Genomic DNA, 72,089 nt, shown 5'->3' with positions numbered 1-72,089 from the left:
ATAGGACTGGTATCCTTATCTGATAAGACAAAGAAGAAACACAGAGATGTCTCTCTTTCTACTGTGCACTATGTGAAGACACAGGGAGAGGGTAGCTGTACACAAATCAAGGAGAGAACTCTCACCAGAAACTACCCCTGATGGCAGCTTGATCTGGAACTTCCAGCTTCCAGAACTGTGAGAAAATACATTTGTGTTGTTTAAGCCACCCTGTCTGTGGAATTCTCTGATGCCAGCCCAAGCAGAGTAACACAGTGACGCTGTTGACAAATGCTTGCAAACAAGAGAATGGCTATTTACTTTTGGCCCCTGCTACCGCCAGTGGGGACAATCAGTTTCTCTCCCTAGGTCGATTGCTCTGGTTGCATTAACATCTGATTTCCACTTAATTGATCTGATCAACTCTGCCCTGATCTGAACTGGTCACCAAGACAAGTGAAAGCCCCGAATCGACCCTGCCACTGTCTGCTGTTTTTCAGTTGTCTAGACATAGTCATAAATAGCTGGATGACTGCCCACTATAAATTTTTAATGAGAGATTTTGAAATTAGAAAAGGAGGGAAGCAATTGCAATTTATGGCCTGGAGTGACTCAGTAAGCAGGGATCCACCTGAAAAGCCAACACAGGACATCCATCAGGTCCCCTACATCATCTGCATGCTTGGTTATGCGAGCCCAGAGCATCAATCCTATTTTTACTTCCCCTGTCACCCTGGACTCTTCCCAGAAAAATCCCATGATACTTCCTCCTGATTTTTAGCTTAGGGAATGAGAATTTTTAAATCAAATGAAAATGATTTGGGAATTTTCTGGCTAAGTAGTTTCTAAAGCAGTTTGGATCAATGAACAATCTTTGAAAATATGAAGTAGAGATCAACCTTCTCCCCAGAGAATATCTATGTATTGCAAAGAATTTTGGGAAGTGCACAGGCATCTGGAAGCCTGTTCATGCACATGCACATGGCAGGTTAGTACCCCTACAACGTAACCTGTGTCGCAGCTCTCTTTTCTGCTGTGGATCTGGGTTTTCTGAGCTGTTTCTCTATAAATTTGGGCATTCAGAAAACAATATACCTGCACTATATTCTGTTAAAATGTGCTTACTGAATTAGCCTATACAACTGTGCAGTCAAAGAAAGATAAAACATATTTCAATCTACATGCAGAACGTGTGTGTGCATGATTGTTTGTTTGTGTGTCATTTTCTTTTTCTTACAAAACTGTAGTAGAAGACATTGTTCTTGATATTACCTGATGTGTCTTTTACATAATGATCCTGGTGATTAAACATTTTTTTCCCCTGGTTTCTCCCCACTGAGCTTCCTCTTAGAGGCAATAAAAATTATACAACTCAACATGTTTACCTTTTTCTTGGCTCCCGGAAATCTTATAACTAAATCTTACTGCCAACAGCAAATTTATTTTGAGTTCCTAGAAACTGTCCTTTAACTTTAAAAGTTTATTTAATTATTATTAACTAATTTAACCCACAAAACATCTTTCTTTTTGGAATAGGCAGGTCATAAATGATAAAACAGAAAAAGTTAAGCCAGCAGACAATTACTCTAGGCAGCAAGATAAATGACAGTTTTTAGAAGAAGAAAAGTTACTATTACTTTTACTATTGAGTCAGAAAAGTGAATGATGCTCTTCTCTTGGTACATGGATGGTCTGAGATGTTTCACTGTCAATGGGATATCCTTTTATTCTTCCAGCTAACATGTCCTTGGAATGCAAATCGATGCCAAAGAGTCTGCTAGATGGGCATTGATTTATACATCAAGAAAGATAAAGTTCTGCCTTTAAGAGCTGGGCCATTCATAACTTGGGAGATAGCCAAATAAATAGACAAATAAAGCAGTGCAAAACTGCTATGTTGGGGTACACACAGGAGCAACATTTTTATGTGATTTTTTTTCAGTAGCTGAGCAGATATGCAACCCCTCTATTCAAACCTCAACAGCACAATCAGTCCTTCATTTTGTTACAAAGTCAGTCTTCCTAAAACCTTGCTTTCCCACTTAGCTTCTTTGATCAAGAGGTAGAGGTTCAACTTTGCATTTGATAAGAAGAAATATAAATGACCAATAAAAATATTAAAAAGGTTAATGCCATTAAAAATAAAAGAATTTCAAATAACAGTTAGATACTTTTTCTTTGGCTACCTATTTTACGAAATGAATATGATTAAACATTGATTAAAGTGTGTGGGGGGGAAAGCACTACCATCTACTGTCAACAGAAGGCAAATTGTCCATAGATTTCCAAAGCCTCAACCATGTAAATAACTTTTGAGTTGACATCTTTCTATAAATTTACTGGAAAGAAATAATTCGTTATATATGAGATATATGTCAACAGTGTTATTTATAAAGGTAAAAAAATCTAACCAACTCTAACACATAAAATACAATAGCTATTGAAAAAGGTGCTGTAGAAGCATATTCTTTATCATGCAAAAACTTTCATGAAATTACTGGGTGAAAACAAAGCAGGTTATAAAAAAAGAACATCTAGTACATATCGTGTATGGATATAAGGTAGGTAGATATATTGGTTGATATACAGCTAGATAGAAATACATAAAGGTATACTGATACAAAAGTCTACAGGTTATATATTGAAACATTGTCTCTAAAACAGTGTTCCTCACATGTTTTTTGTGGCCCATTAGTTTAACAATCCAGCCTATATTTTGTTAAAGTGTAGATTACAGGGTCCCAATCCTATCCTCTGAATCAGAATATTGGGAGTGAGGACAAGGATTATATTTTAACAACCCCCTCAGGGGATTATTATACTGTAGAAAAGTGTAATCTGTGATTTAAAAAAAAAAATATTAAGGCCAATTTCCAGTAAAAATTGTTTCCTGATACAGGAGTCAACCCAAAGGACTTCCCAATGACCAAAGTGGAACAATTAGAGAAACAATATAAATAAGGAGATCATTGGACTCTAACCCACTGAATAGAGGATGAATATTCATAAGTTCATATCATTAAAGTTAAAGAACAAAATGAATTCCTCCTTACAAAACAATTCCAAATGATGAATGTAGAGAGAAAGAGAAAAATAGAAAATCACCATTAGGCAAATACTATAGTAATTATTGCAGATAAGACCAACTAATGGAGTTAAAATTGATGGATAAAAGTTTGGGGGGGGAAGGATGTTTGTATTGTCTCAAAGTAGGTCCCATAAAATATTTATGAATTATGAAGGGAAAGATTATAACTTTGGAAAGAAACCAGCAGATCCTACCTTACCCGAGGAATCAAGGTTAACATCATCAAGAATAAGAAAATTCAACATCATGAACCCCATGATATGATGCACTAAGAAGGACACAACATCATTTTTGCCAAAAAAAACCTATAACCTCATTATAACACGAGAACACATCAGACAGACCCAAATTTAGGAACAAAGTAAGTGACCAGTACTCTTCTAATGTGTTGAAATCATGAAAGAAAAGACTGAGGAATATTAGACAATGGAGGAGTCTAAGGAAAAGTAAAGAAATTTGGGGCCCTGGAAACAGTCCTAGAAAAGAAAAAGTACATTAGTGGAAAAACTATGGAAATCCAAATAAGATGAAGTTTAGTTAGTAGTACTGACAAACATTAAGTTCCTGGTGTTGATGATTGTATGATGGTTATGTAGGATGTTCACATTAGTGGAAGTTGGATGAGGGAAGCTGGATGAACGCCATACTATTCTTTGCAGCTTTTCTATAATTCTAAAATGCATTCAAACAAAAAGTAACAAAAATGGCTAAGCAGGCCTTTGATTCAGCACCTTTCAATTCTCACTAACATATTTATAAATCACAAAGGCCAACATAAAACCACCAAAAACTCTAGGAGTGCCATATTCTCAAAGGGATTCCCTCTAAATCAGGCTGATGATGCTAAATGGAGAAACTCAGCTGGTACCTAACAAACGTTTACACACTCAAAGACAGTGAATAAACTAGTAGGACTAAAAAAAAGGAGGAAGACCCATTATCATTTTCCCCACTGTCAGCACCTGGCTCAGAAACTCAAGGTCTGTTTGAATGAGAAAGCCGGACAGCCATATCTCCATGAGGGTGTAGCTTTCTGAGGCAGCAGGAACCATTTACTTGGGTGGACGCCTCTTTGGTCCTCCACTGTCTGCCTGAAACACAAGGAGGCTTTGGCATGAAGAAGGCTCCAGAGCCATGGCTGAACCTGTGATGGTGGTGTCCCCAGCTCACCAGACTTTTAGGGCAAAGCCCTCAGGCTGGAAATGAAGCATCTTCTAATGCAGGCAGCCAAACCTGTATAGACAACTTCAGCAGCCAACATCACTGAAGGAGCCTGAAGCAGGAGAGGAAAAACTTGGCAAAGATACCAGCTCATCTGTGACCATACGTGAGACATCTTGGAGGATTTTCAGAAGTTACTAATGATACTGAAAGGCAAATGTTGGTGACAACCACAGGAATATAGTTTATGTCTGTGCTCCTGGCATATAGGAAAGACTCAGTAAGTATTAACTATTATTTTTATTGTTATCCCATTTGCACCCACTGGCTAGAGAAATCTGATCAAGCACTGCTTAAAGTCGGTCTAAGTTAATAAGAACCATTTTCCAGGTTCTGTGTGAGCTGAAGGCAGTTGAGGGGCAAACATGAATAGGGGTCCACATCAAGGTGTTGGTTCCAGATTTGCATTAACTTGGACCAGCATCTGCTCTTCTCTGAGCTTCTTACCTCTTCCATAAATAACCCCCAGGATTCTTTTCAGTCATAGAGTTCTTTAACCCTGCATTCTTTAAATTCTTTCATTTCTCTAATTCCTGAACAAGATTGCACATGTTGTTGACCCTCTGCTAAATATCAGTAGAAGATAGACTGAACTCATTAGAAATACAGATTCTCAAAGCTCACTCCAGAGCTGCTGAATCAGAACCTCCAGGTGATTCTGATGCTGGATAAAGTGGTTTGAGAACCACAGAGCTCTTGACTCTCCTCTTCTTTTTCAGGGAAGAAAACTGATGTCCTAAAAAAGAGATGTGATGTGCTCCAGGTCTAGAAAACATGCCCCTATTGGGGAAAGACCTGAATCCAGATATACTTATTACCCTAAATAGTAACAATAATAGTAATAGCTAATATTGAATAAGCCCTTCTTTTATGTCAGACACCGTGCTGAAGATTGAACACAAATACCACATTTACTCCTCACAAAAACTTTATTAGGTAAATATTATTTGATTTTTTTCTCTTCAGATCTGTAAACCAAGGTTTATATACAGAGGTTAAGGAACTCTCCAGAAACCAGCTACAGAGCTGACAGTGTGGAACCCAGACTGAGCTCAGTTAGGGAGAGTCTAGAGCCTCCATGTTGACCTTTTTTATAACAGTGGCTATAAATAATGTCTTTTGTTTTTTAATACAATGGTGATTCTTACACTGGCTACATACACTCCAAGAGAAAAACAAAATGAGAGAACAAGAATGAACTCTCTTTGAGTATTAATTTTTCTTAAAGTTAATTTAAGGACATTTATTTCCTTTAATAAAATATGAATATTTCCTTGAATATTATTTTTTTCTTAAGAATGTTAAAGAAAATTTTTTTCTATAAAACAAGCATTATGCTTAACAAGTAAAACTTACATAGCATTTTAAGATAAAACACAAAACTTTAAATCACATCTAACATGTGGGTAACTGTTTCAGCTCATCTAATAGCCAAATAGCGTTAAGTAGCCAATCTTCTCTACATATGGAAATTCTACTTGGAAAACGTTTGAGAATGAAGCACCATATCACTAAGACCATGTTATTTCTATAATCAAGCAAGGACACTTAATGAAGCATAGAATACATTTAGTAGGTTTCTGCCCTTGCATATTTTAATTGTTAGCAGAAAACACTGCAATGCTTGGCATACAGAGCAGGAGTTGAATAAATATCTGTTGCCTCTTTCATCAAAAGCTCTCACCTGTTAGTTCACCTATTATCTTACACTCTGTCCCTGGATACTCGAAGTATTATCTGCAGACCAGCAGCAACATGAGGTCAATTATGATACATACAGAAAATCTCAGACCTCACTCTCTTTCCACTGAATCAAATTCTGCTTTTTATCAAAGCTTAGATGATTGATGTGCACAGTAAAATTTGAGAAGGATTACTCATCTCTCCTACCTACTCCCAAAGTTAACAGTGTGGCTACAACCTTGGTTCTTAAAGTGTGTCCTCTGGACCACCAGGAGTAGCATCACCTAACACCACCTAAACCTAATATATCAGAAACTCTGGAAGTAGGGCCAGAAATCATGCTTTAACAAACTCTCTAGATGATTTTTAACTTTTGCTTTATGTTGAATATAAACAACATTTTCCCAGAGCCCTCTCTCTGGAAGGAGAGAGGACTCTGGGAAAATGGTAGAGTAAGTAGTAATCACCAGGAATCTATCTTCTCACCTAGACAACAATTGCACTGGCAGAATCTATCTGATATAACTGTTTTGGAACTCTGGAATCTATTGAAGCCTGACAATGTCCAGGGGAAGACTTGGAGGGTATGTCGAGGCTTATTTTGGTCAATTTCACCTCTTAGCACTGTAGCAGCTACCTATCTCCCACCTCAGCCACATGGCAGGCAGTTGTTCATGGTTCCTGGAGCAGCTTACACACAGCTTACAGGAGCCAGGATGGGCAAAAAAGGACCTTATCTTCCAAATATCAAGAATCTGTGCTCTGATTGCTGATTGCTGCTTTTGATCACAAAGATGCGGATGAAGAGACAGGTGGCCGATTTTGTTGCATTTCCCCTCATTGTTGCAAACCCCTCTCTCACGGGCTGAAGTGACTTCTACGAGATTTAAAAGGCCAGTGCCTTTTATCCTCCCTTCATTTTTCTCTTTTCCCCTTTTGGGAATCAAACATTAAAAATTAGGACATTTAAAAACAATTGCACAAACGAGGAAACTTAGAAAGTGACTGTCCTTGTCCAGGAAAAGACTCAGAAAATACCTGAGAAGACCTTAAGTTTACCCCTCAGGATGATCCTCAGCACAGAGACAGCCTACAACAATAAAAAAAAAAAAAACCAGAAAACCTTGGGGAAGGGAGATACTCTGACTTCCAGAGTTACCATATTATTAGACTCTATTGTTCACTTTTGAACAAAAGTCACAAAGCATACAAAGAAAGAGGAGAGTATGGCCCATTCAAAGGAGAAAAATAAGACATCAGGAATTATTCCTGTAAAAGATCTGATGTCACATAAACTAGACAAAGACTTTAAAACAACTGTCTTATAAATGCTCAAAGAACTAAAGGAAGATGTGAAGAAAGTAAAGAAAATGATGTATAAATAAAATAGACATAGCAATAAAAAATAAAAAACCTAAAAAAATTGGAGCTGAAAATGTAAATAACTGAAATTAAAAATTCACTAGAGGGATTCAGCTGCAGATTTGAGCAGGCAGAAAGAATCAGCAAACTTGAAGATAAGACAATGAAAATTACTGAATCTGAGGAACAGAAGAAGAAGGAGAAGAAGAAATATTAAAAAAGCCTAAGTGACCTGTGAGACATTATCAAGTGGATCGATGCACCCATTTTGGGAGTCCCAGAAAAGGAAGATAAAAAGAAAGGGGCGGAGAGAATACCTGTCAAAATAATGGCTGAAAACTTCCCAAATGTGATGAAACACATGAATATAAATAACCAAGAAGCTCAACAAACTTGGGAATAAGATGAACTCAAAGATACCCACACTGAGACATATTATAATCAAAATCTCAAAAGGCAAAGACAAAGAGAGAATCTTGAAAGCAGCAAGAGAGAAGCAAGTTGTCACATGCAAGTGTTCCTCAATAAGATTATTAGTAGATTTCTGATCAGAAACTTTGGAGTCCAGAAGAGAATGTGTTTATATAGTCAAAGTGCTAAAAGGAAAAAAAAAAAAAACTGAAGAATCCTACATATGACAAAACTGTGCTTCAAAAACAAGGGTGAGGGCTTCCCTGGTGGCACAGTTGTTGAGAGTCTGCCTGCCGATGCAGGGGACACGAGTTCATGCCCTGGTCTGGGAGGATCCCACATGCCGCAGAGCGGCTGGGCCCGTGAGCCATGGCTGCTGAGCCTGAGCATCCGGAGCCTGTGCTCCACAACGGGAGAGGCCACAACAGTGAGAGGCCCGCATATTGCAAAAACAAGGGTGAAATTGAGACGTTCCCAGATAAACAAAAGCTAAGGAAGTTTGTGACAACTAGACCTACCTATAAGAAATGTTCCAGGGAGGCAAGAAGGGTAAAATAAAAAGGAACTCGAAGCCATATGGAGATTGAAGATCTCAATAAAGGTAAATTATGGCAATTATAAAATCTAGTATTATTGTAACAGTGGTTTATAATTGCACTTTATTTTCTACACGATTCAAGAGACTAGTACACTTAAAGAAAAAAAAATACAATTACTAGTCTAAAAGCTAATATTATTGTAACTTTGGTTTGTAACTTCAAATTTTGTTTTCTATATAATTTAAAAGGCCAATGCATTTAAAAGAATTAACTTACATTTGGGGACACATAATGTATATAAGTGTAATTTCGTGATATCACCAACGGAAAGGGATGGGGATAGAGCTATAAAGCAGCAGAATTTTTGTATATTATTGAAGTTAAGCTGGTATAGATTCAAATTACAGTGTTATAACTTTAGGATGTTAAATGTAACCTCCATGGTAACCAAAAAGAAATAGCTGTAGAATAAACACAAAAGTAAATGAGAAAGAAATTTAAACATTTCACAACCAAAAAAAGCAATGAAACATGAAAGGAGATAGTAATGCAGGAAATGAGAGACCAAAAAAGCTATAAGGCATATAGAAAACAAATAACAAAGTGACAGAAATCAGTCCCTCCTTATCAGTAATTATTGTAAATGTAAGTGGATTAAATTATCCAGTCAAAAGATAGAGATTGGCAGAATGGATAAAACACATCATCCAACTATATGCTGCCTACAAGAGGCTCACTTTAGATCCAAAAACACAAATAGACTGACAGTGAAAGGATAGAAAAATATATTCTATGCAGATATTTCCTTTTTAAGTTATGTGTATTTTCCTACAATTAAAACCATTGAAAAAATAATTCTAGAGACATTTCTAAAATCCTAATGCTTAGGACTTGCTTCATCCCAATTAAAATATAATCCCTAGACCAGTGGTCCTCAGCTCTGGATGCACATTAATGTAACCTGGGAAGCTTTTGAAACATACCAATGTCTGAGCCCCACCTCCCCAAAATTACCATTCAATTATCAGGGGCAAAGCCTGGATTTGGTGTTATTTTTTTTTTAAATCTCCCCAGTACTACTTTGTTATTATCCGTAGGTGTACCACTTCCAAAATCTTAATTAACCGATTCTACTCTTTATTTTCTCCTATATTTTCAGCTCGCTCCTCTTAATACTCATGACACCAGATTCACTAGAATCTGAGATCCATTGATAACTATCATCACAGTGGTACCTCCACAATATCTCACACACACACACACACACACACACACACACACACACACGCACACCACACTCCTCCTCACATTCTTCCCTGTCTAGCTGAGATTTCATAGACCATTATTATAAATGCTCCCTTACATTCATAATCTATTCCCTTGCCCTTCTCTTCTTTCTTCTTCTGTGCCTAGAAAAGCTCCAACCCTGATTCAACCCAATTCCTTTCAGATTCTACAACTGTACTCAAATAACTGGATTCCACTGGAGGAAAACACTAGCCATGTTGACTAGTGATTGACCTCACTTTGCATTTATGATAGCAGATCTCCAGTGGACCCTTAGCACTGGCAGGCAACCCTACAGTTGATTTACTCTCCCATCTCCCATAGGGCCAAGTAACATGTTTTCCTCACCCCTCAAATCTCAAACACCCCTTCACTCTTAGTTGATGACTTGGATTCTCATTTCACTGAAAAATAGAAGCATTCAAAAGGGAATGTTTTTCCCTCCTCACCACCAACATTTCACATGGCCTGCCTCTGTACCCTTATGCTCTGCCTTTCTTCCTGTTATGCTGCATGAATGGTCTGGGTTCCAGTCTAAGATGAATATTTCCACTTGTTATCTGGATCTCTTCCTATCCTCTCACTCCAAACCTTGCTCTTACAATTTTCTCCTTTCTCTACAGTATTGTCAATTTTCCTCTTCTTTTGATCATTACAATTGATACACAAATATGCTGTAATATTTTTGCTAAAAATCTCTCTTTTGAACCCACATCTCTCTACACTCCTGAATCATTTCTCATCTGTGCTATAAGACAAAACTTGAAAGTGTTGTCTATATTAGCTTTCTCCATTGTCCCATCACCCATTCTCTCTCAAAATCACTCGTATGAAGCTCCATCCCAACACCCTCACTATTCTCCTCCTCCTACTGAGACTCTGTCAAGGTAACCAATGACCCTTATGTCGGCAAATTCAATGGTCAATTTTCAGTCTGTATCTTTCTTGACTTCTGAACAGCATTTAGCAAACTGACCATTCTCTCCCTTGAAACACTTTCTTCTCTTGGCTTCTGGGAAAACAAAATTCTCTTTTTTTATTTTTACTTTTCTTCTCATATCTGGATTCTTTTCTGGATTCTTCTATCTTCTAACTTTTAAATTTTGGAGGGCCCCAAGGTTTTGTTTTCCTCATGTATCTTCTCTAGATACACTTATTCCATCAGTATTTCATCTAATGCTATGATGTTAAATACCATTTACAAGATTGATGACTCCCACATTTGTTTCTATAACCTCAGTATCTTTCCTATATTCCAGACTGCATCTCTAGCCACCTTTCTGTGTTGCCCCATGGCTATTTAAGAGGCAGCTCAAACCTAGAGTATTCAAAGCCAAACGCTTAACATTTCCCCATAAATATGTTCATTCCTAATACTTTCCAACTTACTCTATGCCCAAACCACTAGCTCAGATACTCAGATACAATTCATGGAGACATCACTGACATTTCTCTTTCTCTTGTCCAGATCTAATCCATGAGTAAACACTGCTCATTCTAGTTTCAAAATATATTTGAAAGCTCTTACCAGACAGTCTTATCTTCAAGCCCTGGTCTCGTTCAAAACAACCCCACTACCCCATTAATGCTTCATCCTGAGAAGTACAGATGTGGGCTTGGCATCAGTCCTGACTTTGCCACTTCTGGGTGTTTTACCTAAGTCAAGTCACATCATATCTGGAGCTCAATTTCCAGAAGTTGAATGTGTATATGTATGTTTGTATGTATGAATATATATATGCATATGTGTATATATCTATGTGTGTATGAAAGATAGATTGGTCCCAAATATAACATCTCACCACCTTTACCATTTTCCATCCCATTCAGTTCACCACCATCTTTTGCCTGGGTACTTGAAAAATGCTTCCAAATTTGTCTCCCTGCTTCCTCTCTTGTCCATCCCCACCCCCATATTCTGTTCACTAGCAGTCTGAGTGATCCTTTTCAAATGTAAGTCACATTATGCCAAGCCCCTGTTCAAACTCCTCTAGTCACTTCCCATCACAGTTTGAATAACATCCAAAGACCTCAAGATGGTCTACACAGCACTTCATGATCTTGGCCTCACCTACCTTTCCCACTCACTCTTCTCCAGCTACCCTGGCTTCATTGATGTTCTGCTAACTCATCAGGCATGGCCATGCCTCAGGGCTTTGCAATGGCTCTTTCTTCTGTCTGAATACTATTCTCCCATAGATCTGCATTGCTCAGTGCCTCCCTTTATTTGAGGTTTCCTCTCAAATGTTACCTCTTCATAGAAGCCTTCTCCATCTACCAGTGGTAGGCTGGAGCCAGCTTGTATGAGCTTGAAAGGGGCAACTGTGAGCTTTTCTTCCCATCTTTGAATTCAGTAATGGCATGGTGGTAGCCCAAATTGACCAGAGCAGGAGTGTTTACACCATGGAATCAGAAAGGCTATAAATTAGATCCCCCATCTTTTTTTTCCCAGGACATAAAATCCTATCTAAAATAGCACATCTCTTACCTTATTACTTGGTTTTATTTTTCTTCATGACACCTGTCACTATCTAATACTATATTTAAATGTATGTAAATATTCATTGTTTATTTCTCCCATTAGAATGTAAGTTTCATGGAGGCAGGGACTTTGTCAATTTTGTCCATCATTTTATCTCCAGAGTCTAGAACAATGCATGACACAGTAAATACTCAATAAGTATTTATTGATTAAACAAATGAATGAACAGAGGTAAACAAAATCCCTGTACTTAAAAGGTTGATATTTGCAAGTTGCTTTCAGCTATATTATCAACTCATTTCTTCATTTCTTTCCTTTTCCTTTCAACCTTTCTAGTTTCCTCAGGTTTCCCACTCCCAGGATGGCATTCATTTTCTTGTCTTCCAAAGTTTCAAACTTCTTTAAATGTCAAATATTGCTGAGAATTCTCAAGGCCAGCCCCCTTATCTCTTTAACCAAAAGCTTGGGATCTTTGTAACCTCTACTATGATCATGCCATTTGGTTTGCTGACCTATCTCTTTGACACCTGAACTCCAGAATTGAATCCAATCACATAATTCTTTCAAGTTATAATGTGATACAACTCAGAATCATTCCTTCCTTCCTTTGTGGCATAATTATTTCAATTTCTATTCTGATATAATTCTTAACCACAAGTTTATGTCTCATGAAACCAAGAAAATGGACCTGTGAAGAGATAGAAGCAAGGAGGGCTAGAGCTGATGAAAAATACACTATGGAATTGAAAAGATGAGCCTGCTCAATTTTTTCTTTTGGATGGGGTTCTATGATTAAACCAATTTTGTTCCCCTTAGTTTTCAACGTATGCCTCCCATTGTCAACTTTCTGTACCATTTCTCCACCTTGGAAAAGTCCTTCTGCAGTAGGAACTCCATGTTTTAAAAGCCATTGACCTAAAACTCATGCTGTTGAGTGGTTTCTTTTAATGGACTTGATGCACACAGGGAACGACGTTCATGTTACTGGGGTTGATCCCTTTGTTTCACTACAGGAGCTTGTAAACAATCAATACACAGTCAGACTAAGATGTATTAAGGTGAATAACAAAGCATGTTTGGATTTCCTTGTATCGTGTCAGCAGAGTCTGTGATGGCTGAGCTTTTCTGCAATGAACACCTATCTATGAATGACCACACAGGTCACAAAAATTTGATTGTCAGAGGCTAAACCACAGAGAATGGCTCAAAAGAGTGAATTATTTCCTCCTGTCTTCCTGCTTTGTTCCAAAATGGTGACATGTAAGAAATTAATCTATTGCATTTGGTGTAATTTTATTTATTTATTTATTTATTTATTTATTTATTTTTGCTGTATGCGGGCCTCTCACTGTTGTGGCCTTCCCCATTGCGGAGCACAGGCTCCGGACTCACAGGCCCAGTGGCCATGGCTCACGGGCCCAGCCTCTCCACGGCATGTGGGATCTTCCCAGACCGGGGCACGAACCCGTATCCCCTGCATCGGCAGGCGGACTCTCAACCACTGTGCCACCAGGGAAGCCCTGGTGTAATTTTATAAGTTTAAAGGGAAAGACTTGCATTAATTTTTTAATAATAATTTGACAGGAAATACAGGGGATTAGTTTCCTCAAAACTGAATTGTGAGATGACTCATAAATTGTACTGTCATTTCTTTTTCCAGCCTATAATCCCTCATATGTCAGGAATGGTCTCACGATTGAACAGGTGTTTTAATAATAGACTGGGGGACTTCCCTGGTGGCACAGTGCTTAAGAATCCGCCTGCCAATGCAGGGGACACTGGTTCGAGCCGTGGTCCAGGAAGATCCCACGTGCGACGGAGCAACTAAGCCCATGCACCACAACTATTGAGCCTGTGCTCTAGAGCCTGTGAGCCACGACTACTGAGCCCACGCGCCTAAAGCCCGTGCTCCACAACAAGAGAAGCCACAGCAATGAGAAGCCCACACACCACAATGAAAATTAGCCCCTGCTCACCACAACTAGAGAAAGCCCACGTGCAGCAACAAAGACCCCATGCAGTCAAAATTAAATAAATAAATAAAATAGTAATAATAGACTGGAATTTGCTTTAAAATATATCCCTGAAATGCCTTTTTGAGGGACTTAAAGCTAACATCCAGATTATAAGAACATCAAACTGAAAACCTACGCATCTAAAGAAGACCTGTCTTTGGGCATCGGTAGACCAGGTGACAGCCAGGCGCTTGACCCCAGGAGTGTGGAGAAAGCTCTCCTGTCCCCAGTCCCTCCCCCACTTGGCTTGTAAACCTCCAATTGTCTCAAATTTATTAATAGGAGATCTTCCTTTGACTTCATACTTTTAAAATATCCCTAGCCAGATAATTTTCATCCATTATGTATTTTTGTGCATATGTTTGTGTCTATGTGTCTATGTGCCTGTGTGTGTGTGTTTTGTGTATGTGTATTTTCCTAAGTTTCCATTTATAGTATGAATGGCCCTTATTCCTAAGACAGCACACAACAAATGAAATAAAAATACTGTGATCAGTGGCTATACATAAATTCAGGAGGCTTCCTTTAAAATGTTTTCTCGTATTCATTGGCACTTCATGCGAGAGTCCCTTCCTGACCATCCCACCTAAAACAGCCACCCTCACCCCCTTTCCTTCACCCTGCTGCATTTTTCAGTTTCCATTATCACCACTTGATATTTGTTTTTCTGTTTGATTGTATGTTGGGAGTCTCTGCCCACAGAATATGAGCTCCTTGGGGAAATCTGGAGTCAGGACAAGTCAGGAGGAACCCTCCTGGGACACCCAGTTATTCCAGCTTTCCTGCCCAGTTCCTAGGTACCTGACAAGTCCCAGGGCTGTGCATCTGGACTTGCAGACATAATCAAAGAAAGGGAAGTGGTCCTGGCTACCCATGGACCCTCTGATGTTGGACTCCTGCGATAGCTCCAGGGTAGCTAGTTCAAGGGTCAGGGAGTCCAACAGGTTTTGGAGGAGCAAGGGGAAGACAGAACCCCAGGACATCCCAGGACATGTTTTCCCTTTGTGATCTGGAGGAGAAACTTGAGAGACTGAGGCATAGAATAACCTACCTATTTTATGGTGGGTTCTGCAGTCAGGCCTTCTGGAATGTAATACTGATGCTTATGGACTATATGATTTTGAACAGGGTTCTTAAGTTCTCTGCTTTTCAATTTTCTAATCTGTAAAATTATGTGCAATCTGTAACAACAACAACAACAAACATGCTTATTTGTCTGTTCTTATTAATGTTATATATAATCATATACATATGCCTAGTATAGGGTTTGGCATTTATAAGCCCTCAATAAATGTGCTGTTACTGTCATTATGATTATTAATATCACTGCTCAGATTTGTATTCTTCATCCTGCTGCTACTTTCATTCTACCCCACGGGCTTCTTGGATCTGGAGAAATTATTAGCTTTTGAAATCAATTTGTGAAATGTATTGAGGCTCTACTGTGTACAAGGTACAGAGCTAAATGCCATGGAAAAATTGGACATGAAGAAAATGTTGCCTGACATCCATTTATGATCCAGTAGGGGATGTAAGAAATACAAACCAAACCAAAGCAAGGCAACATTTGATAAATATTATGGGAGAGATGTAAACCAAGGGTTATGAGCCCTGTGAAAACAGACAATTTCAGCTGGGGATTTGTTAACTCATGCAGGCTCTGATCTGGATAGTGAAAGGGCAGCAAAGAGGGGAATGGAAAAGTCATTTCAGACATAGAGTCACAGATCCATTGCACAGGAGGATACAGGAAACATTGAGGACAACTCCTGTGCTGTGAGCCTGGGAATCTAGGCGAAGATTAACAGAAAAATGAATGAATGAATAAATAAACAACAAAGCAGGAAAAACTTGTTTGGGAAGAAAAATGATGCTTACTCATGCAGATGGGCACTGGACCAAACATTATGAGCACCCTCTAAACTGAACTTTCGCCTTAGTTGAGTTCTCCCCTATAAGACCATGTAAGTTGTGGGATCTTATTTGTTTCCTTTTCACCTCAGCTTCAGTGTTTACTCAGCATGTGTATGCTGGTTTTTTTCTATTCTTATAATATTGCCCTTGGGAATGGTCATCCATGAGCATGTTTCCTCACTGTGTGAACTAACCCTGCTCTGTAAATGAAAAAGCACATTCTCCCCATTTCTCCCCTAGCCAAACTCAAAGCCATCAGTAACCTCACCAAACTCAAGGTAGCACATGAGGCTTTTCAGAACCAGCTGAATAATGCTTGCCATAGATCATTCCTACTACTGGGTAATAGATAATTGTTATGGCTGTGATCTACTGGGGAGAAATTCGTAATCAGTGGCTCTGGTATTTCTTCTTTTTTTTTTTTTAAACTTGCTTTTTAATTAATTAATTTATTTATTTTTGGCTGTGTTGGGTCTTCGTTTCTGTGCGAGGGCTTTCTCTAGTTGCGGCAAGTGGAAGCCACTCTTCATCACAGTGCGTGGGCCTCTCACTATCGTGGCCTCTCTTGTTGCGGAGCACAGGCTCCAGTAGTTGTGGCTCACGGGCCTAGTTGCTCCGCAGCATGTGGGATCTTCCCAGACCAGGGCTCGAACCCGGTGTCGCCCGCATTGGCAGGCAGATGCTCAACCACTGCACCACCAGGGAAGCCCTGGCTCTGGTATTTCTACCTCTAACTGTGTTGTGTGCTATTGTTAGTGTCTTGGACACGAATAGAAAATATATTGTAGAAATACCAGCTAGCTCCTGTGTAAGACATTCAAGTTAATTTTTCTTCAGAAACTGTGTTCCTTTGTTCACCTGGACTAATTATTTTTCTGTTCAAAACAAAACAAAGAGCATGTTGCAGAAAAGAGAAGTTATCCATCTTCTGCACAAGCCTTTTGGGCTATGGTTAAAGAAAAATGGGGGTCCTCGGAGAACCCAGACCTGGTGTACTAGGCATAATCCCATAATTTATAGGTGGGAAAGTGGGATGGAATGGTGAAATGACTAGCACAAGTTATCATTATTATAAATGAGTTACAGGGAGCGTCACAACTAGAATCAAGATTTCTTGCACTGGGGAAATCCTATTTTTAAAAGAAAGAGAGAAATATGCAGAGAAGAGAAAGCCATGGAGGGTAGGGAGGAAAAAGGGAGCCAATTGTTTGGAGATATCTGTACTTACATACATTTATAGTCAAATTCCTGTGGCTGAGATAAGATGGTAACCCCGGACCACTGGCGACCTCAGGACCCATTAGCAGGTGCTGGGGCAGGAAATCCCACCAGAATCCTCTGATAGACAAATGGTTTGTCTTTTTGTGGAGCAAGAAATGTAGGTTAGGAAAACTGGCTGAGTAACGGAACAGTTTCTCTACCAAATTTTACAGCAATCCATGTCCTTCCTGAACTTTCTTTTTTAAATGTACAGAATTGCTGATGGCCTCTGTTCTCTCTGCAGTTTCACTGTGTTTTTTAAAATTGAGGTAGCAGGTTGGAAGTTCTTGGAGTATCTATTAAGACCTTCACTAGCCCTGATTTAATGGATCTGAGAGAAGTCAAGTCAGGGCTCTCTGTCCTTCTCCCTTAGGAGATTAATGCAGAGGTACACACCCATCTGGGCAATCAGAATTCACCCTTTATTCTTATTCTCCCCTTCCCTGACCTGTTTGAATTTGGTCTCCAGCATCAGCTTCTAGAGCCTCACATTTTTCTCTGCAGAGAGTGTTGTTATGAAATCAAGAAAGTTATGGGAAAAAGGAGGCCAAGAAGTCCAAATGTAAGCTTCCTGGGCATCCCAATTTTTTTTTCCCCAGGACCTCATCATTCACCTTCAAATGATCATGGACAAATAAAAACCATGTGCAAAGGTATATTGACCATCTTTGGGGCACACACAAGCAACATAACAGAACACAGATGTTAAGTATCATTATCTGTAAAGACCCAAAAGATCTAATTATTTAGTTATTTGGGGGTTTGGCTATAACCGGCAGTGGCTCTTTCTTTCAGATTAATGTCTTATAATTCCCAGTCTACTTCAGCGTAATGCACAGGAGATTTTCCAGGATAAATAATTTCTAAAGACATTAACCTACCCTAACATCTCTTCCTGTGATAAAAATGAAACGGCCTATATCTTGACAATGATGGCTTTTTGTTTAAAGCAGATCTGAGCAATTCGCTTGGACGTGGATTTTAGTTCTGTTTAACGGAAAAAACAGACTAGCTCCTTAATTCAACATCAAGGAAACAATAAAACTGGTTTGTTTTCTTTTAATGGAAGCAATGTGCTATTTATACCTGTGATTATTCTGGCTGGTCTGCTTGATTACTTTCAGGGATAACAGAAGAAGCAAAAGGGCAGGTTTGCAGCATCGACGAGCCCTCTTAATTAAAGATTAAATCAACCCATTAGTCTATTCAGGGTGTAAGGGTTTTTATACACTTACCTTTTCTTTCCCATGTTTCTTAAGTCAGAATGCAGTGTTATTTTTGGGCTCTCTTGTACTACCTGCTGGGATTGTATGTATCCTTCAGATACCAAATTTCCCTTATGGTGGATTAACAAAGGCCACAAATTCTTTCCACTTCTCTCATAGGAACTGAAGTCCATTCCCCTGCCTTTGAATCTGGGCTCACCTTCAGACTTGCTTTGACCAATAGTATGAGTAACTATCAACATTATTTTTGAAATAGCTTTCACCAAATCCACGAGTTCATCAACTACCTTTTCTTCCAAGCCCCCAAAGGCAACAGTTTCACTATTTTCTACCAGGACATAACTTGGGTCCTCTTTTCTCCAACTTTCCAAAACAATGTTCTTGCTGTACTTTTCACCTTCACCAACAGTCTCCTCGAGGCCTTTCCAGCTTCTACTTGTCACCAGTCCCAAAGTCAATGCGACCTTTATTCTTTGTCATGGCAGCACCTTAAGTCCAGTACAAATTCTGTTTCAATTATTTTTAGCTATGGAAAACCAGCCTAAAACTCAGCTTGCTTAAAACAGCAACTTTTAAAATTCTCTATCACAAATCATGGGTTGACTAGATTCAGCTGGGTAGTTCTTCTGATCCACATGATCTCATGATTGGGCTGGAAACTCCAAGATGGTCCCCCTATAGCTGGTAGGTGATGTGGTTGTCAGGCAGGAACTCATCTGGGACTGTCTGCTGGGGCACCCAACGTGGCCTCTCCATATGGCTTGGGATTCTTACAACCTGCTGGCTGGGTTCCATGAGGAAGTAACCCAAGAATGAGTGTTCTAAGAGGGAGAAAGTGGAAGATTACAATGCTCTTAACCTTTTAGATCCAGAACTATCATACCATTTCGTCCACCACATTCTATAGGATAAGGCTTAAATGTCCACATTTCCAGGGAACAGAAAATAAATTCCACTTATTGGTGGAGAATTTGTGGCCTTCTTTTATACTCTAACCTACAAACATTATTTTCCTTTAGATTGCTTTTTCTAGTTTTACCAAGCCCTTTCCTTCTATGCATGCTCTCATTTTCTACAATAGCAATCCAGACATTCCCTACCCCACCCTTATGTTCTTAGGTCATCTGGAAAAATTATATCATCTGGACACATTGTCAGTCACTAATTTTATAAATATAAGATTACAATAAAATACATGTAGGATATCGATAAAGTAAAACTGTCATCAGTTGATAGTTGTTGAAGCCAGGTAATGGGTACATGAGGGTCTGCTATACTGGCTCTTGTACTTTTGTATATTATAAATTTTCTATAGTAAAAAGTAAAAAAGGGAGGTAATAGTAAGGATTGGGATATATCCTTATATAATAATCTTGTAGTAGCCCCTAGATGACTAGCAACACCCTTAACTACTTAATAACTTTTTAAACAAGTTTTCAAACTCCTAGAATACATAGAATATAGACAAAGTCACAGGGAGCCTAATTAAATGCATGAACTTACCTGGTTTTGATGATATAGGAGGAGGACACACTTCTTAAAATCTGTAATTGCCAAAACTTAGGAGGTATATCTGTGCAGTTACAGATAGAAACATAAATACTTGCAGTAAACAGAAATGGTCTTGATGAAGACTATTATAAAAGCTAAACTTTGAGCTATTTTATACAGAGAGATTCAGAATGTCCTTCATACTATGCGAGATCTAATATGTGTTATTTATCTAACATGGTTAAGAATACTTCTCAGGATATCATAAGCACTACAATAACATTATTTATTGTTATTAGCAGCAGCAGCAGCAAGAAATGACCTGGCTGACACTGGCCAGTGTGACTCAGTGTAGAATCCTAACTATTTTTGGATGCAGTAGTGGAATAACAGGGGTCAAGTCACAGGAACAAAGTCTTGGTAGATGATCCCAGATGCCACTGCTGTGATGTCTACTTGCCAGTTGCAGTCTGCTTAGCTGATCAAGCTTATAAAGTCAACAGGAGAATTCACTAAAAAGAGTCACAGCAATGTGGAGAGGCACGGACCTGAAACTCCTAAGAGCCTGTGACCTTAGGCCACTTATTGCACCATGAAGTCGCCATTACCCTTGGGTTTTTTTTTTCTCTCTTTTGACTTTTTCATCCCAGTTAGTGACTTGATGGAGGACTGGAGCCTAGAAAATTGCAGTTATTTTCTTTAATGTATTTGTTTAATGTTTCTCTCCCCTATTAGAATACAAGTTCCTTGAGGTCAGGGCCAGTCTGTCTTATTTTCCATTAAACCTCCAGTACTTAGAACAGTGTCTGACATATTTCCTGAATGACTATGTGTAATGACTTAAAGTTTACAAAATTCTGACTTCAGGGAAATTATGGGGTAACAGGTTCCCAGATGGCTGGATAGAATCTATATTTATTCACCATCTTGGTTTCCAAAGTTGATAATAGCGGTCATCTTCCAAGATGCTACCGGAATAGGAACCATTTCTTCACAAATGGCCAAGTTGAGTGTCATCAGTTCAATAGTTTCTTAATATATCCTGGCATGAGTTTTGCTTATTTTGCAAGAAAATAGAATTTTAAGATATATATATATATATATATATATATATATATATATATATATATATATATATATACATATATATCTTAATATAGTCATCTATTTGTGTATCCGTATCTATCTATCTACATACATACATACACACTTAATACTCCTTTCCCCTTCCACCTCTGTTACCACCAAGTAGTAACTGGTTTTTGAAGTGACTAAATAATCAATAATCAATTTAGGTCTAAAAGGAGACAGAGTTATGAATATTGTTTGGAAAATTCTATCAAAAATCCAAAGCATGACATAACCCCTTAACAACATGCTGGCAATAAAGTTTTATATAATACAGTCATTGCCATTATTTTAATCTGTCCACAGTTGTTAATACTAACTACTGGAATATTTTTATAGTACTTTATTGTTTGAAAAGTACTTTCATACAGTAATTACTCATTTGGTCTCACAAAAACTCCACACCTAACTTATTGTTTCTGTTCCAATAAAACCACACTTATGGTATTATTGTTTCGGTTCTTCAGATGAAAACAACTGAGGAGGGAGTTTCTTGATTGACTTGCTCTGGATCATTAAGCTATTAGAATTCTTGTATATTTAAATGTAAGAGATTCAAAAGGGTCTTAACTACATGTAAAGCACATTTCTGAAAGCATCCATTTGTGCTATGACCAGACCCTCTCTCTACATATCAAGAGAGACAAAGGTGATTTTAAGGTCACTTGGACAAAACAGGGTCAAACACAACTTACTGTTTAGAAGCTATAGAAGAATGAAGATCTCTTTTGACTTACTTTTCTTCTTTCTGAACTAGCTTTTAAGAATTCCACCCCTCTAGCATTCACATCTGTTCATGATGTAATGCTGTGGGTCCGCCTGGGTTCTGTCAAAATGAAGCCGATATTACCAAATTCCAAATTACAGTGTGTTTTACTAACCGGTTTTATAGACTAGACAGTTCACTCAGGCAGAAAGGAATTCCCACTGCACTTGAGGGGTAGCAGAGCCTCCAGAACAGGCTACTGGTGCTGCCTGACTCTGCCCTGCCCACCATCTCCAGGCACCCCAAAGATAAAGGCACAGGAGAAATTGGGTGAGGGATGAAATTATGAAATCAGACTTTTGGATTTTAATTTAGCCTCTTCATGGGGAACATCAAGTGGATGGCATGACTTTATACTCCATTTAAGCAATGAATGCAAATCTCTCTCATAGTTTTACAGAAAACTAAAGTCCTGACAGTTAAAAGAGTGAGAAAACACATTGGAAGAGAAGTCACGTTTCTGTTTGTTTGTTTGTTTAAGACTGTTGCTCAAAAAAAATTGTGCAGAATTAATATAACTATTCTATGCAGCTTAAATTTTACCTCTTCTCTGGCTTTACTTAGCAAAAATCACATCAAATATGTTATTTTATTTCTTAGTCAACCCCATCAGCTTAGTCACCATTCTGGGGAGAAAGGAAAATCAGTAAATGAAGCAGAGGGAAATTAAGGGGAGATGCAAGACTAGTAACATGATACAAAATGAAGGGCATGATCTGAGGTCTTTTATAGACATTTTTATTCACACATTAAAAAAATTGCAGGTGGATGTTTTACTGAACATATGTTTATGTCTGTGTAATGAGGGTCCCAGAATTATGGTCTAAGATCTGCTCCTGCTATAATTTTGTTTGCTCACGTATTTATTTCTTGACACAACTAATAAATAGTTACTGTATGACTAGGATGTGCCAGGCACTATTCTAGGCACAGGGATGCAGCAGAGAACAAGAGAAAAAATAATCCCCTCATCCAGCTCCTTGTAGTGTAGTGAGGGAAACAGAAAATTAATAAGCAAACAAACATATGTGATATCATTTAAGGTAGAAATAAGAAAAGTAAAGCAGGATCAGAATTTAGAAAGTGAGCAGAGAGGGGTGCTGTTTTAGGTCAAGTAAGAAAAGATTATATGAGCAGGTGACACTTGAGCAGAGGGTAGAGACTTGGCCTATTGACTAGAGAACATCAGAGAACTTCATGGAAGGTCAATGAATGAACACAAGGCACTGTTGTTGACAGCCAGTCCCTAGGGCTGGATGTCTTAATCACCAGGAACTCTCTGGGTACCTGCTCTGGGAGAAGGGATTAATGATGAGAAGCAACCTCCAAGGGAAGAAACTCAGAGCATAGGCAGCAGCAATTAGGGTGTGATTGTTGAGTCCATCTTGATGTAGTCCTACACTCCACAGGTTGTCCTTGAGCTCAGCCCAGGGACTCATTTATGCCAGAGCCCTTGGGAGATGCACTCCAGATAAAGAGCTATAATATCCATGTCACCAAAAACTCCTCTTCACTTCTACAACTAGTCAAAGAAAGTAACACTTGTACTGGGAAAGGACATTTTATTTCATTTTATTTTGGTGCCTGGAGTAACTAACTCACTTCAGAAGATGCATCATAGTAACGTGGCTGTGGAAACAAGTTTGGTCTCTCTGATACCCTCTTTCCCTCCTTTTTCTATTAATAGGACCCCTTTTTCCTGGAGGGAACCCATCAGTATGGATCAGGGGGAGCTAAACCCACTCCCTGTAACAGCAGCAGTTGTTTGACCAAGTCAGAATCTATACACCTCAATAAACCATGGGCATGTGATACAAACCAGACTTGTTAGAATCCTCAGCAGAATATTTTTTTAGGAGCCATTAGAAAATTCTACTTAAAGCTAAAGAGATGAGTATAGAGCCTTCCATTACCATTTGTGATTGCCTTTGAAGAGAAAAGTATTAAAGAAGGAGAAAGAGACAGAATCCTTGATAACATTTGTAAGCCCCTGGATCCAGCTACACCTGAAGACATTTCTTTTCATATATGTCCCAGTATAAGGATCAATTAATTCCTGGATTGTTTAAACAAGTTTGAGTTGGGTTACTGCCATGAACAATTGAAAAAGACCCGCATAATGAGAATCAGGGAAACAGAGAAAATATGAGCAATGACAATAAAGATACCAGGAGCATACGTTGCTGGCAGAAGTCAACAAAAAGGACCATGCTGGAAAACAAAGAAAATGCTATAGGAAGAAAGAGAGCTGTGGTTGCCTGCAGTTACACATCAGACTCCCTAGGAATGTCATGAAAGTGGCAAGAAATGGTGAGTGGCATTCCAGGTATTCTGCTAAGAGTCCACTGCAAAGGGTTGCTGTTGTTTTATCATCCCTCTGAGATTATACCTCTCAGGTTGGTGTGACCTAGACAACTTGAGTTTATTATTTTTGAATAAAAACTCTTTCTTTGATAGTTAACATTTGCAGAGACAGCCAGCAGCGAGTCATAGTGTATGGCTTTCATTCAGCACACATGTGAGTGACAATTTTTGCTAAGCCTATGTCAGGTAGCCACTGGAAAGACAACAATACCATAGCTGGTGTCCGTTAAAGTCAACCCAAGTGGCTGTCAACATAGCACACTCCTTCTTCCCCCCTGAAAAATTATAAAGGTAAAATCTGGGGACCAGGAGGTTTCCAGGGAATAAGAAATCAAAACATCAAATGTTTCCTGAAGAATGCATATGAAAGCAACAAGGTAACTGGTTAATTTCAGCTGACTTGTGTGTAGGTGTATCATGGAGTATTTTTAGCATGAGCTGGGAGCATCAACAGTTTACCTCTGTCTCTCTGAACCCTGTCCTGTCTCACTTTTCATCCACCTGCAACATGGCCTCGCAAAATGGTGGAACAGGGCAGGACCCGTGCAGGAATCCTGTGAATTCCATTCCTCCCCATCCTGTAGAAACAGCTCTCTTTCCTTGCTGGAGAGATTGCTCTAAAACATCTTACCTTAAAAGACTTTCCCTTAACATAAGAATGCTAATAATATATACTAGTACACATGCTGTACATGATGACACATGAACACTTTGATGCGGAGTAGCACAAGTGATAGGAGACACTCTTATTTTTTTAATTGGAGTATAGTTGCTTTACAATGTTGTGTTAGTTTTCTGCTGTACAACGAAGTGAATCAGATATATGTATATATATATATATATATATATATATATATCCCCTACCTCTTACACCTTCCTCCCCCACCCCCATCCCACCCATCTAGGTCACCACAGAGCACCGAGCTGAGCTCCCTGTGCTGTACAGCAGGTTCCCACTGGCTCTCTATTTTACACATGGTAGTGTATATGTCAGTCCTAACCCCTCAATTCGTCCCACCCTCCCTTTCCCCACCTGTATCCACATGTCCTTTCTCTACGTCTGCTTCTCTATTCCTGCTCTGTAAACAGGTTCATCTGTACCAGTTTTCTAGATTCCACATATACGTGTTAATATACGATATTTGGTTTTCTTTTTCTGGCTTACTTCAGTCTGTATGACAGACTCTATGTCCATCCACATCTCTACAAATGACACAGTTTCATTCCTTTTTATGGCTGAGTAATATTCCATTGTATATATGTACCACATCTTCTTTATCCATTCATCTGTCAATGTACATTTAGGTTGTTTCCAAGTCCTGGCTATTGTAAACAGTTCTGCAATGAACATTGTGGCACATGTGTCTTTTTGAATTATGGACTTTCTCAGGGTATATGCCCAGCAGTGGGATTGCTGGGTCATATGTAAACTTCCCTCCAATTCCTTCCTTTCCCTTACCTCCAGATATGCTACCTGGAGCTACCATCCTGCCTTGAGTACATGGGGATTTGATGTAGAAAGTGCACCTGGCCAAGGTTTACAAAGCAAAGCAGAAGGTGGGGCTGGGATGGGGAAGATGTGACAACTCCTTTGGGGATAAAACAATGACAATTCTGAAGGAAATGTCTGGGGCCAAGAGGTTAGTTCTATGAGGTAGAGTAGCACATACAAATGGTACAGGATGCCTACAAAAGGGGTATGAATAATCTATCTTTGTCTGGATCTGACTCGTCTAACTCTGCCCCTGTCTCCCCCTCACACCCACAATCTTGCCCTTTTTCATAATGCACTGCAACGCTCCAGAGAATTAATTTTGCTGCCCCCATTGCAACCAGGAATGAGGTTCTTTGGGCCTGTGACCAGCCACCTCAGGGAATGGAGGAGGACTCTCTCTTCTCTGCATCTGCAAAATATGAGAGAAGGCAAAGGTCTGAATGTCACTGAGTCCTCTCACCAGGGGACAAAGAACAGAGCTTCTCAGAGTCTCCTGCAGACATGCACACAGTTCATTTAAACACATTCAAATGAACAGACTGTGTTGACTGAAGGGTGCATTTCTCTCTGTTTTGGATAAAAACTGATTTGAATGTGGTGGTACCAGGCTGTGAGCACATTATGAAGTAAACAAATGTCATTGCCTTCACTTAGACAGTCTTGCCCAATTAGGTTGATTATAGTGATCACAGCGATGTCTCCTGAATGCACAAGAATGTAGTAATGCTCAGATTTGTTATATAATATTTATAGACTCTGTGATATAACTTCAGACAAATTAAAATATACAATCGTATATGTCCATGGACCAGGGGAATGGGATTCACATGTTTGCCAAAAGCAGGAGACAGAGCCAGCAAATTCCCTGACGTTTACATTTATAAGACCTCTGAGAAATTGTAAACTCCTGCTGTAAACTGCTATTTTAAACAACAGAGAAACAGCTCATCTCTGTCACCTGGTAGTTTAACCCCAAATGACAATTTTCTCTTTGCTTGACTTTAGAAACTGTCTCTATCATTTTCTCCTGAGTGAATCAACTTAAGAAAGCACACTCCATAAGAAAATAACCTATGTTACTTCCTATTCAGTCTGATTATTTTATTATCAGACCCAAAGTGTTACTAGTGAGTAGATTTACTTAGATATCACCAGGATTAAATATGGGCTTTACCATGTTTCTGTGACTGGTAAGAGGTGTGTCAAGGTCACTAAAAAAAAAAAAAAAGAAAGAAAGAAACACAATTTTAAAAACAGCTGCTCATTTTACCAGTAGAATTTGTTTGTGTTATAACTGAATTGATGAAAAAGCATGCATAATAAAAGGGCAGTGTTGATGCACGGTGAAGTTTTGGATGAAGAATTTAACCCCCCTGGGCCCCCGTTTCCTCATGTGAAATGACAGTTATCATAGATGACCTCATAGGTTTTTCCAGTCCTCACAATCTGTGGTATTTGATTGTTAACACACTGATGCTGTGGGTGATAGCCAGGTTGGGGGGACCAAGTCTGAGAAGGCTAAGCTGTGACAAACAGTATTTCAGTATGACAGCCATTTGTGGTTATTTGAGAACAAGAGTAGGAAGTCTTCAAGGACAGGGACACAGACAAGATTGGAGGAGATGTAAATGAATAAAATGGAAATACACACACACACACACACGCATGCACACAGACACATATACATTAGAGTTTGGAAGAAAATACTTGATGTTCAAGTAAACATTTGTTGCAGCTTTTTTTGTATAATATGTGTCTTGGGGGAGACAGCTCATTGTTTAGGGAAAAATGAGCCTCTTCGGGTATGAAAACTAAACCTGGTTGTGGAATAGAAGAGACTCAAACTCTCTTCATCCCAACTCCACGCATGTCCCTTGCATCTAAAAATGTGAGCAAGTAACCAGTATCAAGAGAGACTGTTTCCTGACCAACTTTGCAAATCTGATTTCTGTGCTGTCTCCTTCACTTTCTAGCTGTGTGAACTGGGGCAAATGCTTCAACCTTTCTGAACCTCAGCTTCCGAAAGTGATGGCTGTGTCTATTATCAGTGTTTATGAAATGTTGGTGACAATGCCTACCTGGTCTTTCACTTGACTTAACTATGAATTTGGAAAGATTCACCTGTGTGGACTGAGGAGCATCCACGCTGAGATCACAGATGAAGCCAGACCATGGAATGTCTTTTGATTTCTAAAGGAGGTAGAACACACAAAGAGGTAGAACATGAAAAACCACCAACTTTAACAGCATTCAGGTTAGAACGAGACGTCCTTTTGTTGATGGCATCCCTCATTGATCTGTTGTCTTTCATTCCTAACCTGAAGTTGGATGGCTGAGAGATTGTATGGTTTTGATGTTGGTATCAATACAGTTTGTTTGTTCAGTTTTTCCTTCATTCATTCAATAATCATCTATAAGTGGCCAGACTTTCTGGAGACCTTTCATAGAGATTTTGATTGAGTAGGGTAGATAGGAGCAAATTTTTTTTTTATCATGCTTTCTAGATAACTCTGCTAGGTGATCTGAAGGTTCCATCTTCAGAAACTCTGACTTAGAATTTCCGTGGCTGAAGTCCACCAGCTTCCCTGCAACCAGAGTTTTCCAGTCCTTTCCCGGGCTTGCCTTTATTCTGCCCAGGCTCTTGCCACCTCTGCTGCTTCACGTCTGTGCACATCCCTCAAGCTGCCTACAGACTGGCCCTGAGCATTAGCACGAAATTACACAAAGAATAAATGATATGTGGATTTAACTACTCACCGAGATGAAATAAATTACAGAACTTTGGGGGAATAAATGCAACTGAATCTGTGACTCATCACAGCACACAGTGAAGTGGAGATTGGGTAGCAAACTGATGAATTTCATCAGAATAGACAGTTCACTTAGGTAAGGCAAATCTCAGTGTGTTTCAGAGAACTTTCTAGACTTGAGCACACGTTTACAATAATGAAACCACCATTACTCGTTGTCATTTTGTAGGTCACTTTGCATGTAAAGGCACAATTAGTATTTAATTGGGAGCCACTAGTCCACGATGATATAGATCGTGTAGAATAACACAGAGATTAGATTCTACCAGTTTAATAATAAACTGTCATCCCTAAATGTTTCATGGTATATAAGAAATTAAAAAAAAATCCTCAGCTAGTAAAGCTAGGATTAACAGTGGCTGATGAGGTTAATCAGATTGAGGCCAGATTTTGAATCAAAATAATCAATTAATCAATGTATCTACAAATATGTATTGAAGATATGCACAGGGGTTCCTATCTGTATGTACCTAAGAAAACTATTCCATGCATAGAAAAGCACAGCTGGAAAATAAATTGGAAAAAAAATTCTGATCTTTGAGTATTTTGTTTGATTCATTCCTTTCCATAATTGTAAAATGCACATGGGAGTGAAATTTATGATCCCCCTGCATTAGAGAAGCATAATCTTAAGTTAGGGAAATGAAGGGACCAACTGCTGGTTTCTAAAATGTGGTTAGGATGTGTATTTAAAGAGGACCCTATCAGGCCTTTATTCTATAAAATATCTAGACAAATAAATCTGAGGCATCTGAGGGTAATGGCATCTTGAGAGATAATGGATATTCAATCTGGGAGATGAGGAGGAGATAAAGCTTTGGCTGGGGTATGTTAAAAAAAAAATCAGACTGCCTGTTAAACTGCTGGATAGACTAGTCCCTATAAATTTTCAAAGGAGTGTCCTGGGTTTCATCCAAGAGGCTATTGCAAATGAGATACTCAGTGCTAAAATTCTCCACAGCTCTTTAGAAAGTTTAGGGCCAGTTCATGTAACATATACCTTATGCCTGGGGTTAATCACCAGTAGTTCTTGGCAGAATGAAATCTTTAATACTCTTAAAGCAAACCCATGAAAAAGTGGAAAAAACTCCACTAGATTTTAATTCAAAGATGAGGTAGATCCCTAATCTTATCCATTATCAGATATTTTCCAAGTGTTAAAAGGAAATTTAGGAGTAATTCTTACTAGTATTTTTGCTTGTTTGTTTCCAGGAAGATTGAACTTCAACTATTTCATTTACTGAAAGCATCCATTGTCAACCCATAGGACACAGGGTTTCAGTGTGATGCATTAAATGACTTCTAGGACATTCATAATCAATAACATTATTCTTTGGACAACTCACATTTACAGAAAAAACAATTTCTCATAAATACTTTCCCCCCATAACAATTTTTGTTAGTGATGGAAGGGGGGTTGTAAATATGTTCTTCTCCACTTTATAGTTGATAAAGTGCAAAAAGTCTTCCCTCCTCCCTGTGTTCATGCTCTTTATATCAACATGACTTGGCTCTTTCTCCCCTTAAGGGGTGGAATCTATTTCCCAATTCCTTGATTCTGGGCTTGATTGTGAATGCTTTGGCGCAAAGGGATGTGATTGAAGTAACAGTGTGACAGTTTGGAGCCTAGGACTCTTGAGGCTTTGGAGACTTCTTCTCCTCCTCTTGGTCCCCTGACTCTGCCATTAGATTAATCGGGTTGATGAGTCAAGGATGGGAGACCAAATCGAGATGTCATCTACCCCAACCAACATCTTCCCAGACAAACCTATAGGCAGCTGACCTCCAAAGATGTCAGAAAGCTCAGCCACAATCAACAGAGTCTCTATCTGACCTGTAGCCAATCACAAACACACTAGGGTGTCTAGCTGAGTCCAAAAGAACCACCCAGTTGACTAGTAGACTCATGGGCAGTAACAAATGCTGATTGTTTTAGGTCACAAAGTTTTAGGGTTTTTGTTAAGTAATAGGTCATTAATATAGTTGGTTGCATTAAAAAATAAGAAAGTAAAGTAAAACAATCAAAATATGACTTTTCTCTCCTTAAGAAGCAAAATGATCTATGTTTTGTTTTCAGACTTCACATCATATTTGGTGAGGGCCTGTACCTTGTGTTCTCTTAGCTTTGGATGTGGGAAGTATGCATGGTGATTATGACAATGGCATTGAGAAACTACAAGCTAAAAAAAAAATCCCAAAGAAATGTGGGTGGGGCCGATGTAGATGGGAGAAAATTTTGCATGCCTAATGATATTTTCTAAAAGGACTTCCAATCTGTACCATACATTCAGGCCATGCATCTCATTATGCCATACATTTCATTAGGCTATAGGCTTCATTAGACACTTGAATCAAGAATCTCATTACACACTCCAGACATACATCTCATTATGCCATGCATCTCATTAAGCTCCCAGACAGGAACAGATGTAAAATAGACAAATTTCACCAAGGCTTTGATTCCAACCCACATGGCATTCTCATCAAGAACAGAGCAAGGGTGGACCAACAATTGGGTGATTTTTGAATGACGCTTGACAGAGAGGAACAAGTTCAAGTAGACACTGTTAAATGACCGAGGAGAAAAAATAACTTGGTGTCAAATTCCACTTTGCTGTCCATTCTAGGAATGTGTTCCAACTGTCAATCAGAAATCACCTATCAGCGAAGAGCCAGAGATGGGGTGGAAGAGGGCATGTGTCTGTAACACTGCAATCATCTGTCATGAGGCAAACATTCAACAAAAGGTAGCATCAATGTCACCCTGAGTTTGGCTTTAGCAATTGTATCTGTTCTGTGTCCCCAGCTCTAATCAGTTGTTTGGCATCTTAATGAATGTGTCCCCTGATGATGTCCTTGGTTAAACAATACTTCTTTGATCACCAATGATAAAAACCCAAACTCACACAAATTTAAGCTTAGAAAGTACTGAGGAGCCCAGATATGTGGCTGATTTCAAGCCCAGCCACATCTAAAGTCTGAAGCAACATCCTTAGGACATGAATGCCTTCCTGTAAGTTTTGCTTTGCTATGTGTTGGCTTCATGCTTAGCACCTTTTCCTCATGAGAGGGTTGCAAGTAGCTCTGAGCTCTTATCGTCCTCACAGCTATCAATTCCAGCAAAAATAGTGTCCTTAGAAAGAGACAACTAAACCTGGGAGATGACTCTCATTGCTCAGTTTGGGTCAAATGACCATTCAGAAACTAATACTAATCACTTTGTATCAGGAAAATGGAATAATCTGAGTGCCCATTCCTGGGTCATATACCCTTCCCTAAATATAGCCATAGATTGAAAATGGAAGAAGAGCTAGACACCAAGGGAATGTTAGGTAGACAAAAATAATCCATGTCTACTTTGCCTGCTCTGTCCTGGGGATACTCATAGGTCTGGTAAGAATTCTACACTATATATGCACTCTGAAAACTGGGGGTGGGGTGGGGGCTGGGGTGTGCTCTGTCTGTGGTCACATGGAAAATATTTGTCACTAATATTAAAATAAGGGACATCTCATAAGCAATCCAGGGGCTAAGTAAACACCACGGATGTTTCTTAGGCTCTTGTGATACCACAAAATGTAAATAATCAATATTCTGGGAAATTTAGGCTAAAGTGAGTAAGCCATCTATAGATAGCATGATTTCCATATGCCATCAAGTCTTCAGTTTTGAAGGCTAAAACATTTCTTCTAACTACTGGCCCATGTGTAAATGTCTTTAGAAAAAGTTGAATTAGGGAACATAAAAAATACAGAAAACAGACAAAACAGAGGGGAGAAAGTAGAGTTGACTTAATTCCACACCCAGGGCAAAATACTTCCACTTCATGGTTTGCCTAGGGATGTCCCCAGGTAGCACTCTGCAACTTTGAATGTATACAAATTTTCTCTAATCTGAAATGATAATGATTCTGGTAGATAGCACTATGGAGTGATGTCCAACCAGAACCAGCTATTAAAGAATATTTTCACTGGATTTTCTAGACAGTCTTACTCTGAAAAAAGACTGGCTATCCATCCAGTCTTAATCTTCTAGGTCCTTGGGAAGCTCCTTGCCTGTGAAAACATTACAGTTTAAACATTCCCTTCACATTCCTTTGAGATGAAGTGCTATATCACCAATTGTCCAAAGTAGACAAAGCAGTTTCGTTTTCCAACTTAGCAGATTTTTTTCTAAAAAAAATCATTTAGCTGGAAGATATTAGAGCAGGAGAAAGGCTGGAGTAACTGTTATTAGTCAAATTCTAACTTCATGTATTAATAGACTCCCTCTGGTACCACATTTCACTGAAACCAAAGGAATAAACTCTGTCTAATTTGCAGTTGATTTTTACCCCAAGAACACCATAGAACGAGAGGAATTTGATACATCCATTTTAATGAAAGCACTTTTCACATACTTAAAAAAAAACCCTCCTCAGGTCTTATTTATTAAAAAATAATAAAGCACATATGATATCATTTTAAAATGATGCTTTCCCCCCTCTTGTTTGATAGGACTTGTTTTTGAGTTTCTTTTTTTGCACTCTTTCAATTAACTGCTTTGGTCCATCACACCATTCTTGAAGGCAAAGGTCAACTGGTAAATGTTTAGCTTCTCCAATCTTTCTTGGCTTTTGGAAACACACCCTCATTCTTTGGTCCACTCTCCATCTGCAGGTGATTAAGAGAGAGAGTTTGTGTGTAGTTAAAAATAAAGAATACATAGCTCTCATAGACACTCGATCTCACATTCAGAAACAGAAGCAAGCTACCTTCCCCTCTTTGTCTCATGAGTTCAATTTTGAAACCACAGACTGAGATTGTAATTATAGGATAAAATGTAAGTCAATATGCTTCCCTGTGAGATTTGCCCACTATAGTCCTGAATACAAGGATACATGATTATGCAAGTATATGCATCCCAGCTCTCCTCCTTACATCCAACTTTCTGAACAATATGGTAGATGGGCTTTGCAATGGATGTTAATGATAGTGATACCAAGCAGGACCCTTTGGGGCTCCTGGGCACAAAAGCCTTTCTGTGTCCCCCATTTCTTGATTACAGGAAATACACTTCATTCAGCTTCAGTTGGGACACAGTTTTGAGGGCCTTAGCCCGCTGTGGCCCCCTTTGCCTGGCAAAGCAATAAAGCTATTCTTTTCTGCTTCATCCAAAACTCTGTCTCCGAGAATTAATTCAGTATCAGGGTATAGGGGACGGAATTTGCTTCAAGAGTAACAAGACAGCTCCTGACCCCATTTCCAAATAATGCTTAGGAGATGATTTAAATTTTTTTAAATTGTCATAAGGACATTTAACATGAGATCTATCCTTTTAAATTTTTATGTGTACAATACATTATTGTTCACCATAGGTATAATGTCATAAGGAAAAATTAGGGACTCTTCAGCCAGTCAATTTCAAGACTATAGTGAGAGAAATAAAGGGTCTTGGTATCTGGTTGTCAATTTCATGCTTTTCAGGAGAGGCTATTAGCCCAGAACACAGTCCCCTGGTGGTCCATGTGGCTCAAAAAAAGAGATGTGAGCCTTTAACAGATAACACCTACTTCAGGGTTTGGGGTCCTGTAACTCTGCAATGTCTTTTCTCATCATAACAGGCTCAGGGTAACACTTTCCTGTTTCCATTTTGTTGTGAAACTCTTGGCACTTGGATTTCATTTTACGTACACTATTAAATAATATTTAGATATTCAAAGCTAAAAGGGTTTGCTCACTTGGTTCAGGTGGGAGCATATGTAGACTTTCAGAAAAAGGGGTTTTGACCTTAGGGTGAACAGTAGAACTTAAAATGGTATTGTTACAATGTGGCATGGGGAAAGCATGATTTAAATGTAAATCTTTTATCTCCAAAGCCATAAAAGACTATGCCTTGGAGGTATGAGAAAATGCAAGCTCTACTGTGGAGCATATAAAAAAATTTAAAACATTTAGTGCTGCACCAAATCTGCTTTTCTGAACTGTATTTTGCTCATAAAATGCTTAGAGTCTCTAGCATTGTATTTATATTTCAAACGAGCGGTTCTTTAACCATTTAGTCTTCAGCTCCTTGACTTCTAGTTCTAAACCTCACGACAACTCACTCCTTGTGAACCCCGCCTTTCTCCTCCCCCTAGCCCCCAAACTCCGGATGTGCCTTTCAGCCTGCAGAGCGAATGTCTTCATGGGCAGATCTACCCCCTGGGAACTCTCCAGCCTGGCTCCCACCTCCCTGAACTGCACAGATAGCCAAAGAAGAATGATGTCAATGCGGAAGGTCATTTCTCCATTTTTATTTCCTTGACCTGCTCCATGGCTTTGAGAGAGAAGAAATACAATCCTGCAATTTGGACAAAGCCATAGGTAGGACTGGGTTTATGACAGGTTTGTATATGGGCTACAGATTGGGCACAGTTGGAAGTGAGGATCCTGCCCAGATTCTGCTCACCATTTTCCATATGGCTCTGTTGGTGCTAATCGTATCATTACAAGCCCAGGTATATGCTTCCTTTTAGGAATATCCTGCCATTCCCTCCTATTTTCACCGCCTGCTGGCTTATCTACTCCTGGCACCAGTTTCCCAGACTATTTTCTCTGATACCACATGTCGACCAGGCAGAAGTCTTCTCTCCTTGCCACCAAAGGAAATGAATGTCTGTGCAGCCCCGACTGGGGTATTTCACTTGGGTCCAAGTTCTGGGAGCAATTTGAACTAGAAACCGTGTCTTTTGTGTTCTCAGAACTGACACATAACAGACACTTGATAAGTTTGTTCAGCAAATAAATGAGTGCATTTCACATCCTTATGAATTTTAAACTTTAACCCTTTGTATAACCTGAAGTGTGTGTCATGCTTTCAGAACATTTCCTGTTTCTTCTACCAGGAATCGTCTAGGATGCTACGTCTTCTTCCAGCTTCCCCCACACCCCAGGTTAGAACTGGTCCCGTCTTTTTTTTGGGGGGGGGGGCGTTCTCAGGCCTCTCACTGTTGTGGCCTCTCTTGTTGCGGAGCACAGGCTCAGCGGCCATGGCTCACGGGCCCAGCTGCTCCACGGCACGTGGGATCTTCCCAGACCCAGGGCATGAACCCGTGTCTCCTGCATCAGCAGGCGGACTCTCAACCACTGCGCCACCAGGGAAGCCCAGAACTGGTCCCTTCTTAGGCTCTTAGTACAACCAGTGTGCTCCTTCTTAGCCCTAGTGTAACTAATTAAGTGATGATGTCTGTAATTGAACATTTATTGTGCTCCCAGCTAGACTATAAACCCATGAGAACAAAGGATCACATTTATCTTGTTCCTCACTATATTTACAACACCAAGATGATGTATAATAGTATAAAAGGCATACTATTATATTTGTCAGATGAAAGAGAATCAATCAATGATTTTCAAAGTGTATATGTATTTGCTTGGCTTCCTGGTTTGTCTAAGATATCTTTAGTTACTTCTTCAAAATCGTCTTTAATTTTCCCTCTAAATCTCCACTCTCAGCTTTGAATGTCTTTCTCTGCTCAGTGTTCTCTCCTTTAGAGCCCTTTACTGGGATGCTATAACATTCAGGCATATAGATTCAGGATGATCTCAGTATATTCCCCCCATATATTCTTATGCACCATAAAACTTTCCCCTGCATTCTATTCTCATGACAATTAAACATAGCCCAGATGTTTTTCCTTATCCCTAGGATATTATATCACAATTACTCTTTCACTTCACACTGTAAGACCATTAACCCTGTGAGACAGGCAGTGCCATCCCATTCTTCAGTTATGGAATCTCAAGTTCCTGCATACGCAGCAGAAGAGTCATTGATTCACTCTGTACTGTCTGGCAGGTCTCTGTACAACATCATAATTTCTTCCTATAGTACTTTCTTTTTTTCCGTTCAAGTAATCACAGCCCTCAGCTAGCTGCTGATTATTTCCAGCTGAGACTAAGAAACTTTTTCAATTCTAGAATGTTTTTTTTAGATCTGCCTTTTTCATTTCTTCTATTATTGTACTTAAATATTAGAGCTTTAAAGAGTTCCCATGGTCATGCTATGAGAACTTTAAAGAAGGAATTTCCCAAAGGCAAACAGCTCAGCAAAATTATTTACGACCATATATGATTAATAGATAATAATATCCTTAATATATAAAGAATGTATAAGATAAATATGAAAATTCTAAAGTTTATAATTGAAAAAAGGGGTGAGACTACAATTATCTAATAAAAGGAGGAACACGGTAGGCTAGTAAACACAAAGAAAAATATTTCTAATCTCTAGCAATCGGAGAAAGTAAAATAACATAAGAGCAAATGAAGTTTTGTTTTGTTTTTTAATGATTGTAGTTAATGTTCATTATGTCTCATGAGTACTTTCCCAGATTTTTGGTCAGATGACCGCCACTTTCAGTAACTTATATCAACAGTCATAAAAATGTTTATATCTTATAACCTCATAATCCTCCTTTTAAGAATCTAGTGTAAAGAGATCATTATAAATTTAAATAAAGTGTCACACATAAAAATGTTCTTCACTATGGTGGATTAGATCCTAGACTGGCAAAAAAAAAAGAATTTGAAAATGGACTGTGGATTAGACAATGGTATATCAACATTAAAGTTTCAACTTTTAAAAATTGTTCTGTGTTTATGTAGGAGAAAGTTCTTGTTTTTAGGAACTGCACACTGAAGTGTTTTGGGGTAAAGGGATAGTTTATTCTCAAATAGTTCAGAAAAAAGGTATGCATGTTTGAATACATATGTGTGTGTGTGAGAGAGAGAGAGACACACAGAGAGAGAGGGATGGCAATGATAAAGCTAGGTAAAAATTATATGGGAGTTCCTTGTAATATGCTTGCAACTTTTTTTCTCCAAGTTTGAAATTATATCAGAACAAAAAGTAACAGTACATGCTCTTCACTGTGTTATTTATACAAGTGAGAAAAAATACAAACCACCTACATGTTAAAAAATAGGAGAAAGTCTAATTAAATTATGATACAGCTACATGATGGAAAATAAAGAAGCTATTAAAATTGTTTACACAAAATTTGTTAAGAAAATGGAAGAACACTTACAGTATGCAGCAAAATGAAAAGATTCGAATAAAAAACACAAATACAACATGCTATTAGCTATACAAAAACAACAAATTATTGACTGTTGGTAAGATTTGTAGTGAGTTTTAATTTTTGGTTATACTGTTCCTTGTTTTCCATAAATTTAAAATGATAAACATTAATTTTATTTTAAAAAGGAAAAGATTTTAATTTCTAGTCTTCATTTTCCTTTTTCATTATCTATTTATTTATTTGCTAGAAAAGAAGAAATTGGTCACCTCCCATAAAAACTTTCACTGGGAGAGCAAGATTAGGGTACAATGATGTAATAAAATCCTATGTCTGGATGATGTCAGTCTGCTTTTTAGATGCTTATCCACATTTATGCACTCTCTTTACGTTGTAAACTGCCAACGTGGGAAAATACACATTCATTTCTATTTTCTAATAGTTCAGCCTCACATGGACTATGCTGCTTCTTGATAATGGTGCTGTTTTCCTTTCTGGACCCTTGGTGTGTAGAATATTGGAACACTGGCTTGGAGGCTAGGAAAACCTGTTTGAAACTTGACCGCTAACTAACCATATGACCTTGAGGAAATTTTTAAGTCTCTCTGAACTTTCATTTCCTCACCCATAAAATTGGAACATCAGTACTTACGTTTTAGGGTAGCTGTAAAGATTAAATGGGATAACATATGTAGAGAAATTTGCTTAGTGCATCCCCAACTTTTGAGACATTAACATGGTTGTTGACATCATCTCTTAATTTTTTATAACCTGGGAGGCTGACAGGGAATCCTTCTTCAAATTCTCTAGAGCAGATAAAGAAGAAACTGAAGCTCCAAGACCTGCACCTATGTCTTGTCTCTTGACTCTTGAGTTTTCAGTCACTAAAGACTAAACAGAACATAAATTAGAATATCATCATATTAATCCTCTTTAGGGTTCAATAAGTCATGTTCTTCCTCGAACTTCAAAACCACTCACTTACCTCTAAAGGAAGAGTGAGAGTCCCATGCCTTTCTTAAAGATCAGGCAGTAAAGAAATGCTACAAAACTGAAGTATTTCTCTTTTTTTCCATTCTTTCTTTTTTTTTTTTTTTTTTGCGGTATGCGGGCCTCTCACTGTTGTGGCCTCCCCCGTTGCGGAGCACAGGCTCCAGACGCGCAGGCTCAGCGGCCATGGCTCACGGGCCCAGCCGCTCCGCGGCATATGGGATCCTCCCAGACCGGGGCACGAACCAGTATCCCCTGCATCGGCAGGCGGACTCTCAACCACTTGCGCCACCAGGGAGGCCCTTTCCATTCTTTCTAATGCCACTCATAGAGGAGTGACTTGCTGAAAATCTCCTCCTTTCAGACTTTTGAGTTTTCATGGCACGTAATCATTTCCTCCAAAGGATTATATCCAATTCCACCAAGTTTTCCTGCTGAAGCAGCACAGCCTTGCTCCCAAATAAGCCAGGATTTGGTGGGCAGAGGCCAGGGGACCGTTATTTCCTCCCTGGCAGCATTAAGCTGTTCCTTTTGCAAAGGTCACCTGGGTGAGGCTGAAAGGATTTAGAAAGGATAAGAATTTAAGGACCAAACATATAAAAAGTGTAAGCCCTTTAACTTGTCTTCATTTCTCTCTGCAAAAGAATGAAAGCAATGCATAATGTTTCTTAAATAAGAAATAGTATAACCATTCAACCAGCATGAAGGCATAAGGGATATTTAGACTCCTAAGGGAAGATAAGGTCCCTTATTAATTCTTTCTTATTGCCATATCCTGAAAAGAAAATGTCTTTCGTGAACTTTCTGTTAAGGAGATCACCCTAGTGCAGACCCATTCAAATTCAGGTCTGGAAATCAAATTGCTCTGTGACAGAAGCAGAACACCTGAATAGGTTCAGTGGCCAGAACAGTAATAAAAATGTGATTCCTAAGTACAGACCATTTTCCCAGCATCCAGGGCCTTCCTGCCTCACCAGAAACTCTAAGTTCTTTCCTGGCATCCCTGTCTCAACCCACAACCCATCCTCTTGCAGAGCTCAGCTGACAGTCTGTAAATCCCCTGTAAATATTAGCTAACAATGAAGTTGTGCTCTCCTTCTCTCCAAGGGCATTTGTATCTAAGAATAAATAAGCTTTCATATTCCCAGAAAATGAAGCTGTGATGATGGAATAATCAACACTGAGTTTGAGATTTAATATTAGTGTTCATTCATTTCATGAACTCCATCTAGGTGTACACGTAGGGTACAATCTCAAAGAACTTACAGTCTAGTGAGAAAAAGCTCAGTCCAGTCAGCCAGTCTAGTCATAAAATACCCTATAACCCAGCTTCAGAAGAGGTCTGCACAGGGTTACACATAGAACAGAGAAAGGTTATCTGCATACGGAGATCAAGAATGCCTAAGAATTTCACATACAAGCAATATCATACAATATTTGTCTTTCTCTGTCTGGCTTACTTAGTATGATAATCTCTAGGTCCATCCATGTTGCTGCAAATGGCATTATTTCATTCTTTTTTATGGCTGAGTAATATTCCATTGTATATATACATATATATATATATATATATATATATATATATATATATATATATATATATATATATATATACACCCCAGCTTCTTTATCCATTTGTCTTTCGATGGACACTTAGGTTGCTTCCATGTCTTGGCTATTGTAAATAGTGCTGCAGTGAACATTGGGGTGCATGTATCTTTTTGAATTAGAGTTTTCTCCAGATATATGCCCAGGAGTGGGATTGCAGGATCATATGGTACCTCTATTTTTAGTTTTTTATTCAAAATTTTTTTAAAAAGAAAAAAATTTTTGATTAAAATAAAAGAAAGAAACAAACAAACAAAAGAATGCCTAAGAATGATGAGAGAGCGCTTTCCCTTACGAGGCAATTTCATATCCCCTATAAGCATTAATAGAAGCCTGAGTCAGGGGCTCTGTTCGTTTCACACAAGAGTATGCCAAATTACAGAGAAGTTCATTGGCCTGGCCAGGGCAAAACAGCCAGTAATGGTGGAGCTTTTATTGACATAAACCCAGACCTGTCCCTACTCAGCCAGAGCTCGTTTTCCAGGACCTTGTGTGCTCAGCCCACCTCCTTCCAAACCTGCCTACATTTTTATCTGTTAATGATACAATTCAGTCTTCTTAGGAGCAGGACCAATCAACTTGGCTTAAGTGACTCAGGAGTTTCAGGGCAAATCTAAATGCAATCTCCATAATGTAAAACATGGACTAAGCCCTTCTTCATCCCCTCCAGCAAAGTGAGGGAAGTGAGGTGGGGACCAGATACTGCTTTAAACAGGAAGTCAGACAATTCAGAAAGAACACTGGATGGCTTAACTCCCCAACCCAGCCCTCACTGGTGAGAAACCAACCACTGACTTGCTGAAAAATCCATGATATAGTAGAGATGTTTAAAAAATATAAATAAAAGCAATGTTTTTTCATTATTTTCACTGTAAAGAAAAAAATCATTCTTACAAAGTTAGGTGAAGAGTCTGATTTTACCAAAGCCCATGGAGTGAAATCTTGATGGTATCTTAATTCTTTAAAGCCTGCAAGAGTCCATTCATGTATTCATTCAACAAATGCTTGAAGCCTACAATGATAAGACACAGTCATAGGCCACCTGTGATACAAAGATTAATGACACAAGGGTCCTGATTTCAAATACCTCAAATCCTGGTGGAGAGGGAGCCAGGGAAATGAGCAGCTCGAGTTCAGTATGGTTACGTTCTATTGGGAACATGGTGGGTCACCTAATCCAGGCATGGGAAAATGAAGCAAAGTGGGCTGCCCAGGCAAGGACATGAGCTGATGTTGGTGTAATGCAGGTGTAGCAGGTAGCCAGGTGCAAAGAGAGCTAAGAGTCTTCCGGGCACAAGGAGCAGCAGGGGTAGGCAGGAGGGCTTTTGAGGAATTGCAAGTGATTGTGGGGAGGGATGGGTAGAGCTGGGGCATGAAGGGAAAACTGAGGCCAGTAAGATAAGCTGCAAATTTTATGGGGAGCCACTGGAAAGTTCAGAGCAGATAATGTGACATATTAAATTTTTACTTTAGACGGATTCCATTGCAGGATCTAGGAGGATAATAAACAATGACACAGCTGACTATAAAAACACACACAACCATTTTGGGGGAGAGAACATGTAAAAGAGGAAAGGAGGCTGAATTCCACCAGATAAAATAAGACCTCATTAATTTATACCCTGCTATTAAGAAAATTGGTCTAAGTCAACGTCGGTTGAACTAAAATTTACCTTTGCATTGTTGCAAAAACAAACAAAACAATACTATTGTCAAGCAAGATAATACTGTGTGAATGAGATTTCTATGAGGTGGTTTTTAAAGAACAAACTCTTTTCCTGGTTTTGTTGAACTAATAGAGTATATATACACTTACTTACCAGAAATATCCCTGGATGATTCCCAATGAGAATTATTTATTCATTAATGCAGACATGGTAGTTCAGTGATCTTAAAACTACAACACTTCATTAAAAATAAAAAAATAACTAAACTTCAGTAATTTAGACTGGCGTCTCTCCAAAATAAGGATTTACTCTTTCAGGTTTAACTGATTTGCCCAGGAGGTTAGCAAGCAATTTTGGAATTGTGTAATCAAAATCTAAATGGATCTTAATAGCTTCCCCAAAATTAATACGTCTGTTACAACATGAGCAATTTATTCCCTTCACACCAGTAGATTCTGGTTCAGTGATTATTAAATTCTGGATTATTTGTAAGGAAAACATTCTATGAACAAAGTCATCTTTTAGATTTGCCTGTTTTGTTTGATTTTGTTTATTTTCTTTGGGTCTCTCCCATCTATAGAAAGTCATTCATTTCTCAAACACAGGGCACATCTATGTACCCACACTGTGCTACTCATTGCAATGTCCTGGATGACAAGGGCTCCATCTCTGCCTTCAAAGGGATCAGTATCTGGTGAGGGATATTGTGACATAAACAAACCTCTATTAAATGATGCAATAGGTCCCACAGTGGGAGTTTACTTCGGGGGTGATGGGAATACAGAAGAGCAAGAACCCAATTGTCCAGAGGGTAAGTTTAGGGAAGGTTCCCCGGGAGAGTTGACTAAGCAGCTTGATGAAAATTTCGAGCAGATTTCTCCTGCATTTTAGGTAGAAGGAATGAAGACATGAAACTACACTGATTGTGTGTAAGAAAGAGTGACTAGTTGAGAATGGACAGAAATGTTTTATGGGGAAAAGATATGGGGGGAAGGATAAGAATGTAAGTGAGGTATCTTGGATGGTGTTTCTCACTCCAGGCTGTGTGTCTTACAGGCGGCTGTTAAAGCATCTCTACACGAATTTCACGCTGACTACCCATTTCTCCAGCCGTGGAAAGCTGGTTACTTCTGTTGCATCATTCCCAGGAGGTGTTGACCTCCTGATCAAATGATGGGGAAGTGATAAATTCTGGGATCCCCAGAAGTGAAGCCTGATGTCTTTCCTCACATAGTTTACAGGTTAATAAAATTATGCTCAGCTTATCTGCTTTCATTACTTTTATAGTCCCCTCCATGGACACTCAGATAAGATTTTAAAAAGGCAACTGAAATTAAGTACCAGTCATTTTGATCACACACACACACACACACACACACAGTGAGCCAAAATAATTTTAAAATATGAGGAAACGTGGTGGGAAAATCTATCCAAAATCTTGTGTGTGCCTGCATGTATGCATGTATGTGTTTGTGTTTACTTTCTTTTACCCCCATCCATTTAAGCAGAAGTAGGTTTTTGAGAAGTCCTACCCTTGGAGGAAGCAGTTTCAAAAACTTGATTTAAATATCAAGAGCAAATACTGGAAGACCCAGAGCAAAGCATTTATGTCATAAATCTTCATGTAGGGAAGAATCCAGGATGATGCAAGAGTTGTTTTCCGGCCAGCCCATGAGGGGATTTGAATCTTCTTGTGTAGGAGAGTGGGAGGGAGAGATAAAACAGAAAAGAGAGACTAGTGTGGGATACCTGGGGTGGGATTCCTGTTTGAGGGCATGTCCGAAGGGAATCAAAGAAGCCCCAGAATATATCTGTGGGATTGCAGAATAAAATTTAGCCAGAGAAAGAGAATTTTTCCTAGAAAAGTCACTCCCTTCTTAGAAGAGCCAAGCCCTTCTCCTGTAGGGGTGGGGAGAGAAACTGACAGGGCAGACCTACCTAAAGGAGGGCCTGAGAGTCCCTGGCCACGGAGCAGCAGGGTGAAGTAGATCAAAGCTTTCTGTGCCTCCAGGAGGGATCCAGAAGAATATGGAAGACCCAGAAGTAGTTGACCCTGGTGTTGGGACCAGAAGGGGACAGTGCTTCAACTCAACACACATGGCCACAGCAGGAGGAGTAGTGACTAGCTGAAGCCACACAAGTAAAGGGTGATGACAGGACCTGCAGGACTTGTTACCTGCCCAGAGGGCTGGCAGTTTGGAAGATGTGCAAGGACCAATACAAGCCTGCCTTCAACCTAGAAGCAAAAGGTCTAGGCGGAAGAGATACTGAATTGATTGGGCAGCTACTCCAGAGTGAGTGACTTTTGCAAAACTATGTTCTCTGACACAGCAGAAATGGGATCTTGTGAGCTTGGTAGACCTCAGTAATTTAGAAATAAATTCTATTTTGTACACCTGAATTCATCAATGCACAATTTCTCTTCATGGCACACATATTCCATCTTAAAGGAGGCAAGTGGAACACCCCAAAAGGTCTCTTCTAAACTATGAAACAAAAAGGAGCTTAGTTGGTGGATATAAAATCAATGCAGAGAGCTTTGCATTGGTTGTCAATCATGAAATACGGAGAAATGAATCGGTCCATATTGGAATCAACTCAACAAGCTTGAGTTTATTGGCATAACTCTCTTCAAACTGGCTTAGCATGTAGTGTGGAAACATAAAACAGGGATCTTAAGCCTCTTGAGGAAAGCTGATTCCCCTCCAATCCTGCCTTCCAAATGGCAGAAAACTGGGGGAGCTGGAGTAAATGGCCACTGGGTTCTATGTATCACCCCGGGGGACCTGTATGGGACATTCTTTGCCCCAGCTGTGTGAGGAGTCCTCTGTAGATACGACTTCCTAAAGGCCACATCCATGGTGCCTCTCATTACAAAACCTGATGAGACACTTATGAGAGGAGGCTGGGGGGTCAGTCCTGTCTTAAAAGACAAGTAAAATATACAGTGCTCCTAGAGGTCCTTTAATAAGCCCAGCTATCAACACCCTTTTGGGGGATACAAACTAGGCTTGTTACCCAACATCGAATGTGCCATACAGGAAAATTCTATCCCACACTCTAAATACCTGAGGTGTAAACTTATTGCCAGGGAAGAAAAAACAGTGTCAGAAAACCTCACATTACCCCCAGACTATACTATATATAAAGAAATCAGGTCAAACAGTTGGCTCTAGAAAGGTGGGGATTTTTTCAGTGTAGTCATTGTGTTTAACTGGAGAAAGCAAAAGGGATCTCTACAAGTCAGGACCTAGAAACAAGTGTGTAATTACTAATTATACACTTAGGGGTTTATTCTCCCCTAGATACACATGCCCAACTCCCACCAAAATTAATCTGAATTGCTTTCAAGTGTAGAGGGAAAAATAGGCTCCCTGGCTGTAACTGCAGAAGTCATGAAATTCCCTTATAAGCCCATGTTGCCTCTTAATAATGCTTCAATATTGAAGCTCGTTTGTTAAATAGCAAAGACTCACTACAACTATTCACTCTGAAGCCTTTCCAGGAAAAGACCCCAGTGTGTATTGAATATTTTAGTATTTTCTTAGAAATGATTAGTTTTTTAATGACTTTAAGCAGGGGGAAAACAAGGCTTTCAAAATTATTCAGGGGAGGGGTAATTTATAACCATTTGGATTTGAAGGCGGAGCTGGGGCATGGGTAGAAACAGGATTTTACCAAGTCCTTCATTTTTCCCTTTACTTTTCAAGCACATTGAACCACATATTTCTTAATGAATGAAATAATTAAATAACATACAGCAAAGAGTAGGGAGTGAAACTGTTGCTTGCCATTATTTATAATGGAGGGTTGGAGGGCAAAAAACAATGGAAAGGAAGAGACTTAAGCTGTACTTTTTTAAAATAGGAAACTAAATTGCCACTTACTGTACTTAAGCATATTTTTGACCTTATTTATTTTCTGCTTGTAGTTTAATACTCATTGGAGAGAATTTAGAAAATACAAGGAAAGAAATAAAACTCACTCTTAAGTGCCACCACCCAGACACTATCATGTTCATATTTTCTGGTTTTTGACTATTCTCATTGATATACTTTATTTTTATGAAATTAAAATTCAGAATCTATACAGTCATCTGTTGCTCTTTTAGGATATTTCACATGCATTTTAAAATTTTTATTTAAAAATCTGTGAAAACATTATTTTAACCAATTTGATCATTGGAATCATAATCTTAACCTCCCTCCCCTTTTGTGCTATACAGACAATAGAATGAGACCTATCCTTTTGTATTAACTCTATATCAATTATCTGAGTAAATTCTTATATGTGAGGCCATATTTGTAGGTTTTCCCATTTTTTTTTAACAAGTAATTCAAGGGCTTGGTGAGACAGAAGTAAAAAACAGGAACACGGTGGAAAGTCAGTCTCCTTTCCCATCTTTTGTCCCCAAGTTGTCTTCCTCAGAGACAGCTCCATTACCAGTTTCTTCTGTGTATTTTCAGAAAGACTGTGGCATGAAACTCTGTTTTAAAGATTTTTGGTACATGTTCATCAACTGTTTTTCCAGCGCATCTCTTGCTATCACTGGTACCAAGAATGAGGTGTTGGTGGGTGCAGAATTGAATGGTGATGGTTAGCAGTGGCTACTGGTTCTGTTTCCCTTTTTCTCTTTCCTCTTCTTGGAGGAGACAAGAAAAGGCCAAGGGCAAAACCTAGGCCAACCATAGTAAGCCACCCCCAACCTAACACTGAAATTGTCTCAAGGATCCTCACACGACCCAAGGGCCATGAGGGACCTTGATGGCTTTTATATATTGTGATGGGGAGGGTGAACCTGGCGACTTGCTGGCACTCCTCCCCTGCAGTGCTGCATTCCTGGTACAGCTTGTGGAAAGAATGAAGCCAAGTCACAAGAAGCAGATTTCAGAAAGAGAAGATGGCACCGAGTGGCATCATGTGAACACCTACCTCTACCAGGTGTGATGGTCAGTTACTAAAATCAGCAAATCCATTTGACTTTTTTTAAACTAGTTTGAGGCATGGTTTCATCACTTGTAATTGGAAGAAACTGATTCCTACAATAAGAGATGCCCTTTTCATGTGTGAATACAACCCGCCAGCAGTAAAAAGAACCCATACAGCAACCCTGATGCCAGGGAAAAATACAGCTAGAGAGAAGCTCCCAGGAGGGCAGCCTCTATGAAGCAACATATAGGCGCTCACCAGACTTGAGAAACTGAGGCGAAATATACCACAAACATTATGCTGTGCATCTGGTGTGTGCAGGTGTTTGTACAGAATGGAAGATGGGAGAGCCCTTGCAGACACCTGCCCTGGTGCAGCCTGCAGGGTAAAACTATGCAGCTTCTGTGCATTCAAGTTAGTTGTATCTGGATTATTATTTTATGAGTTTTGAGGTTTTTATCACTTTACCTGAATTAGAGACAGAACATAGAGTAACTACTTAGCAAGACTGAGCTCCAAAAACACAGATTTAAATATAATTCAAACCAGGTCTGCATTACTAAGTGGGGAGTACCCATTTCTAGCATCTAAACTAGTCCTTTCTGAAATTTGCACTTAGAAGACCCAGAACCAACATAACACTCATTCATGTATGGATGAGGTGGACAGCCCTTGTCCTTGTACTGGACTATGATGGGCTGAGCAGAGAGAATCAATCCAGCTTAACAAAGATTTAACATATCTGCATGCATAAGCATACTCACACACTCATGCACACCTCTGCACACATATACACATACATACACAGTTGCACTTATAAATGTTCCAGGCTTGAAAAGTCTGTAAGCCACCGTTGTGATAACAGCGCTCGCTGTGGGAGAGGAAGAAAAAACAGCAATCCAGCCTTAAGCTTCCAATGTTTCATCTGAACTCGAGTTTACACTACCAAAGAAGGAAAACGAAAAATGTACTGGAATTTTGTCATTTAGTGACAATCATTATTTGTAACAAATCCCCAGGTAATTTGGACTCATTAATGCTCTGATGCCCGACATCTATTTGCTCTCTTTAGCCGAGCTATTGAGGGTTGGAAGATCCAAAAATGCTCCCCACCCTCCCACATCTCTGCCTTCTGTCTTTTTTATATGAATCGTAGGAGCAAAGTAAACAGAGAGCTCTGTTAGAATTTCCCTTTCTACAAATGAGCCATAAAATTGTCCATTAATCAGTCCTGGCTCCCAGGGGCCAGTTTGCATTGTGAAGGTTTCCTTTTCCTTTTCTGATCCCCATTTTGTTGAAGAGATTACAGAAAAGAAAAAAAAAATCACATAGCAATAAGCCCCAAAGAATAGGCTTAGGAAATCCAGCTTTTTTCTTGGAGTAAGCAGCCTCTGGCCTGAGCCAGATTCTCATCATTCAGCACCATTCAAAACTTTCAAATTTACCCTGCTCACTTTAGACTTCCTTTAACATATAAAATCTTCTTCTCCCCTTCCCAGAGAATATGTTCTCCCAATTACTCCTACAGATACTACGTGTAAGTCTTTAGCTCCATAAAAAGACCTCTTTGGATGTCTGGGGTAAGAATCCATGAGCACACAAATAAAGAAATCCTGGAAGAATTCACTCTGAGTTTGGCATCTCATGGCTTCCCCAAACTTAACTGCCACAGGAGGTGTCAGTTCTGGCAGTTCTTGAGTTTATCTTGAGGGTGTTTCCTTTAGCAGACAGAGGAGGAAATATCAAGCCGGGAGCTGTCGGAGAGGAGAGGCAGCAGGAGGTAGACCTTTTGGCTGCAGCATCCTCATTGGACAGTTGCTTGCCCAGACCAACCTGCCCACCTGCATTTTTCCCATGAACCAGATTTCTTACCTTCAGCAAGACTCCCGCGCCACAGATACAGACACTATACAAGCATCGTCAATCCATAGGCTGTTTTAAAATATATATTTGCCATCCGTTTTAAGTACAATAACAAAAGAAAAAGATTGTGCAAAAACTGACTTTAATTGGACTGGAACAAAAGAACTTTCTTTGTTTGGTTTGGGTCTGCTGGCTTTTGTTAGCCTCTGAACCCTCACTGCCCCTCTCCCTCTAGTTCTCCATTTGTATTTTGTCTTTTATTTACACTAAGCATAAGCTGCCTTAAGGGATTTCTTTATTTTTCTTTACCTTTTTTTCAAGCTAAACTGTTTGTCTAACCTAGGGGGTTTAGGAGGGAACAAAATAGCCAGCAAAGATTTTTATGTCTAAAGGAGAGTCACCCTGAGGTTAACTTGGAAGCCAAACAGTATTAAAAGTTTATCTCACAAATGTTGAAGCTCAATGCTGTAATGTGGGGTGCCCTGTGTAAAACAGAGCTATTTCTCTTAGAGAAACCCCTTGTTCATCTGGGAGGTGGCATCTAAGCTCTTTAAATGAGCTGAGTGTACTAACCAGGAATCCCCCTTCTTCGGTCATTAATGTTGTTTTGGTATCACCCATGGTAAATTAAATACATTGGTCTGGATTGATTAATTGTTCCATAAATCTTCTTCTGAGAAAGTGGATGGGCCTCCTCATCATTCTTCTTTGTGAGAATTCCTCCAATAACATCACACTTATGCACATAAAATTCCAGAAAGTCTGGACTTGTATTTGAAGTGACTCACTCACACCTATTGAAACATTCCTCCCCTTCAGAGACAACAGAAGTGTGAGTTCTTTGAATCATTGATTTCCTCCACACAGACATGTTGGATTTTGCTAACATACCTTATGACTTTATTAGCCTACCTTATTTTATATGTCCTACAGGCTTTGGCAGTTTTGCATATTTAATTGAAATGCATTGCCTTCCATAAAAAGAACTTGCTTAAATCAGAAAGGAATTTCTCATAATCTCTCCGATGTTAACACTTGGACATTTGACAGTACCTGCTGCATCCTGCAGCATCGCGTGTATGCAGCTTGGATCTGATTTAGTGTCTGTTTCAGTCAAGTTGCAGGATATCTCTTGGCTGTCGTGCAGATGGGGAAGAAGGACAGGTGGGATGGGGGCGGGATGATGAGTCCAGACTAGAAGCCAAGAGTGACCTTCATTATGCATACCTTCATTGGCACCTGTGTCACCCAGGAAAACTATCCTGGAAAGGGAGTAGATGACAGGTCAGCTCTTGTGCCAAGTTGCTTGGTCTATCTGCCCTGACCCCACTGACTTCCGTGGGTTACAGGGTTAAGTAACTTAACCCCTATTTACCTCTGGGCCAGCCAACTACTGCTGAGATCCTCTGCGAGGCAAATCACAATCCCCTTCTCTGAAACAGATGATGCAGCCCTGGTGTTGGACTCTAGAATCACTTCCTTCTCAACCCACGTCTTCCTGATGACAGAAAAGGGAGGGACTCCCCATGTTACCCAAAAAAGCATTCATTGTGACTTGGGTCTCTTCTGTGGTTCCTGTACATAGGGAGCTTGTGCGGAGCATAAGGAACCCAGAAGTCAGTGTATTTTTTTTTTAATTCAAAATGGAAGCCATTTGGGACTTGTGCTAAGGCAGCACTTTTTCTACCTTTCTGTCTCCAGTAAAATTGAATGAAATGCCTTCCTCCTCACAGGAAAGAACCCACAAATGAAACCAGGAGACACAGTTGCTCTCCTCGGTGAGCTGTTTGAAGGGCAGACAATTCCTAGCCCATCCATTACCGTGTAAATAATTAAACACCCTGAGCCTGCAGCCAAGGTTGGGAGGTCTGTGGAGGAATTTGCTGTAAGCATGAGTGAGTGCAGACTTGCCCAGTCATTATCCCCTCTTAGTGGCTCTCTGGCCTTCAACCAGAAGGCGGCTGAGCTGTTGCTGTCCTTGAGGAACAGAAGCCCTGAGGAAGAGCCTGAAGTTTCCTCTGAAGTGATAAGCCCGTTCTTCACCTCTTGAGTCACAGAACCTCACCACTCAGTGGGAGCTGCTCCAGCCCTAAGCTTGGAAACTGAATTGGTCAACCGACTGTATTTGAAAAACCAGGACAGAACATGGTATAGTCTATGTATGTGGCATTCATGACAGATGGTCAGGCGATCCTTTATGTATCATGCTATTAAGTGAGTCCAAACACAATTCTTTTCTTTGCTGAAGATAAGTAGAGACACGAATAATCCAGAAAGACAAATAATATATTGATGATTTACATTTTACATTTAATCATGTTTTGCTCTTACATGTGAATGAAGGCATGTCTGCCACTCTTTAGTTAATCACTTCAAGTAGTATAATAAGGCCACAAAAAAAAAAAAAAGAGAGAGAGAGAAAGAGAGAGAAAGAGAAAAACATTGTCTGGGAAGCTGTCCAGTTTCCCCAGCTTGCCGTCCTCCTCAAGTCCAATGTGGAAATTCTTCCACATTATGAATCAACAGATCACTCTCAGACTGATGCAAGGGTTCACCCTGCCCGAGACCTTCCTGGATTAGATGTAGATGACCAGTGTTTGAGTTTCAAGGGACATCATGCAATAAACTAAACAGAAGGAGCTGAGATGTCAACAGAGCTCTCCTTGTAGAGTGGGCATCATTAATAAATTTGAAAGCCACTTGAATAAACTTGAAATCCACACTAAAATAATCTACCCACAGATAATCAGGGTACTGGCAGTAGGCAAATCCAAACAATATTGAAAAACATAATTAAGGAAAACCCTTTATTCTATTAGAGTGCAAGTATAATCAAATGGAAAGACATTGCAGCTACCAATATTGCTACTGTGAGTCTGATCACATCGTCTGATACGTGATTCATGATCTACTCCACACTGGGTAAATAAATGTACTATCGGGCTTCCCTGGTGACGCAGTGGTTGAGAGTCCGCCTGCCGATGCACGGGACACGGGTTCGTGCCCCGGTCTGGGAAGATTCCACATGCCGCGGAGTGGCTGGGCCCGTGAGCCATGGCCGCTGAGCCTGTGCGTCCGGAGCCTGTGCTCCGCAACAGGAGAGGACACAACAGTGAGAGGCCCGTGTACCACAAAAAATAATAATAATAAATAAAAATTTAAAAAAAAATGTACTATCAATTTTATTATTGCATCAGTAAGTATTAAAATTCCACCTCTTTTCTTTCACAGGAAGATAACATAGTTAAGATGGCAAAGTTATTCCAAATATTTGTCCCATGTACCCACCCAGCATTGTTTAGAAATAGAAGAACACACACGTATTCACCCATATGTGAATTTGCAAACATATACGTGCACACACTGCCCTAGGGAAGCTTTAGAACTCTAAGAATAACTTGTGCCATCTCAGAAGACTTAGAAAATCAGCAGCTACACTGGAAGATCTTTAATAAGGAGGGTGATGTCTAGAAAGAAACTACAGGCTCTGGAGTCAGAAATAAATCTGGGTTAGTATCCTTGCTCTACCCTTGAACACTGTTTGCCCTTAAGCAAACTGATGACATCTGTAAGCTCCAGTCTAAAAGAGTACCACAAATCCCTAATTCACGAATCTGCCTGTGGGAAAGAACTGATCCCATACATAAACTGCTTGACCGTGCCTGGCACAAAGTAAGGGATTCAAAATGATTAGTGTCCTGCTATTTCCTCTTCTTGACAAGTTCTTGTTCGGGAGGATTTCCAGGGAGGTAGGTCAAAGTGGACACACTCCTGAGAATACTAAGGTCTCTGGAATATTCTTTCCCTTCTGATAGTACTGTTGACGGATTTGGGACCTCCTAGTAAGATTTGTTTTAAATCACATTTTGTAGTATTCTTGGCTTCGTAGATCAGTATTTTCCCAGGGTCCACCTGACATACCCCCAGTCTGTCTTCAACATTCAGCCCATGCTTTCTTTGAAATCTGTGAATCTTTCCTAGGTTTCGCTATATGTCCTTATTCACTCACCCATTCATTCAATGAATAGCATGTGCTAATCTTATATTGGAAATATATGGCGGCTAAGACGGGCTTGGTTCCACCTTCTTAGAGATCATGTCTTTGAGGAGGAGATGGACAGAAAAGAGATACCCAGGCACATAGTGGTTTAATTATTACTTAGGACATTGTGGTGAGTGTGTGATGGGGACTCCAGGAGAGAATGGAGGTGGAAGTGTTGGGGTTCTGGTTGCCATCCTAGAAAGGATGGTCAAGGAGGCCTCCAGGAAGAGGGGTTTATTAGGGCAAAGTAGGGATGGACTTCCTGGCAGAGAAACAGCTTGTGCAAAGGCCTTGAGCAGGAAGAAAACTAGAGTAGCTGCTCCAGGGGGACTTCGAAAAGGAAACAGTTGGGGTTACAATACATTTTCGGATTCTCTTTTCTAGATTCTACTTCACTTTTACAATACTGAGCTCCTTCCTGAGGACTTATTTGCATAACCTTCTCAGGATAGCTTTCTGTGGCTTTGTCCCTATTTATTTATTTAAAATTTTCTCTTTGTATGTTAAGAGATCAATTTACTAAGCTAGATTCTTTTTCTCTTAACTGGAAAAATCAGAGATAAGTATTGCCCGGATTCCTACTGCCTTGGAACAGTGTTCTACTTTTTAATCTATGAAGGATTTGTGTAATTTTTTTGGTCTTATTAATGCTCCTATGGGGAAAAAAAAAAAAGCATGGGCCATGTACATGGCTTCCCACCTCAGTACAGGAAGCCCATAGCCCACTGCCCTCCTGTTGATACAGTGAATAGAGTCCCAAGGTGTCCTCCTGTGTCCTCCCCACACTCATCCACTAGGGAACCTTCCTTCACACTCTGTGGGGTACACAGTGCTTCCAGAGGCAGCAGCTCCCCTGGAGACGGGCTCTACAGTCTACAAAGGTCAGCTCTGGGGAAAAGGCTGTGGGGCTGCAGGTGACCGCATGTTTTGAGCAGGAGTCTTCAGCCAGCCTTTCCTTCCCCAGGGCCGCACGGAGTTTTCTTCCAGCTGAAAGTCACCTCAAGCTCTTTGTGGACCACATACCACCTTCCTCTCCTCTCCTCCTCTTATTCCCTCCCTCTCCCTCCCACCCCAAACAGAACCTGTGCTGACTGACTTATGGCCAGGCACACGTACCAGGGAATCAATCAAAAGGTCCTTTCCTGCACAGAGCAGCTCTCTCCTCTCCTCCACAAGTCTGCTCCCTCTGACATTTCCTGCGTGCCCAGATTCAGCCTGTTTAGAAGCCTCCCACCTCCTCCTATCAATTTGGACTCAGGTTGGCATCTGGGTGCTCAGGGCTCCAGCAGCTGCTGCGTGGAGTCCTGACACTCTGCCACGTCAACACTGGTCTGGCCCATTTTCCTTAGCACTCACCTGCTGGACCCACACTTCCCCTGTTGGCTCTCTCTCTCCCTGTGTGAAAGGGCTCCCTGCTGCCTTAGTTTCTAGCAGTGCACCCCTTGCAGTCTTCTGGCTAAAGGATATTGGATCAGCTCAAATCCTTGGTTCACAAAGAGAAATCAGTTCAATGCAGACTTTACACCCTCAAACAGCTTTTCTTGAAGCTTGTATCTGCCGGCCTTGGCAGTGTCTATCTTCTTTGATTTTCCTGACTGTCTTTCCTCCTTTCTGTGAAAGTAGAATGGGCTCAAGGACCTGAGGGAATTCATGCATGTATTTCATTTGGACTTGGTTACAACTCTTATTCAGCCAAATTCTTCCCCTTCTGTCTAGAGAAAAAAAGAATCCCTCTCTCACTGTCTCTTTCCCCAAACCGATACCCTCTTCTTTCTTTTCTGAAAAGAGGTGGCAGTTTTGTGTTAACAAGGCTGCTTCTTACAGAGCATATCTCAACTAATTCCCACGTGTCGACTAATTGGGAAACACAGAAAACCAAAAAGAAGTAAATTTAAAAGTCATCTATCTTTAAAGAGCAGGAGATCACACCTATTCACATGCCAGGGTGCACTGTCTTCTCTGCATTAGACACACAAAGAATAAACATATACACATAGGCGATCTTTTTTTTATATAAATACTTAAAAGTGGTATTACTTTACCCAGCAATTTTCTTTGACCAGGAATTTTATCTCTAGAATGGACAAAAACATCAGAATGTGTGTATGAGGGTATTCATTACTACCATCACCATATTAGCCCCAAATTAGAGACAATTTTAATTCCCAACCATACTGGACTTGTTAAATAAATTGTGGGATAACTGTTTAATGTAATACTACAAGAATATTAAAAATAGTGACATAAATACATACAAATTAATATACAAACATGCTCATGGAATATTGAGTGTGTGTAGTATGATAAATTTGTGCATATATATTACCTTTTGAAACAATATCCAAAGTATTAAAAATGTTTCTCTCTGGGTGGGTATTTTATGAGCAATATATGTTTTTAGCTTGTTTGATTACATTAGTATTTTTACAATCAACACTTATGCTCATGTAAAAAGTTAATAGGAGAAAATATATAAGGGATAATATTTTCCGTATCATTATTTTTCTCAAAAATAACAGTTAATGGTACTAGATACCACAGTGTAGTTAACTATTTCTCTATCTCAAATCCTTTGTTTTATGGGAGGTGGAGGAAGTGAGGGTGGCTATTCAAGAAGTACTTGACTACCTTATGGACAAGCCTGGATTAGAATCTAGGTCCTCTGTGGCTTTGCAGGTGTTACAAATCTAGGAAATTTTATGATAGATTTTAAGAGTGCAATGTGTATGTGTGTGTGTTTGTGTGTGTGTGTGTGTGTGTGTGTAACATATGGGCACAAGATGTTACATTATTATTTTAAAAAGAGCAGTTCGAGATTGGCTTATAAAATAATTAGTTACTTTTTTTAAATCCCTATTGTCATCCCAGTTTTGAACCTGGAAACCATTTCCCACTCTAACCTCATCTCAATTTTCTCTATACCAGTTTTTCTTAAACTGTGGTCTCTAGCTGGTAGCATCAGCATCAAGTATCAACTTGTAAGAAATGCCAATTCTTAGGCCTCACTCTAGACACAGAATCAAAAACTTGGAGGTGACAGGGGGAGGGGGGACTTGTGTTTCAGCAAGTCCTCTGGGTGATTCTGATGCCTGCTCAAGTCTGAGAACTTCTGCTCTATGTACATCACACCAGCAAGGTCAACAGGCAAAACAAAGACAAGACAAAAACCAACCAGCAGAAAAATTAGAGTGGTCATTATTTCTCATTAGTATTTTCCTTCCTCAAATTGCCTTTCTTTCTGCCTAAACTGCCTCTTCCCACAAATAATAATAATTGTAAATAATGTGGATTCTAGCATCAGATTGCTTAGGCTTCAATCTCAGTTGTATCACATATTAGCTTCATGACTTTATGCAAATTACTTAGCATTTTGTGTCCCTTTCCTCATCTATAAAATGGTTTGAAAATCATAGCACCTACCACCTGGCACTATTATACATGCAGATTTGAGTGTCAGGCTCTGGTAAGCATATATAAGTGTGTATTAGCTATCTCTATTACTCTGTCCAATACCTAAACTCTATGCTGTGCTTTGGGTCTATCCCATCAGAAGCTCTGTGTGCTCTGAGTACCCACCAGCCCCATTCACACTTTCAGGTCCTGTGTTCAGTCACCTAGATTTTCTAGATTGGTAATATAATTTTCTTATATTCCACTCTGTATTAATGATTACCAGTTGTTTGGGGTTGAATTGTGTCCCCCTAAACATATGTTCAAGTCCTAATCCCCAATACCTGTGAATGACACCTTGTTGGAAGTATTGCCTTTGCAGATTTAATTAAGTTAAGATGAGGTCATACTGGATTAGAGTGGATCTTAGTCCAATAACTTGTCCTTTAAAGATGAGGAAAATCTGGACACAGACACACACAGGAAGAAGAACACTGGAGGATGCTGCCTTCAGCCAAGTAAAGTCAAGGTCGTCAGGAACCACCAGAAGCTAGGAAAGGGCAAGGAAGGAGCTTCCCCCAGGGCCTACAGAGGGAGCATGGCCCTGACAACACCTTGATTTTGGACTTCTGGGCTCCAAAACAATAAGACAATAGATTTTTGTTGTTTTAAGTTGCCCAGTTTGTGGTAATTTGTTACAGCAGCCCTAGGAAACTAGGATATTAATGGTTCAATATATGGGCCCTGTAATACACATATATTAGTATCCTACTTATCTAGAAAACATGTTTTCACCATTTTCAAGAGTACAGAGAATAGTCATGGGTCCGGAACTTGAAGTCAAAATCCCTGGATCTAAATCACAACCCTAATACTTTCTAGCTATGCAAATTTTTATAAATTCCTAAGCTCTCTAAAATTATTATTTTAACATGTAAGTTTGCCAGATAAAATACAGAACACACAGTTACATGCAAGTTTCTGATCAATAACAAATAATTTTTAGTGTAATTATGTCCCACGCAAGTATGTTCCAGGGAACATACTTATAGCAAAAAATAAATATTTGTTTATTTATGTGAAGCTTAACATTACCTGGGAGTTCTGAATATTTTTTTGTTAAATCTGAAAACCCTACTCACATGAAAGTATGGTTAATAATATCTAATTTGTACTCTTTTGGCACAAATCACAGGGAAAATTGTATGTGAAAATGCCTTTATAAGTACTTGATAAATGCAAAGAATGATAAACCAGCAGAAATAACCTTTGAGAGACTCAAGTAGAAAACATAAGTTATTTCATGAAGGAGCTCTCAGGCCATCATTCAGATTCTACTCATATCTAATTTTCATAAGCATGATTTCTCTGGTTTAATTAGAAGAGGGAGGTTGAATGTAGCTAGGGGTAAGATTGTGGGCAGAGTTCACAGAGACACACACGCAGATACACACAATATATATATTTGCATTACATATATAATTATACATTTGTGTCTGCATTTTATAATTGTTCTTTACAAGTATATATACTTGGCAGTAAATGATGGAAAGAACAATTATAGAAAGTGGACACAAATACTTGGAAAGCCATAGTTGGGGGTCTGTTAGTATAGGGGGAAAAGCAACCTTATGCAGCAAGAAATCTCAAGCATATCATGGTTTCATTAATCATAGTACAGTGATTAATGACAATAATTACAACTCTGTGTCATTGGGTAAAGTTGACTTGTGTATGTTATGCTGTCTTTGTGACAGAAAGGCTGCATGTAGCATTTCAGAAATATTTCTCTCTAAAACAAAAATCTAAATATGTTTTGGCACAAAAGAGTGATCTTCACTCAACTAGACGTTGTACTCCTCAGTAGATAAAACATTAGCCTATTTTAAGAGTGGTCTTCTGGGGATACAGGGCCTTAATCCCAACGTTTAATGTGCTGGTGGAAATTTCCAGCATTTCAGATCCTTGGGGAGCCCCTCAGCTGACAAGGAAAGGTTAGTTACTTATTTTCCTCCACAGATAGCTGGTCTGCAAAGACTGTTTTTAGATGACTAAGTCAAAACAGAAATACTGAGTAATTCATTAACTAATGGTTAGCATAGAGAAGTGAAAATAATATAAGGCAAAAAAGAAAAGTTTGTTGAATAAAAGTCTAATGGAGTTATATTTTTCCCATCTTTAAATGACAGAATTCAATTCCAAACACAGTGTCAATTTTTATGAACCTAATATTGCAGACATCTTCAATGGTTAACTCTTGAATAAAAATAAAATGGAAAAATATAGTCTTTCAACTCAAGAGCTTAGTAAGATAGAAAATAGGCATCCATGAGGCCATCACAGACTATTCACCCTATAATAATGAAATTTTATAATTTAAGCCTGCAATTTCCAAACCTGTTTGACAGTAGAAACCTTTTATTTTCAATTTCAAGGAATCTCTACTAACATTCAGTGGAAAACACTGAACTGCAGGATACCCATCACTATTGTCTAACCCCTGCCCAACTTTTTCACATCATCTCTGGCCTCTGCTACCCAAATCTTTGGAATTTGAGCCATGTTGGAATATTCACTATCAAGTTTTGGAAGCAACAATTCTACAAAGTGGGATGGGTATAACATAAGGAATACATTAAAATTTATTGGGTATTGAAAAACCTGAGAATTTCTGTTTAATCTAAAAATTAAAATACAATAAATGTTGTAGCTATCTAATGTATAGACTAACATTATTACATATACGTAACTTATAAATTACATGTATATAATGAGGGTCTATGCTCAAAGTATTTTTCCTGAAAGGGGTGTGCAATTAAAAATAAAGGGACCACTGCTCTAAAGATTCTGGGGTGTCTTTTCTCATACTATTTCTATTCCCATTGCCTTTTTCTGTTTATGGGTAAGTCTATTCCACCAGACTACAAGTTCCTTAAAAGATCTTTGTAGACCCCTCAGCCATTATAGCATTAGGGATTCTACAAAGATTTTTTGAATAAATGGACAAGTGTGCAATTGAACTCCCAAGCTTGGACGCATTGTTTAAATCACACACAAAGGAAACCTGAAATAGCAAATCACCTTTCTGCCAATTTAGTTTCGTTCTTGCCAAATTCATACCCTACCCAGCCAAACATTCTTTACCTTGCATTTGTTTTTCAGAGAGGATCACTAGGAAATTTTCTCTTTATATCCATTTCTGTCTGGTCTTCAAAGCTTAGATAGATGAGAATGCAGAAGATAATCCCAGCTAGAAATTAGAAGCTATGGGAACATGTAAAAATTGTAATTATTTATGGTGGAAAAGATAATTAACTGACAGACGCCTTGCCCTAATTATAACACGTTGTCAATTACTTGGCCCCATTTATCAAGATCTCCAACTTCTCCAGATCATTTTACTGCTCAAATTAGTATGTGCAGGAATCTTTTTCTTTCCACTCCCTTCATTAGGCTAATGCGCTTATCCTCTTGGAAGTTTAGAAATGACTGTAGAATCTTGTTCCACTGCATAACACTTCCCCAGGCACTTTCTCATGTAAGAGAAAGGCTTGAGACATCTTTCAAGATTATCCATGTCTGTATAGATCCAGATTGTTCCTATATACCTTAATTATATTGAGTTTAAAAAATATAAAATAAAGATCATGTCCAATTGTTCAAAGTAAAGACTGAAGAAAAAGAAAGGCCAGCAGGAGAGATTTGTGTTAGAGAAAGATTAGCTATCATCAACAAGACCTATGGAGTATTAAAAAATGACAAGTGCCACACACATTGGTTTAGGGCCTGCAGGATAGGATAAAGAAGTCCAGGATTTTTTCATCTTTAAATTTACCAGTAGGAAAAAGTCAATAATTTTTCAAGTTTCTTTCAAACTGTTCAGGGATAGGAACAATGGCTATGTGTGAAGCTTACCAAGGATACAGAAGAGACATTGTGGTGATTTATACATTTGTTTGCATTTGGTATTATGCCACAGAGTGAAGAGAGGAGGGCTAGTTCTGTCTTGCATTATGACTTAGAGAAGGTATTAGGTTGTGGGTTGGTGAAATCACACCTAGAATACCACGGTCAAGTTGGGACATCACAGCTGCAGAAAGAAGGCAGTAGATAATTTGGAGGGAGTTCAGAGACAAGCAAGGAGAGTGATAAAGGTGTTGGAAGACATGACTTATGTGGCAAGATTGATGCCCCAGACTATCTATCCATAAGTATAGCTTGCCAGAGGGATGACTAAGGTGATGACATGATAATACTTGAAAAGAATAAGCAAACAAGGAGCAGGAAGATGACTGGGGTTGGAGATGCTCATAACATACAGAGATGAATAATTGTTTCCAAGGGTTGGAAGGAAGGGTTTGTCTGAATATCAGGAAACAACTGTGCTCCCAAAGTACTTAATTAAACTGATCAGGATTTTTTTGTTTTGTTTTGTTTTACCAGAATTACTTGGTTGTTCTTCAATTATGTGATGTGCTAGAAAAAGAAGGAAAGAAACAGAGTTCTGGGTAGGGAAGGGTAAACCTACAATTACTATGCCTTACTAGGACCACAGAGTTAGGGAGAAAAAGTCCTTCAGCCACGATTGGACTGATAGAAATTTATGAAGAGGAATGATGATGCCTTTGGTGGTGACAAGAAAAATATATCATCAACCTGGGGCCTCTGTAACTTACCAATTACTCTTATTTCATAGAAATAATTCGGTAGGTTTCCCAAAAAGAAAGAACAAGGAGGATAACATATGTAAATGTTCTCTGCCTACTCTGTGCTTTTCTTTATCTGTGTTTCCTTAAAAGAAAAAACAAAATTCCTCTTTCTGTGCCACAAAAGAGGAATAGGAAATATAAATTCTTTCACAGCCACTGAGATCTTAATTTTGGTTGTCTAACCATACAGATATCCTTTCTGCTAGTTGGACAATCAGTGGACAGGACACTGGCATCTCCTTTTACTTCTGAGTCACTAAGATATGGATGAAATGTTACTAAAATATGAAAATTAAAGCTACTAAGGGCTTTAGATTCATTATTAGAATTAATTAGGCATTGCTGTAAATCAGAATGTCTATCAAAATGGAGCACTATAAAAATAAGCCACAATCTCAAAAAGCATCCAAGCTCAAATGGTCATCTCAATGGAATGACTTTTTTAAAATTGATACCTCCAGTTCAGATGGTGACTCAGGTATGGCTGCTAAACTGTGTATGTTATTTTGTCTAACAGAGAAAGGGATGGCTTTGGTTTCTGTTGCTTTCAATTCACTTGAGTAAAAAAAACATACAAGTGAACACAAGTTTATCTTTGCAACTAAACAGAAATTATTTTCCCTTTAAGGTTTACAGAGTTTAGTAAAAATAAATTGGGACCTCACAACTGCAACTTTTCCTCAGATTTATAGAACAGTTTTACGTTTTTCAATGTCTTTTAATAGGTTTATGGCATCAAAGCTACCAATGTTTAATAAAGCTAATGAATAACTGCATTATAATTTTGAATGTTTATGTTGCAAAAAGGTAACAAATTCACCTTTGGTGGTGGAAAAATTTTAGAGTACTTGCATGAAAGACTAAAGGAGAAGAAAGTTAACTATATTTTAACAGTTGTAAGGCCAGCTGAACTACTACCATTTTCTAAATCACATGAAGCAATAAGAATTTATAATAAAAGAATATTGTCTCTGTGAAACAGATTGCAGATTTTGATCACTGCCTCTAGTTTAACTGCATATTCCATACCACTACAGATAGCATGCAGCAAAATGAGAAAATAGTATGGATTCTGGAGAAAATGCATACTAATTTTGATATATTTATATGGGTTACAAAATAAAATTTGATTAGTTTCCAAATATCTAGGAAAATAAATTGGAAAATACATAAACACGAAGATACACTGAAGTTTAAGAACAAGTGGGACTGGTTGATTCAAAGGATGATGCATTAAAACAGTGACACAACAAGAAGGTGCCTAGGAGAGTAGGGATGGAGAAAGAACAAAATACATGAAAACAGAGGATTGACCATGAATCTTTTTATGTCCTGCTCCACTTCTAGATGCTCAGGGCCAGGACTGGAAAATATTGTAAAAATGAAGCCTTAGTTTAATGTTAATGTTTAAGATCATAGGCTTGGGAGCCTGGATCCAAACCCAAGCTCTGCTATTCACCTGCTGTGCGTCCTTGGGAAAGTTACTTAACCTCTCTGTGCCTTAATTTCATCATCTGTAAATAGAAGGAGTGCCTACCACCCATAAAATGATAATGAGGAGTCACTGAGTTACTATTAGTAAAATACAAAAAACAGTATCTGACTGGGTGTAAAAGCTAAATAAATATATGATAGTGAAATAAAATATATCTTTTTTGACCCTTTATTTTCTCTTCTCTGTTCATCAGTGAAGTTCCCTAATACTCAGAGCAGTTCTTCTGCCCACCTCGAATCCCTCCACAGGCAAGTCAATCCCCATCCTCTTCCATCATCCATAACTCCCTCCCTTTCATCTTACTAGATCTTGCTTTTCCTACATGAGCTTGCTAAATCTGATAAGCCTCTCATGGCTAACATCTCTGAAGCATGAAGTCTTTCCATACAGCATCTCATTTAATTTAATTTAAATCTGTGGGGTAAGCACTCTTCATCATCTTAGACCTAAGGAAAGCGATGCTCACAGAGTGAATAAGTTACACAGGATCAGAAAACCAGCACCTGGCAGGATCTGAATAAAGGTCAAGGACCTGGGCTGGCCCAAGCCACCACAGTGCATCCACACACTCCCCCTACTGAAAATCAAATCTGGGCCAATGTGGAAACTCATTGTTCTGGTTCTGCATGTGCATTTTAACAAATGCCTCTGCAGATCACCCCTCAACCCCAAATTCCAGTTCTCAAGAAACTAATGGAGAAGTGTTGGAGGGAAAAATGGAGTTACAGACACTGCCCAAATCATTCCTTCTTATGTCACTCTGCTCATCATTCCCTTGGAAAAGCTTGTAGACTATAGAGTTAGGGTAAATTGGTCATGGAGCAGGAAACACGGAGAGTGTTTTTGATTCTTTCTTAATGGAAACAAAGACCTCACCCTGGGGTAAATCACATAAGTACTTTGACTGGATAGCTCAGTGTGGAATTGTATGTCACAAAGTGTGTGCATGTGGAAGGGGTCAGGGAGAGGGGTTAAGGGAATCATTCTAGTAAGGAAAGAACAGCAGGTTTGGAAAGAAATGGGGAGTGATTTTGCCCCTCCCTCCCTCTATCCCACGCCCATCCTCACCGCTGGAATATGCCTTTGGCATATAAAGAAATATTGGGGGCTTCCGTGGTGGAGCAGTGGTTGAGAATCTGCCTGCTAATGCAGGGGACACGGGTTCGAGCCCTGGTCTGGGAGGATCCCACATGCTGCGGAGCAACTAGGCCCATGAGCCATGGCCGCTGAGCCTGCGTGTCCAGAGCCTGTGCTCTGAAACAAGAGAGGCCGTGATAGTGAGAGGCCCGCACACCGTGATGAAGAGTGGCCCCAGCTTGCCACAACTAGAGAAAGCCCTCACACAGAAACGAAGACCCAACACAGGAAAAATAAATTAATTAATTAATAAACTCCTACCCCCAACCAGAAACGAAGACCCAACACAGCAAAAATTAGTTAATTAATTAATAAAGTCCTACCCCCAACATATAAAAAAAAAGAAAGAAAGAAATATTGACTTATCACAGTTACCTCCTCAGATAGTTAACAATGTATTTCTTCATTGAACATTTTCCTGAAAATTATTTATCTTCATCAGATGAAAATAAAGCCCTACTTATTTATCGATCCTTCTATACTATTTGATCATCTACACAAGGAGAATACATGTCCTACTTTTGAGGCAGGAAAGTAGCTGGTTTCTGAGAGTAAGAGCGGCTAGCCCTAGCAAAGATGGATGAGTGAAGAAGTTTAGGAAATCGAGTGACTACGTCCACAGTCTTCCTGTGTGACCATTTGTCTAATCTTTACATTTTCAGAATTTGAAGTATTAGTTCCTTAAGTCTTCTCTGTGTCATTGTATGCTGCAAACCCCTACAACTCATGAATTCTGTTTAAATTTGGAAATGACTTCTCAGACATAAGCCTTGACACAGGTAAAGTTAAAAAACAAAATTAAAGATGTGTATATTACTCTCCTCCTCTGACACAGATGCTGATCTGCAGAGACCAGTCGGTAGAAGCCACCTTATACATATCTACCCACCAGACCAGTTTTCTTTTTCTACATTCTTAATCATTCATTTGCCTATAATTAATCATAGTGTGTTTCATTTTAAAATTAATTCCCCAGCTAATTTTAAGATTTATGGACCAGTCTTTGTCTCAAATGCTGACTGCATTAAAAAAAAAAAAACTCAATGGAAAAATAATTAATCTGGAGTTTTAAACTGTCCTCACATTGAGTTGCTACGAGTGCATCATCAGTCCAATAAACCAGGTCTCACTTTTTAATAAATTAAAAGAAAATAACAGATAGGCAATCAGATTACATTTCCAGCAGGTCAGATTCTCAAGAGGCCCAACATGCCTTTAATTCTGAAGAAAAATTGCCTGTCCCAAGAAGAACCTGAAGAGAGGAATGGCCATGATTTAGGTGTCTCCAATGTGTAGTCCCTGGGGAAGGTATTGTCAAGCATATTTGATAGGGAGGTGAGGAAACTGAGGCACAGAGCCGTTACACAACCTGCCCGAGGACTACACACCTGTAGAGACCCACCATTCCCATTCCCTCCTTCCTCTTAATCCACCTCCAGCTCACAGACCCTTTTTGGGGGCTTCCAGGAACAGGCTAAGATTTTTTTCTGACTTGAGACTTTTTGCACTGCTCCCTCCTCTTACCAAGCCCTTCTCCTGGCTCCATCTCCTACTTCAGTCTCAGCTTAAATCTCTTGAGACCTTCCACGACTACTCTACCTGAAAGTAGACCTCATTTTCTGTTTGTTCACCGCATGCTGTTTGTTTGCTTCATAACAGTTGATTTTTAAAAATATGGATTTGCTTGGTTGTTTTCAGTTTCCTCTTTCATCCACCCACCAAGATAAAACTTCAAAAGGGCAAGACCCTTGGTCCCTTTCAATAAACCCCATTGTACACAAAGCACTGGCACAGCATCCAATGCATTAAAGGCTTCCAGTAAGTTTTTTTTTTTTAATGGATAAAGGCAAAAAATAGACAGAAGGAGGAAAGGTGGGAGTGTTGAATGGGAAGGAGAGACTGAGCCCAAATTCTGTCTGACTGTAGGATGCTAGATTTGAACACCTTTGTATCCTAGGTAGAGAGCAGCTAGGATCATTTGTGGCAGATAGGAAAGTTGGACATTTGGAGTGAGAGATGTGTGGTCCTGAGAGTAGTATAAGCCATTGGCAAGAGTGGAAAGGCAAGGTCTAAGGACTTGCTGTCAGCCAGTGATTAATCTGCACAACTGCTCTCCACACAGGGGAACATGCCGCACCAACAGGGATAGGGAATGTAGCCCATTGGTCACGTGTGGCCCACTCCATCCAAAGGACTGTTTACCTTGCAGGGGAGGTATGCAACTTTCACCTTTGCATTCTTTCTTTTCCTTGAATGGTTTTCTTTCTATATTTTCTTTCTTTCTTCTCTTTATTGCTGAGTTTTTAAGATGTTTGTATTTACTAATTATCTTATTCTAATTATTTTAAACTTGGTGTAATTTTAGTCTACCATGCTTTAATATTCTTTTTGATATTCTGATTGGTATTTTTCTATTAAAATATTCATAAGCTTTATTTTGTCTCTTTAAGATAATCTTTTGTATTAACTTGGGCTGCCATAATGAAATAGCTTAGACTGAGTGGTTTAAGTAACAGAAATTTGTTTCTCACAGTTCTGGAGATTGGAAGTTCAAGATCAGGGTATCAGCATGGTCAGCATGGTCGGGTATGGTGGGAGCTCTCTTTCTGGCTTGCAGACAGCAGCCTCCTTGCTCTGACCTCCTTTGCCTGGTGGAGAGACAGAGCAAGCTCTCTGGTATCTATCCTTATAAGGACACTAATCCCATCATGAGTGTCTCACCCTCATGACCTCATCTAAACCTAAGTATCTCCCAAAGTCCCTGTCTCCAAATACTCTTACACTGAGGGTTAGAGCATCAACATAGGAATGTGAGGTAACACGATTCAGTCCATAGCACTGTTTAATCATTTTATGGCCATTTTCTTTTCTTTTTCTTTCCTCTTTGATTCCTTTAATCCCTCCTTTCACTTTACATTATTTACTTATTAATACAGATCTCCATTTAAAACTTCAAATCATAATTTTTGTTTCCCATGCTTTGTTTCAAGGACTATAAATGGAGCTCAAGACAATGTATTTATTTGTTAAAATATTGTCGAGCAGGAAGATCTAGTGACCGATCCAAGTGAGGATCCTCGGGGCATGGAGGGCCACATAGATCACCTAAATAATGCTCCTCATGTGGGGTCTTCGGTCAAAGGGAAGCAAAGTCCGGGCAGGAGGAGAGGGGACATTCAGGGATGAAAAGGACATATGGTGTTTTTTTCACCTACATGTCAGAAGGCATGAAACCAGCAGACACCAGGAAGCAAAGGAAAATATGAGTTCTAATAACACCTACTGTAAGTTTTTCCAGTTACCATATTTTTAAATGTACTTTTCAGGTATTTTTCAAGAAAATCTCTGGATAGCCCTTTCAAATGTTTTTTGTTTGTTTGTTTTTGTTTTCATGACTCAGATATATTCCTTTTATAATTAGAAAAAATATAACGATTTACCCTTCCATTTTTATGCCACCACAAGTGTGTATTTCACCCAGTTTCCTTCTACCCTCTTCACTTCCCATCCCCTTCTCATAGGATGTTACTTGTCAGCTACCAGTTGGTATTAAGGGGTTATTATCAGAGGGAACTCCATCAACTTTTCTAAGGCTTTTTAGATATTTGAAGACCAGAATGCTTACATATAAATTGAGAAAGACATTTCTCTGTTACTTTTCCAGGTCATCCTGTATGGCCACCACTATATTTGAACAATAAAAGTGCAAGAAGAAGGAAGAAAAATAACTAGGCTGGATAAATTCTCTGGCCCTTTACACTGTTCTTCTTTCCATGAAAATGTTATCAGAAATTTTAGGCATTCTGTGTTTGAAAAAAGTAACAGTTATTACCCACCCACCCCCCGCCAGTAGCATCCATCTATAGATTATGTTCACTGAATAATGAATGAGTAGATTCAAAGTTTCCTGACTATTCAATATAAAGTAAGTTTTTTTTCAAGGTAAGAACAGCAACAAAATCCAGACTAACAAGGTGTCTTGCATTTAATTAGAACTCAACATAAATGTGGGATTGATTGCATACTGTCTTAAGCCACTTAAACAACCAAATATAAACAACCATGAAAACAATATAATTTTTCTTGCTAAAAAAAAATAGCTCCATTAATGTGGCTAAAAACATGAAACATTAATTTGATGGGGTGTTGTATTTATGAAGAGGCACAGATCACATACGGGCAGAACATATCTTACTGCATTTTGTTCTTGCCTTACATACACTTCATCATTAAATAATTTTATAAACATAATAGAAATGGTTAAATATAATAAAATGGTTAAACATAATTTTGTCAACAACTAAAAAAATAAGACAAGCTTTATTAATTATTAATGCACCATACCAACGATTTACCATGTTAAATAAAAGTGAGTTTTATTTTTCTCTCTCAAGCACACAATTGGATAAAAGTGAAAATTTAATTCAACTGGGATTTGGGCTCTGTGCAGCTTTAAATAAACATCTGGATTTTCTTTTAACCAAATGCATTAGTAGCTTTTAAACCATGTACAATGGATAGATTTAAATAATTTTTAAGAATATAAGAAACAGGAGAATATTTTTGTATAAAGATGATTAGAAAGAAATGAGACTGACTTCTTTTTTTGTTTGCTCTATAAGCATACTCTGAAAGCAATTAAAACAATTTAAATATATATATATATTTAGTATCCATGGAACATATGTATGTCAGGGTTCAAATTTCAGCCTCTGGCCAAAAATTGCCCCATGATCTTAGGAAAGTAACTTAAACTCTCTAGGCTTCAGATTCCTCATCTATAAAGTGAAGATAATAGTATCTTCCATAAAGCTAGTATCTCCCATAAAGCTTTACGAAGATTTAAAAGATAATAGATGTAGAAAGTTTGGTGTCCTACATATTGTAAGTACATGGTACCTTCTAGCTGTTATCAGTGTTATTATTCTTATCATTATCATTGTCATCTTCCAGCTTTCTGCCAGGCTTGTTAAAAAATCAACATTTTTACTTGAATTTATGCAACTTCTGATCTTACTTTTTTAATAGCATGATGGTAGTTGATAACACATTTTAAGAAAGTTAAATAGAATACTTAGCCGTAAAGAAATCTTGGGCAGGCAGGAGGGGCCCTGCAGTCCTGAAGGAGAGGGAGAGGAGCGGAGGGCATTTGCCCCACCCACTCATGCCCGGGAAGCCTTCTGAACTCCCAGGTGGGGTCCCCCACTCTCTGAGACCAGAGGCACGAGGCACGCCTGGGCTCCTTCTGTTCTGTTGAAACTAAGCTCCACCCCCCACTCCCCCAGGACCTTTTCCAAGGCCTTGTGTATCCTAAGCATAAGCCCCACTTGACACCCAAACACCACCCTTGCTTAGGCCCTGCCCTCCACAGCCAAGGCCTTTTCCACCTTTTTTTTTTTCTTCTCTTTTTTACTATTTTGGTTCTGTTTTACCTTCCAGTTGTTGTTTCACCTATATTTTTATTTTTACATTCTTTCCAACATATTTGTTAGTTTCCTAGTCTAATTTTATTTTTTACTCTTTGTTATTGTTCTCCTTTTTTTTTTTTTTTTTTTTGCTGTCCCACATGGCTTGAGGAATCTTGGTTCATGAGCCAAGGGTCAGGCTGAAGCTCCTGCAGGAAACTCCGAGTCCGAACCACTGGACTAACAGATAACCTCAGACCCCAGGGAATATTCATCAGAGTGCGATCTCCCAGAGGTCCTCTTCTCAGCACCAAGACCCAGCTCTACCCAATAGCCTACAAACTCCAGTGTTGGAAGCCTCAGGCCAAACAACCAGTTAGACAGGAACAGAATCCCACCCATCAAAAAAAGAAAAAAAATGAGACGGCAAAAAAATATGTCACAGATGAAGGAGGAAGGTAAAAACCTACAGACCAAATAAATGAAGAGGAAATAGACAATCTACTTGAAAAAAAGTTCAGAGTAATAATAGTAAACATTATCCAGAATCTCGGAAATAGAATGGAGGTAAGCATTGAGAAAATACAAGAAATGTTTAACAAAAGAAAAACTAAAGAACAAACAAACAGAGATGAACAACACAATAACTGAAATGAAAAATACACTAGAAGGAATCAATAACAGAATAACTGAGGCAGAAGAACAAATAAGTGAACTGGAAGACAAAATGGTAGCAATAAATGGTGAGGAGGAGAATAAAGAAAAAAGAATAAAAAGAATTGAAGACAATCTCAGAGACTTCTGGGACAATATGAAACTCACCAACATTTGAATTATAAGGGTCCCAGAAGAACAAGAGAAAAAGAAAAGGACTGAGAAAATATTTGAAGAGATTATAATGGAAAACTTCCCTAACATGGGAAAGGAAATAGTCTCCCAAGTCCAGTAAGTGCAGAGAGTACCATACAGGATAAACCCTAGGAGAAACACACCAAGACACATATTAATCAAACTAACAAAAATTAAATTCAAAGAAAAATATTAAAAGCAGCAAGGAAAAAACAAAAAATAACATACAAAGGAATCCCCATAAGGTTATCAGCTGATGTTTCAGCAGAAACTCTGCAGGCCAGAGGGGAATGGCAGGATATAAGGATTAAGTCTTTCATCACTTAAAGTGACGAAAGAGAAAAACCTACGACAAAGATTACTTTACCTAACAAGGATCTCATTCAGATTCGATGGAGAAATCAGAAGCAAAAGCTAAGAGAATTCAGCACCACCAATCCAGCTTTACAACAAATGCTAAAGAAACTTCTCTATGCAGGAAACACAAGAGGACAAACAAACCTACAATAACAAACATAAAACAATTAAGAAAATGGTAATAGGAACATACATATGGATAATTACCTTAAATGTAAATGGATTAAATGTTCCAACCCAAAGATATAGACTGGCTGAATGGATACAAAAAGAAGACCCTTATATATGCTGTCTACAAGAGACACACTTTAGACCTAGGGAGACACACAGACTGAAAGTGAAGGCATCGAAAAAGATATTCCATGCAAATGGAAATCAAAAGAAAGCTGGAGTAGCAATGCTCGTATCAGATAAAATAGATTTTAAAATAAAGACTGTTGGGCCTCCCTGGTGACGCAGTGGTTGAGAGTCCGCCTGCCGATGCAGGGGACATGGGTTCGTGCCCCGATCCCGGAGGATCCCACATGCCGCAGAGCGGCTGGGCCCGCGAGCCATGGCCGCAGAGCCTGTGTGTCCGGAGCCTGTGCTCCGCAACGGGAGAGGCCACAGCAGTGAGAGGCCCGCGTACAGCAAAAAAAAAAAAAAAAAAAAAGACTGTTACAAGACATAAGGAAGGACACTACATAATGATCAAGGAATCAATCCAAGAAGAAGATATAACAATTATAAATGTTTATACACCTCACATAGGAGCACCTCAATACATAAGGCAAATGCTAACAACCATGACAGGGGAAATTGACAGTAACACAATAATAGTAGGGGACTTTAACACCCCACTTACACCAATAGACAGATCATCCAAACAGAAAACAAATACGGAAACATAAGTTTTAAATGACACAATAAAACAGATAGATTTAATTGATATTTATAGAACATTCTACCCAAAAGTGGCAGAATATACTTTCTTCTCAAGTGTGCATGGAACATTCTCCAGGATAAATCACAACTTGGGTCACAAATCAAGCATAGGAAAAATTTAAGAAAATTGAAATCATATCAAGCATCTTTTCTGACCACAATGCTATGAGATTATAAATCAATTACAGGAAAAAGACTGTAAAAAACACAAGTACATGGAGGCTAAGCAGTGCACTACTAGGTAACCAAGAGATCACTGGAGAAATCAAAGAAGAAATAAAAAGAAACACATAGAAACAAATGACAATGAAAACATGACAACCTAAAACCTATGGGATGCATCAAAAGCAGTTCTAAGAGAGAAGTTTATAGCAATACAATCCTACCTCAGAAAATAAGAAAAACCTCAAATAAACAACCTAACCTTACACCTAAAGCAATTAGAGAAAGAAGAACAAAAAAAAAAAAAACCCCAAAGTTAGCAGAAGGAAAGAAATCATAAAGATCAGATCAAGAATAAATGAGAAAGAAATGAAGGAAACAATAGCAAAGATCAATAAAACTAAAATGTGGTTCTTTGAGAAGATAAACAAAATTGACAAACCATTAGCCAAACTCATCAAGAAAAAAAGGGAGAAGACTTAAATCAACAGAATTGGAAATGAAAAAAGAGAAGTAACAACTGACATTGCAGAAATACAAAGGATCATGAGAGATTAATACAAGCAACTATATGTCAATAAATTGGACAACCAAGAAGAAATGGACAAATTCTTGGAAAGTTACAATTTTTCAAGACTGAACTGGGAAGAATTAGAAAATACAAACAGATCTATCACAAATAATGAAATTGAAACTGTAATTAAAAATCTTCCAGCAAACAAAAGTCCAGGACCAGATGGATTCACAGGCAAATTCTATCAAACATTTAGAGAAGAGCTAGCACTGATCCTTCTCAAACTCTTCCAAAAATTGCAGAGGAAGGAACACTCCTAAATTCATTCTATGAAGCCACCATCACTCTCTTATCAAAACCAGAAAAAGATATCACAAAAAAAGAAAATTATACACCAATATTGCTGATGAACATAGATGCAAAAATTCTGAACAAAATACTAGCAAACAGAATCCAAAAACATATTTAAAAGATCATACACCATGAT

This window comes from Mesoplodon densirostris, chromosome 8 (genome assembly GCF_025265405.1).
Source record: "Mesoplodon densirostris isolate mMesDen1 chromosome 8, mMesDen1 primary haplotype, whole genome shotgun sequence".
In the NCBI taxonomy this organism is placed as follows: domain Eukaryota; kingdom Metazoa; phylum Chordata; class Mammalia; order Artiodactyla; family Ziphiidae; genus Mesoplodon; species Mesoplodon densirostris.
This window is presented reverse-complemented; position numbering follows the sequence as displayed.